This window comes from Lathyrus oleraceus, chromosome 7, assembly GCF_024323335.1.
Source record: "Lathyrus oleraceus cultivar Zhongwan6 chromosome 7, CAAS_Psat_ZW6_1.0, whole genome shotgun sequence".
Classification (NCBI taxonomy): domain Eukaryota; kingdom Viridiplantae; phylum Streptophyta; class Magnoliopsida; order Fabales; family Fabaceae; genus Lathyrus; species Lathyrus oleraceus.
The window spans coordinates 75,633,102-75,705,190 of record NC_066585.1 but is presented as its reverse complement, the minus strand read 5'-3'; the positions used below and the strand labels follow the sequence as shown (position 1 = coordinate 75,705,190).

Here is a 72,089-nt window from a genome sequence, read left to right as displayed (position 1 = left end):
TAGAAAATCACCACTTGGTATACGTTCATACTAGAATCATTACCAAGTTACATTTTTCTAAACCGTTTTCAAAATCAAGCGAGATAAATACTTTGTATACATTCATACGAGAATCATTACAAAGTTAAACTCTCTTTTCGAAACATTTTTAACAATTCACCAACACTTTTCAAACAAAAATATAAGTAATCCAGCAATTAAGAGCCCATGGATAACCATGGATACAAAGGGTGCTAATACCTTCCCTTTGTATAATGTACCTCCCGAACCCAAAATCTATTGAGGTCTTTCCTGTTCTTTTCCACCTTTCCTTATTGGATAAAAGAAAAGTCGGTGGCGACTCTTGCTATCCGCGACATTGCGATAAAAAGCAAAACACACCAAGTCAGTTCACCGTATGACAGTGTGACATGATTTTGAGGCCATTTATCACCTTCTTCCACTCATCATTTTCACTTATGCTCAACATGAAACATGCCAAGCTCCATAATGTCTTTCTACTGTTTGCATTATTTCTTCAATTGGTGACTTGATCATCAAGTTACATGGCCACAAAGTCACCATCTTGAAATGAATTTCTTGCCTGCCAACCATGTTGCATAAACCTAGCCCATATTCTGTTTCCTCATTTGGCCATGCAGCAACATTTCCACTCACTTAAGTTTTGCCCAAAATAAGAAACCCTCATGTGTCCATTCCTAATACACCTCACCTTGCATCATTTGCTCATAAACCAAAGCAGATTATTTTGAGCCCATTAAGAAATGTTTGACCCACATATTTAAGAGCCATAAACCCTAAACCTGAAAGCAAGACAGCTGATTTTCGAGCAAGCAAGAAAGAGTTTCATTACAAGGCCAACTCCCATTCTTTCTCAACAAGTTCTTGAAATGAAGTTTTTTGAAGCACCAAAGCAGCATTTTCTTCCATTCTCTCCACAACCAAGGGGCAGTGGACCTAACTTCCACTAGGTAAATTTCTTACACCATTTCCATGGCCATCTATTGATACATCTATGCCATTACCATGTTTGCTTCATGCCTGTTTACCATGTTCATCATCATGCTCATTACCATGCTAATCATATGTTATGCTTACTTCTGAAGTCCTCAGTATGAGGCATTGTTCTTGGTTTGATTTATGTTGTTGTTTTTTTGCTCTTACCTGTGTCCATATTGATACCTTGTTGACAATTTTTCTCCATGATTAAGCCACCATTTCACTTAAACAAAGATACCATGTTAATCTTCACATTTCATACTTGAGATCTGGGTTTTATTTCATGTCTTTTGGTGCATTATAATGCTCGCATTTTGGAGTTGAAGTTTGAAAAAACTCACTGTTTTTGCATGGCATGGTGCTAGGGTTTTGGTTCCATGAGGAAGACGACCATGTGTCGTCTTAAGAACCGCTGGATCAAGCGCATGCGTTTTAATCGTGTCTGTCCATGCGTTTTTGTTCTTTAGTCACTTAAATGGAATGTGATCGGTTGATGTTATGTCCACATGATTTGTTTTAATAAAATGTTATTTCACTTGTATCACGCTGGATTTAATTATTGTTTGGATCATGGGCCTGCGCTACTTGCTTTCAACACCCCCTCTTTCATGGCCCATTAGCACATAACTTGTTTTTCAGTTCAATTAAAATACCAATATACCCCCCTTTTCATATCTTTTTTAATTCCCATTTTTTTATTTCTGTTTTGATTTTAATTATTTTAAAATATTTGCTTTATTCATAAAAATACCCAAAAATATTTTCCATATTTCTTGATGCCTTATTTAATTTTGTTTAATTTTTATTTTCTCATTTATTTAATATTAATATTTTATTTTAATTATTCATTCTAAATGGTCCATTTTAGCATACATTTGATTCTCAATTTTATTTTTATAACTTAAAATTATTTTTAGCTTTTGATTTTTGGGGTGAAGGTTGACCACTTTCCCATGGTCAACCTGACTTTTTCTTGGATTTTTATTTCACATTTTCAATTTATTCTTGATTTATTTATAACCTAGTCTTGTTGGTTGACTTTTAGTTTGACCCTTGTTTTATTTCAACTAATTCATGAACCAATTTCCATTATTTTTGAAATCTTTTTGGGGGATGATGATGTCATGACCCCACCTTATTTATTTTAGTTTTTCATAATTTTCTTGATTAATTTGCTATTTATTCTTGATTTATTTTTAACCTAGTCTTGTTGATTGACTTTTGGTTTGACCTTTGTTTTATTTCAATTAATTCATGTACTAATTTTCATTATTTTTAAAATCTTTTTGGGGGATGATGATGTCCTGACCCCACCTTACTTAGTTTAATTTTTCATAATTTTCTTGATTAATTTGCTATTTATTTGATTTTTTTTAAGTTGACTTGAATTTTCAGTTGACTTCTTTATGATCGATGTTTGACTTAGGGATTGCTTATGGCAATTGAAGAGATATTTTGATCCTCCCTTGTTCATCTCATATGCCATGTATTAGAGGCCTTTTGTTTTGATTTTATTTAATCCTTACCTCGTTTCTCGATTTAATTATTTCAGTGGATCCTTTGTGTGCATCTTTTCATCTGTCTGATTCATCTGTTATCTGTTATACTTGTTTCTTTCATCCATGCTTACTATTGCTTGATTATTTGACATGTTCATACTTACCATGCATTGTTTAATGCTCCCTTATTTCATCCTTTGATTCTTTGATTCTTTGATTTGATTATACATTGTTTACTTATCTGATTTGATTGATAATTGTTGCCTACTTGTATGATGATTGAGGCATATATTCTTATTGTTTGATTGCCATGAACCATCTCCATTCATAACAAATGTACCCCTCTCCCATAAAGTGTATAATATTTACTCTTTCATTCTTTATTCATCTGTTAATACAAGAATTAAAACGAACATCCGATAATCATTTCAAAACAAGATCAAAAGCTCGATCCAACGTCGAGTAATCATTTTCAAAACATAACAGAACCAACGCGCATTCTTCCATCCTCTTGTAAGTTGATTGCCTCAGGCATCGCCATCTACTTGTAAGTCGATTGCCTCAGGCATCGCCATCTACCCTTATCCGTGGCTCCTTTCCTTGCTCCATCCGTCGACTCTTGTTCCGTTTAGATAGCACCCATTAGGTAGAACCCTTTGTATGATAACATAGGTAGAATTCCCTTATTATTTGCATGCTAACATTAGGTAGATACTCCCCTCTGTAAATCCTAACACATAGGTCCGCATTGCATGACAACTCTAGGGTAGAGCTTCCCCATCTTTTAGACCTTCCGTGCGTCTCCGATCTTGTGGCATGTCAATCCGTTCTATTGCAAAGAGGTAACTGCCTAAGACTCGACTCAGCGAGCTGCGACACCTACTGCTAGGACGTTGAACACATTGCCCACTTTCCTTTGACACAGCTGGTGTTCTCTTTTGTAAGTCCATGTTCAGATGGCAATCCTTAACCCCTAGTTAGGCGAACTACGACAACTCTGATTCTCATGTTCAGATGAGATACGTAGGCACGAGATGCGATGTCTTGTCGAGTTTTTGACTGACGACTAACAACTAATCCTTGCTTGCTATCTCCCTCGTTGCGATCGAGACCTTCCCTTTCTCTTGCCCTAGTTGCAATCGAGACCCTTGTTCCTGTAGTTAGCTGAACTACGTTTTGCTCTGATTCTCATTCCAGATGAGATACGTAGGCATAAGACGCGATGTCTTATCGATCACACTTCTCTTTCACCCATAGGTAGCCGAGCTACGAAGACTCTGATTCTCATACTCAGGTGAGATACGTAGGTAGTGGATGCGACATCCTTGCGAGTCATTTTATTTTGACTTTCTTTTAGTAGATAGTACCTTAGATATACCTATACCTTTTAGACTAGAACAACAAGAGTGGATCCCGTATAGTACTACGGATGCGTAGGGGTGTTAATACCTTCCCTTCGCATAATCGACTCCCGAACCCAAGATTTGGTTGCGAGACCTTGTCTTTTCCTATATTTAGGTTTTCTTCGATCGTTTCCTTTCCCTCCTTTGGGATAAATAACGAACGGTGGCGACTCTTCTGTTTCTTTTTCGCCGGTTGTTTTTTTCGCATGTTGCGACACCTCTCACATTCATTTGTGAACCCTAAGCAATGATCTCATGGGTCTGTACATGCCCATGCACCCATGCATCATCAATTGCCAATTTTGGAAAGTGAATTTGAAGGTGTAAATATCATGAGTTACAGCTATAAATAGAGCCCCTTATGCTCATAATTAAATGGACATTCGCGCCAGCTTTTATCCTGAATCCCTAACCCTTCCATTTGAGAGGATAAACCTGAGAATTTCATCTTGAAATTGAGTTTGAATCTCACTGTTTTGAGATTCAAAACTCCAGGGATCCAAGACCTTTTGTGCATTTCATTCTACTCCTGCAAGCATTCTAAGTGAGATCAAGCACGAGCCAAGGCAAGAACAGTTGAATCCAGACATGCATTGAAGGTATTTTCCAGAAAATGTCATCTCTTAGATTCTCTCTCAATCTTGCTCAATTCTCTTGATTCTTTGGTTGTCTGAAGTCCTACCAATGTAGGCAAGAAGATTGAGTTGCTTAGAGGTCAAATCGAAGCAACTCAGTTGACATACCTCAAATTTCAACTCCTCATATCTTTCTATATGTGAGGAGTTAGTTAAAATTGAGGTGATATTCGTGATCTACGCCATTTTTCCTTTTAGATCATGTCCTCCTTTTTTATTCTGGTGATGGTTGAAGGTGGACCAGTCCGGTGAGGTCCACCGGAGAAGAAGACCGGAGCTACAGCTCTGGCCGTGTGTTGGCACGTCTCCAACCATAGGATCCATTTAAAATGATATAATCTTGAGCGTACATTTTAATTACCAGGCGTATGGACGTTTGACTCAGGCGCACCATGGAACGCGCGCTGGTGGCCACTTGATCTGCCACCTCAATTAATGAGGGAGATCAAGTGGTCCACGTTTTTTCTGATTATTTGAATTTCATTTTAATTGCTTTATTTTCATTAATTCATATTAATTTTAATATTGATCCAAAAAAATATGAGAGTTTCACCAAAATATTTCAAATATTTTCCTCTTTCGTATTCTGAATTAAAATTATTTTTTGGATCATTATTAATATTTTTCATGATTTTTCATTTATTTTTAATTGTTTAAAAATACTTTTAAGTCTTTTAAAAATCTGAAAAAATTTCTCCAAGGTTCTTTGACCTTGTTTGACCTATGATAAATATCATGACCATTTATTTGGTGTTTTGATGAGGTTTTAGGAATTTGACAAACCATATTTAATTTAAATGCATTATTTTAGTATTTTTAATTGGAATAAATGCCAAATAATTTTGTTGACCAATTGTGATGACTTGTTGGTGTTTGACTCTTGTTGTTGGGCCTTGGTCAAGGTTGATTTGACTTTGTCAAATTAATATCATTGGATTTAGGGGATTGATGGAATGTACATTCCATCTCCCAAAATGAATGAATGATATTAATTTGGTAAAAGTCCCCCTTTGATCAATTTAAGATTTCATCTATTCCCCCCTCTCTTCATCTCATTCCCCTTCTTTATGCATTCATCTCATTTGGCCTATGATATCTCAAAGTCCTAAAGCTAGTTGATTGAAAATTTAACATGAGTATGGATGAGATTAGGCCACACCTTTTGCATATTCTTTTTGTGTGTGGTATGTTTCACGAGCATAGTTCATAATACTATGTCTCTAACATGCATTAACACCAAAATTCTATTGCTCGGCCTCAAATAGTTGTGACTTCTACATAAGTCCAATTACGATTGCTTAACATAGCGCTAAATTTGTGACATAAAAGGCATAACATTCTAGTTAGTGAGATTGTAAGTCTCCCCTTTTTCATGGAATTGTGTGGAAACTTGACCTTTTTTCCTTCCTTTGGCTAAAAAGGGGGAGTAGTAGTGTAGTTATTTGGTATTTGCTCTCTTTTGCCTTTTGCCCCTTAAGGGGGAGTACTAATGACAGGAGAGTAGTTCTTGCCTTTGTTCATCTATTTAGGGGGAGCTTATTTGTTCAGCTATTTAGGGGGAGCTTATGGTTTTCTCTTATAGCTTAATGATGACATGCTAGTTCATGTGTGATGTTTGGTTGTTGTGAAGTCAGACCAAATGTCTTGACATCCTGTCTGGGAGAATTTATTTTTCTCTACATAAAGTTTATGTTTTAAGAGTTTATTTCTCTCCGATGTAACATTCTCTGTGAGGCTAGTTTTATCTTATTTTGTTGCATATGCCTTTGTTGTATCTTAAAGAAGTTCTCGTGTGTTTATTGGTGTTTACATGATATGTTTTGCAAAGGTTGTTTTAGCCAAAATTTGCCAAATGGGGAGATTGTTAGGTTCTGTGTTTTGTGATTGGCAACATTTTGTTAAAACAAGTGAAATAGCAAGATGTTAGACACGATGTCTTGACATGCTTATACGACATCGTGGTGTGCTGTTGTTAGATTCTTGGAAGATTTGGTTTTCAGCATATGTTTAGTAAAGATTCTTTGATGATGTGTTCCACGCATTCTACGGTTCAAAGTGCATATTTTAGAAGCTCAAAGATCGGTTCCAGTTGTGCAATATTTCCTAAGAATGGTTGTCAAAACATATAAGGAAACATTATATCATATTTGATTTGATTCTGCAAAATATTATGCATAATGGATATCGAAACATTTAAGGAAACATTTGATCATATTTTGGATAAGATTGTGCAGAATGGATGTCGAAACATTTAAGGAAATAATTGATTTGATTTTATAGAAGATTATGCATAATGGATGTCGAAACATTTAAGAAAAAATTAGATTTGATTCTACATAATGGATGTTAAAACATTTAAGGAGACATCAGATTTGATTTGGTTTGTTTTGATCTACTGGTTTTTTAGCCCGAAGCCCATGTTATTCTGGAGCTATTTAAAGGGTGTTTCTAAATCTAAGAAGAAAACAAAGTTGTGCTGGAAATTGTCTTAGTTAGGGTTTAGTTGTCGTTGTTATTTGTGAGCCATTCTAGTATATTTTTATACTTGAATTAGGCTTGTTTTATTTAGTTGTAATTGTAAATCACTCATGAGCTTTTAAGCAAGAGTGGATTCTGTTTTATTAGAAGTGTGTCTTCTATTTATTGCTAGAAGTTGTTATCATTGTTGTAAGATTGAAGGGAAGTGAGAAGGGTCTCATATCTAGGAGAGTCTTAGATAGAAATTACAAGGGTAGTGATTAAGTGAGAAGTTTATAAAACCAGAGGTTATTTAGAACTTCAAACTAATACTACTATAGTGGATTTCATTCATGGCTTGGATGTCCCTAGATGTATGTGACGTTGCACCGAACTGGGTTAACAATTGATATGTATTATTTACTTCCTACTTTTTACACTGTAATTGTTTCTGGTATGACATGTCCTGATCCTGGTGTCGCGACATTGTATACGACATTTATTATCTGCATAACATAATTTCACTGAGAAGTCATGTGAGATATGCATGAAAGGCAAGCAACCTAGATTGCCATTTGCATCAGAAGTAGCCCTAAGAGTAAAGCATGCTTTGGGAGTAGTACATTCTGATGTTTGTGGACCATTTGAAGTACCTTCATTTAGAGGAAACAAATTTTTGTTTCGCTTGTAGATGAGTTTACAAGAATGACATGGGTAGCACTCATCAAGTTTAAGCATGACTCGTTTGTTGAGTTTTAGAAGTTCAAGGTGAAGGCTGAAAAATACAGTGGTCAGAAGCTGAAAATTCTCAAAAGTGATGGTGGAGGTGAGTACAAATCTACAGAGTTCAAGAACTTTTGTAAGGAGAATAGAATTGAGCATGAGGTGACTGCTCCATACACTCTTCAACGTAATATCCTTACTGAAAGAAGAAATCGAACTTTGCTTGATATGACAAGGAGCATGTTGAATGAGAAGAAGCTCCCTCACACTTTATGGGGAGAAGTTGTTGTCACTGTAGCATATGTGCTTAACAGGTGTCCAACAAAGAAGCTGAAGGAAAGTGTTCCTTTTGAGGGTATTTGGTTCAGTTTGTTACAAACATGTTCCAGGTGTTACTAAAAAGAAGCTGGATCATAGAAGCAAAGTAATGTTATTGATTGACTACCACAGTACAAGTGCGTATAAGCTTTATTTTACATTCACTAATAAGGTTGAAGTTAGCAGACACGTCATTATGAAGGAATCAAAAACGTGGGATTGGATTAAGTCTCAATCCAACTCTGGTGAGTTAACTTATGAAGATACTTCAGAATCTGAAGGTTTTGAAGATGAGTCAGAATCAGAAGGTAACTCTAAAGAAGAATATGCATCTGAAGATGAGTCAGAGTCTGATAGTGACTCTAAAGACGAGTCTAACTCTGAAGGTGAATCTGATTCTGATCCAGATTCTGATGGTGATTTAGTCTCTGGTGGAGATCCAGACTCAGGGAATATTCCAGACTCTGAAGGTGGTCATGCCTTTGAAGGTGGTACTTATGGGGTTCCAACTGTAGCGGTAAATTCATGATCATCAAGCTATGGATAAGCTAGAGATCAAATAACAAGAGTCGCCACCGCGCTTTTATTGTTTCCAAGGGAAAATGGAAAAAGTACGAACAAAACCCAAAAGTAAGAAGTTTTCAAATCAAAACTAATAAAATGTCAGAGATTACAGGTAAGGGGGTTGGTTACACAGAGGGAAGGTGTTAGCACCCAAAGTGTCCTAGGTACTCCTAGGGAGCCCTTTTTGTGTGCATATGTGTAACACCTCAAAATTTGCCCTCCTCTCTTGGGACTAGCTTAGCATATTGCATCTCATGTTTAGGACATTAGGCATTACATTTTGCATATCATGTGGAAACATTGAGCAAGTCATCCTCCTAAGTCTTGTTCAGAAGATAAAGAGGTTAAAAGATTCAAGCCTGATGGTCTTGTTGAATTGATCACTAATCATCTGAGGATTGTGCTTCAATTAGGGTTTTCTTGGTTCCTCAAGGAGGTTGATCTTTATCTTGGTTGAAGTGGTACACCATCATCATGGATACATCATCATCACCAAGAGGTTCATTATTCCTGGCAAGTTTCCTTGGGATTAGGGTTTTGACCTCTAGTCAACCCTAATCAATTGTATTGTGCCAATCAGGGTTTTGCAAGGAGATGGGGTCTTTGTGGAGATGGGGATCATCATATGATTTTATTGAGCTTGTATAAGCTAGGGTTTCATTATGGAGCCATTTCATCAAAAGATTGAGGCTCAAATTCATCTGTGCATGGCCAAGTCAACAGAAGTCAACAAAAGTCAACCAAAAGTCAACTGTTGGATTTGGAGGTGGGAAGTGGTTAGAAATACTTCATTCATGTTCAAACAAGTCTCATATGACATTTCAAACATCAACATTGAAGAAAATAAAGTCAGGACAAAACTTTCCAAAAATAGAAAGTGACTTGTAATTCAAAATTGCCAAAAATGGAAAGGTTTTCTCCTCAAGATTACATCATCATAAATGCTTCAAATGAAATTTTGTCCAACATGAAAGTTGAATATCTTTCTCTCCCCTTTCCAAAAAGTCCAAGAACATGAATTTCTCATGTATGGTTGAAGAGATATGGATCAATCATGGCCAAATAAATTTGAACTTCACAAATGCATAACTTTTAAACCATAGAGCCAATTGAAGTGGTTCTTTTTGCAACATTTCTCTCTTGACATGCACTATCCAATTCATGCATCACATATCATGCATTTCCATCACAAAAATTTTGGACTTTTCATTTGAATTTTGGAGGGAAAGTGGTAATTCAAAAATTATGCATTGCCTTCACATTTTACCAATTACACTTGGCTCCAAACAGCATTTGAAATGATTCCAAGGGCAAATTCGAGCACTATTCCATTGGCATGCATTACATGAGGGTGAATTGACAAATTGGCATTACACTTCCATTTCACTAATCCATTTGCATTTGGCTTAATTGTGATTAGCAACATCATTAGCACACCATATAAAAGCTAAAGCATAACTGTTTTCATGATTAACACTTCATAATTTCCAGATCTGAAACTTTTCTCCACTTTGCTCTCAAACTTTTTCTTCAATTTTCTTCATACACATTGCTATTTCCTTGATTGAATCATCATCCACAAGCATAATTGAGCTGGATTGAAGCAAGATCTAGAGGTTTTCATGCAGAATTGAGGACTGTTGAAGCATATACTCATCAATGGCAGTTGGAGTTTCTGGCCAGATCGAGCAAGATTGAGCTGTTGTTCTTCATCCATTCATCCATCTAAGCATTGGAGAAGATCTGTTTCTGCTTAGCAAGGCTTGAAATCACCTATTCCAGTTCTGTAGCTTCTTGAAGGTTAGAAATCGACTCTCATGATTTATGAAATTGATGTATGCATGTTGTAGATCCTTTAATGCTGATCACACTGAACTTTAGATCCATGAAATCCATGCAGAAATGAAGTAGTTATGTTGATTTTAGGTTTGACACATGAAAATGTATGGCTTCGAATCTGTTGATACATGTTGATTTAGAACAAATTAAGCCTGGATTGTTGATGTATGATGTGAGATGAGTCCAATGATATGCGTATTTTGAATTTTTGTGGATGTTTGTTCTTGAGGATGATGAACACGAAGAACATGTATGAATGTTAGGGTTTTGTGTTTCCAGATGTGTTTGATCTTCATAAGCGCGTTTTGCATGTGTTTTTCTGTTAATGATCATGCACTGGTACAGCGTGTAGCATGCGTGGCACATTGATTGGTTGCTACTTATTTCCACTGCCAGGTAGATTAAGTGAAACGGTGCGTTTCACTAGGAAACGCGCCTGATTCAAATTTGGCATCTGTTCGATACTAGGCTCCAGCTTTTTCCAATATGCATTTCACCTTTTATTTCATTCATCCATATGCCATTCATGCCATGCTATTTCATGATTTTTAATTTTTCATTCACTTCAAAAATTCATAAGTCAATAAATAATGATCCAAATGGCATGGGAATTTTTGCATCTTGATCCTCATCATTTCTAGTTTTTTATGATTATTTTTCCAGAAATTGTGCACGCATGAAAAATGTTTTGGCTTAGGGATTGTGTATGTATGTGTTTTCTTGACCTTGCTTGCCATATCCTTTATGAAATGATGGATTTTAATCCAATGCCTTTGAAACTTTGCATGATTAAACTATACATCTTTAGGGACCTTTTGGTGTTGAGTTTGCATTTTTAGCATTTCTGGTTGTTGAGATATGGTCTGGTTAATGTAGGTGTGACAATGTGTGTCACACCATTGCTTGCTCAACTTGTTGATTTTCTTTGCCATGCCAAATAAATGCCAAATGATGTGATTTTTTGCATGATGCTTCTTCTGGATGTTAGGATTGATCATGAATTTTTGTGGAATTTTTGGATTCACTTCTGATTTGTTTGGGATTTTCCTTTCTGGCTTGCCATTTGTGGACTTTTGGATAGTCATGAACTTCAATGATTTGGGAAATGCTTGATGTTTATCATATGAACTTGAAATTTTGTACATTGATTCTAGACACTTTGAAGTTTATTGTGGCTTTGGTTTGATGTCTTTATCATGTTTGGATTCTGTTTTAGGCTTGTGCTAAGTTGATGCATCTAATTGTGCCCTATTTGAGCTTGTTTTGCTTACCTTGACTTGATGAATTTGATTGCCATGCTTAAACTTGTCCAAATGCCTTGATTTTTGGTGTGTTGATCATGTTGTGTGTGCTGTTTAGCCATGATTTTTCTTGAGATTTATTGAATCATTTTTGAATTGATGTGGATTTGTTCATTCTGTTGCCTCAATGTGGTTCCAACTTGCATGCCTTGCCATGATTGCTTTGTGAAATGAATTTGGTTGATGCTATTGACATGAGACCTTTTGGATTGTGTTCTTAATTGATTGAGCTTTATTCATGTCAATTTTCATGTTCTGTTTTGAATTATTTCTCCCTCTTTGACCCTAGGCCTTGTCCTAGTGGTTGGTGCTTATGTTTGAGCTTTGTTTTCAGGATAAGGAGCATATGGTCATAAGGGAATTGATTCACATTGCTTGAATTTGGTTGATTGGTTGATGTTGACTAACATTGATTTGTTTTGTAGGTTGCTTTTAGCTCATTTGAGTTGAGCTTGCGCCTTGCACATTGTAGCTTGCACTTATTGTTTGTTTGACTGTGTACAGTTAACTGTTGACTATTGGATTGTCTGTTTGACTTTGTAAGTTGTGTACTGACTGAGTTAGATTGTTTTCAGGTACACTAGTTGCTTAAGTTCTTTTGAACTTGCTTTTGTTGTGGCTTGGTTGCTTAACCATTAGAGGTATAACCCACTGACTTCATGTAGTCTGGAAGACCTGTCCTGTTACTGGGGCAGGCACCTGTCTGAAGCCCTCCTTAAGAGGCAATGCTTGTGTTTGTTTATCTTTGTGCCAAGCAGGAAAAGACCTTTGAAAAGGCAATTGGCAGATAAAAGAGATGTGCAATCCATCTCCTGCTAATCAGTGTCATCCCTTTGCTCACATTACATGTTGATGCATTGTGGATATTAACCCAAGATCTTTGTTGAGACAGTCATATGTGGATAGAAGAGTTCCTGCTTTCTGAACTCCCACACCTTCTATTTGAGTCAAGCTCTCCCTGACCAGGGATAAGAGCTGTGAGGCACACCCCTCACTTCCCATTTCATCTGCTTCACCCTAACTCTCAATGTTAGGGTTAAGAGCTAACTACACCCGATTCCAGTTGGCTTGTGTTTCACAGCCTAACCTTGTGTGAGCCCACTTTGTTTGTATATAGTGTGTGCTAATTGTGTGTATGTTTGCTTTGCTTTGCCTATTTAGGATAGCTTGCTGCCTGTGCAAGTTAGATAGAAAACTCAACCTAGGACCATGGTGGATTTACATGATAACTATTAGGCTCGAGTCAGGCTCCCTTCTAGTTTGTCATTTCCCTGTCTCTGGTTAGGAGGAAGTTTCTCCCCTGTTAAGGGGAACTACGTTGCCCTGATCCTCATACCAGATGAGGTACGTAGGCAGGAGATCGTACGAGATCTCTCCGGGCACCCTTTTTTATTTTTTTTTGTGTGTGTTTGTCTGACAGTTACTAGGCTCGAGTGCCAGACTCCTTAGTAACCTGTTGTTTGTTTGTCACCTTCTTGTGTGTGTTAGGAGATGGATGTAAGCCCAGCGATTGGCATTCCGTATCCTATTGTTGTGTGCTTGGAGTCCGATATAAGTCCAGCAATTGGCATTTGGTTTTCAGTGTGTGTTTGTTGGTTCGGAGTCTGATGTAAGTCCAGCGATTGGCATTCGGTTTCCATGTTTGCCTGTTTGTGTGTTTGTTTTGACGTCTCAGCGTCTGTGCGTGTGTTTTGTTTCGGCGTGCGTGAGCCGAACTACGGTAGCTCTGATTCTCATTCCAGATGAGATACGTAGGCATAGGATGCGATATCCTAGCGAGCCCGTTCCCCTCTTCTCCCACATGTGTTGTTTTCAGTGTGTGTGTGCATTCTTTTGAGCGACGTTTAGCAACCTTATTCTTTCCTTCTGAGCGTGGATCTCGTCGAGTACGACGGATGCGTAGGGGTGCTAATACCTTCCCTTCGCATAACCGACTCCCGATCCCATCTCTCTTTTGTTTTAGTTCTTTTTTTGGCTTTTCTGAAATTTTAAGTCAAGTATAGTTAAGTTTATTTACAAATTTTATTTAAGAAAAGAAGTTTGAAAATGCAATGGCATAAGATCAAAGTTTCTATCTTTTTACAAAGTGATCAAAGTTTAGAACAAAATAAGTTCAAACAAAGAAAATTTTAAAAGGAGGGAGAGATTTTGAAATTAAAGAAATGGGGAGAAGATGAACAGACTAATCCTATGAACAAAATTAAGAGTTAAGAGTTGAAAAGATTTAACCGATGGGTAGCAATCCAATAGGAAAGAATGCCATATAGAAACCCCAAATTCCCTTGGACATTTAGAATTAAGCAACACACAAATGCACAATTATACTATCTTAAAGAGCAAAGGCATCAAATAAAGATAGCTCCGTCCAAGCTTTAGCCACTCCATGATCTTCTTCAAATTAGCCCTTGCAACAGATGAATTCCACAAGTCACGGGTTCAAAATAGCAGCTTCACAATGATCATGTTGCAGATGAACTCAGAGGGATCTTGAATGATGTATCAGATAAAGTTTCAAATTGCAAGCACTTGGTTTCACAGAAACTTGGCATTGGCCAAGTCCTTTAGCATAGGAATGTGGCCTAAATTCTAAGTCCATTTGTCCAAGATCAAGTCAGCAGTCCACACAAAAGTTTTTTAGGGTATTTGTTGTTATTATGTACATTATTGGTCAAAGACCATACAAACAAGCAAAGTATACACAAACAAGATATATCACACAATATGGTCCAAATGGACAAAGTGAAAATTGCATTAACATAAACAATTAGAATGGTATGAATAATGGCAAATGAATAAAGACTAAAATTAAATGACATTAAAGTAAATGGCTTGAAATTAAAAGTTAGTTGTTAATGAGTTAGAAGTTAGTATTATCTTGCTTTTGCTTTTCATTTTTAAGTCATTCTTTGGAGAACACTCAACCCACTTATCACAAGCATGGATCCTTGAGCCAAGACATCTTCCAAAGGAAGGAAAAAAAGACCAAGTTTCCACACAATACCATGAAAGAGGGGAGACTTACAATCTCACTAACTAGAATGCTATGCCTTTTGTGTCATAAATTTAGCGTTATGTTAAGCAATCGTAATTGGACTTATGTAGAAGTCACAACTATTTGAGGTCGGGCAATAGAATTTTGGTGTTAATGCATGTTAGAGACATAGTATAATGGACTATGCTCATGAAACATATCACACACAAAAAGAATATGAAAAAGAGATGATCTAATCTCATCCATACTTATGTTGATTTTTAAATAAACTAGCCTTAGGACTTTGAGATATCATAGGCCAAATGAAATGGATGCATAAAGAAGGGGAATGAGATGAAGAGGGAGGGGAATGGATCAAAACTCAAATTGGTCAAAGGAAGACCTTTACCAAATTAATATCATTCATTCATTTTGGGAGATGGAATGTACATTCCATCAATCCCCTAAATCCAATGATATTAACTTGACAAAGTCAAATCAACCTTGACCAAGGCCCAACAACAAGAGTCAAACTCAAACAAGTCATCACAATTGGTCAACACAATTAATTGGCATTTATTCAAATTAAAAAAATACTAAAATAAGGCATTTAAATTAAATATGGTTTGTAAAATTCCTAAAACCTCATCAAAACACAAAATAAATGGCCATGAGATTTATCATAGGTCAAACAAGGTCAAAGGACCTTGGAGAAAAAAATTCAGAATTTTTAAAGACTTAAAAGTATTTTTAAACAATTAAAAATAATCACAAAATAAATTAAATCATAAAAATTATTAATAATGATCCAAAAAATAATTTTAATTCAGAATATGAAAGAGGAAATTATTTGAAAATTTCTGGTGAAACTCTCATATTTTTTGGATCAATATTAAAATTAATATGAATTAATGAAAATAAAAGGAATAAAACAAAAATCAGAAAATGTGAAAAAACGTGAGCCACTTGATCTCCCTCATTAATTGAGGTGGCAGATCAAGTGGCCTAAAACGCGCGTTCCATCAAACACACGAGTCAGCGCGCTGCAGGGATGGTAATCACGATGGACGCGTGAGATTAAAACATTTTGAAATGATCATGTGGCCTAGAACATGTCCAGCACACCACCGGCGCTGGACCTCCGGTCACCTTCTCAGGCGAGGCTCACCGGACTGGTTCAGTCATCACCATCACATAAATGAAAAAGGAGGACATGATCTGAAAGAAAAAATGGCGTATAGCACGAATCTGACCTCAATTTTAACTAACTCCACATATATAGAAAGATATGAGGAGTTGAATTTTGAGGTGTGTCAACTGAGTTGCTTCGATTTAACCTCTAAGCAACTCAATCTTCTTGCCTACATTGGTAGGACTTCAGACAACCAAAGATCCAAGAGAATTGAGTAGAATTAAGTGAGAATCAAAGAGATAAAGTTTTCTGAAAATTACCTTCAATGCTATGCAGTTCTTGATGTTGCTTGCTCCAAACACGATCTGATCGCACTTGAGAAGCTAGCAGGAAGTGATTAGAGAGGTTGCAAGGCTTTGGATCCTGGAGTTCTTGAATCACCAACAGTTGAGATTCAAACTCAAATTTCAAATTGAAATTTCTCAGGTTTTCCTTTAGAATGTGAGGGTTTAATGGGGGGAAAGTTGGCGCGCAAAGTGTTGTTCAAATGAGCTCAGAGGCCTTCTATGTATATCGAAAGGGAGTGATATTTGCACACTTTAAAAATATGTCCAAAATTAGCAATGTCGATGGCACGAGTGCATGGGCATGTACAAGCCCATGATGCAATGCAAAAAGGTCCAAAATGATTCCAATTGAGGTCTGAATGAAGCTTGACTGGCAAGGCATTGTGAGTTGAAGTTTATGCAATTGATTCTTTCCAATGATGCAACCCTGTTAAAGCCATGCGCAGACCTAGCAAACCTTATCCAAAATGCATGAACTTAGGTTCTTTGTAAAGCTTGGATCAAGGGGAACAAGTTTGATGTTTAACACTTTTTCATTTAGAGCTTGGAACATGGAGAATTTTGAGGTGGAAGTTTGGAAATTTCAACATGTTGAAAATTTTTCTAAGTGTCAAGCCATATATCTCAATATTCCACCTTGCTTAACTTTTTATGTGAGCTTCAAATGAGAAAATTGTCTTCATCAAAGTTGTATCTATTTCAAAGACCTTCAAAATTGCAACCAATTTCATGTCATTTGGATTTGGAATGATAGAGTTATGCATTTTTGAAGTTTGGAAAAATCACTTGTTCAATGGTATATGTCAAAAATGACCTATAATGTAACCTCATACCACATGCTCATAAAAGTTGAATTAGCTCTCACTACAAACATAAAAATTGAAGTAGACATCTTAAATTTTATTTTTCAACTTGGAAATCTTTCATATCATAAAAATTGAGCAAGTTATGACCTTGGGAAGTTGACTTTCAAATTAGGGTTTAAACAAAATGACCTATAATGTTTCAACATAGAAAATGATTTTCCAAGCAAAACTAGCTCTAGGTCTCAACATGAAAGTTGTTTGGAACATAATTTAGAGTAACGTTTCTCTTGGAATAATTTTAATTTGGTGAAAATTGTAGGAGATAGGGTCTAGGGAGACCCAGTTTTGATTAGATGAATTCATCTAGCCAACCACCATCAACCAACTTGCCAACCTTCAATTCTTTTGACTTTCTTGGCTCATGGTAGATCATATATGAATAAGATGATGAATTTTAAGGTGTCCCTTGAGAAATTTGATCAATTGGTGAGATAGCTTGTTGGAGAAGTTACTCAAGATACCCAGCCAAACTAGGGTTTCCAAGGCAAATCACCTCCAAACTCTTGAAGAAAATTTGATCAATATTACATGTAGTAACACATATATGATGCTCATAACCATTCTTGGATCAATTCATGGTTGTGCTCTTTGTCATGAGGGTCTCAAACCCTTGCTATGAACTTGATAAATTTATGGAGATCATGCCCTACCTACAAAGGAGTTAGGCAAATGCAAAGACATATTTTTGTATTTTGGTTAGTAAATGATGATATACAAGTATGATACAATCACATAATGCTTGGTGATCTCTCCCAAAACAAACCTGTTAGGGACCAATTAGTACTACTTTTTATATCATTTTATTGGTCCCTTTTACCATGTTTTTATGTAATTACACACTTTTTATTCTTATTAATTCGTATAAATGCAATTACGTTTAATTTATTTTGTTTTGAATAGTTATTTCACATTTCTATTAGTTTTGTAGAATTTTTGGATGAGAAAGCTTTGGATTGCAGCATCATAATATGGAAGATTTTGGAAGAAGCTTGCAAAGCAAGGAAACTGAGGCAGCTTCAGTTCGCCCCGCGAACAAAGTTCGCCCCGCGAACTGAATGAGACAGCATCAGTTCGCCCCGCGAACTGAATGAGACAGCATCAGTTCGCCCCGCGAACAAAGTTCGCCCCGCGAACCCTGCGAATCCAGCAAACTGATTTTTGGGTCAAAAGTGCTGTTTTGAAGGCCAGCTGGTTTTGCCATTTTGGTGTCTGCCTTGGAATATCTTTTCTGCTTTGGATGAGAATGACCAATTAGGGAAATGTCAACCCTTTTTGTAAAGAAAAATACATTGTTCTAGGGCATTGAGACATTGACTATTCACATTGATATTGAGAGATTTTTGTAAGAGAAAAAGGAGAGTTTTTCTTCTTTAACTTTCTGCTTTGAACAATGATGATGAGGAGCTAAACTCCCTTTTGTCAAGATTGGAGGTAGTAGCTATTCTCATATGTTTATGTATTTCATTTGATTTATATATATGATAAAGATTGTTGATGTATTGAATACTGTTTTTGCCCTAAGTTAAAAACCAGATTTGAGTAGTTGTCGAGAGAGATTATTTGAGTCTTGACATAAAACAGATTTTCAAGTAGTGAATAAGTTGTAGAGATAGATTTATTCATTACTCTTCTTTGGTATTAAGCATTAAAGATTGCTATATTGATAGTTAGGTGGAGAGATCGTCTAAGGATCAATATAGTGATTATCACAATATCATTTAGACATAAATGACTTTGAGAGGATACTTGAACATCATCAATAATCTTGAATCTATTTATTTATCATAAGGAATCATAAGCATTTGAAATAGTGAACTCCAATCTTGCCAAGCTTTTCCATTAGATTAAAACCATTTTACTGTTTTTAGTGACATTTACTCACAAGATAACTTTCCAACCAAAACAACCTTGTTACTCTCTAAACTTACAACATTTGGATTATAGAACGGCGGTAATATCAACCAATCTCTGTGGATACGATATAAAAATATTTGCCGAAGATATACTTTTCAACAAATTGGCGTCGTTGCCGGGGATTGGTGTTCGATATTACAAGCATTGTAATAATTCATTGTTTTAAGTTTTGTTACTTTTATTGCTATCCCTCTTTTGTTTCACTTGGTTTGTTAGTTTTGTAGATTCTAGTGCATGCGAGGAAAAGCAACCGAGGAGCAACTTCAATTCGATCCTGAAATTGAAAGAACACTTCGGAAGCTCAATAGCAAAACACGAAGAAGACGGAAACTAGCCGAAGAGAGGAACCGGAGAGAAGAAGCATCTACTTCCGCACTTGTTCCAATTGAAGAAGTGGTTGTAGAGGCTTGTGACAGAAACATGGCGGATGACAATCGTACCGAAATGTCTGCTAATAGTCCAAGAAGAAATGCTCAATTTGCCCGTGGAGGAAGAAATACGGAGATGAAGACCGGAATCCTCCAACTTCTCTATGCAAATCCATTCACCGGAATGGATCATGAAGATCCGTATACCCATCTCATCAAATTCTATGAGATTGCGGGTTCTACGGGAATAGACGAAGTGGGTGAAGAAACATTATTCAAGAGGATGTTCCCACACTCCTTAGTGGGAAAGGCAAAAGAGTGGTACCTTGATCAAGAATCAAGAGTGATGACGGATTGGAATTTGTTAGAAGAAAAGTTCTTAGAAAGATATTTCCCTCAATCCCGATTCATGGAAGCCAAAACGGCTATTGCAGTATTCACTCAAGGAAGCAACGAGTCTTTAAATGAGGCTTGGGAAAGATTCAAGTCAATGTTGAGAAAATGCAAGGGTCATGGTTTTGATGAGCTCACTCAAATCCATATTTTTCTAAATGGGCTCCAATCAACTCACAGAACACTTTTGGATGCTACCGCGGGTGGCTCTCTTATGTCAAAGAATGCGGAAGAAGCTAAAGTCATTATTGACCGGATGGCACTCAATGATCGTCAAAGTCAACATGACCGTAGTCCTTCACAACGTAAACCGGGAGTTCTTGAGTTAAATACCAATGACTCCATTCTTGCTCAAAATAAGCTACTCTCTCAACAAGTGGAGTTGCTTACTCAACAAATGGCCAAGCTTCCACAACAAATGAAGGAAATTCAAGGTTCTCAAGTTCGACATCAAGTAGCATGTTGCGAATTATGTCAAGGAGATCATCCTACTGGTTTCTGCCCTCCACTAGAAGAAGTGAGTTATGTGAACAATCAAAATCAAGGCTATCAAAGGAACAATCAAGGTTATCAACCATCAAGGTTCAACAACCAGAATTTTCAGCAGCAAAGTCCTTATCAACACCCAAATTCTCAAGGACAACAATCGCAAGGAGGAAATTCAACGCTAGAAGACACTCTCCAACAATTCATGCAAACCTCCATGGCAAATCAGAAGAGCACCGAGGCAGCAATCAAGAATTTGGAGAATCAAGTAGGTCAGCTTGCAAAACAATTGTCGGAACAAACTGCAGGATCCTCTTTCTCCGCTAACACTCAACCCAATCCAAAGGAGCATTGTAAAGCAACTTTTACTAGAAGCGGTAGAGAGTTGACAAGTAAAAAAAGTGAAGAGATTACAGTTGAGAATGATATGGATGTTATGCTGGAAAATGAGGATGTGGCTTGTGGGAAGGAGAAAGTGGCAGAAACTGCTTAGTTCGTGCCGCGATCTTCCTTCGCGCCGCAAAAACAGCAGAACCAGCAATTGATGGAGGAACAACAGTGTGAAGCGGAAATGAATAAGGAAATCGAACCAAGAAAGAAAAAAAAGGAGACAAAGGAGTGAATGTCATTCCAGTTCAACATTTACCATATCCGCATGCACCGTCAAAGAAGGATAATGCTAGACACTATGCACGGTTTATGGACATTTTCAAACAACTTCAAATCAATATTTCATTTGCCGACGCATTAGAGCAAATGCCACGGTATGCAAAGTTCATGAAGGATATTCTCATAAAGAAAAGAAGACATGTGGAAGATGAGACAATCTTGCTCGATGCACGTTGTAGTGCCATCATTCAAAAGAATCTCCCAAGAAAGGAATCTGATCCGGGCCGAGTCGTTTTACCGGTAACCATTGGAGATACCTATATTGGTAATGGCTTAATTGACTTGGGATCTAGCATCAATTTAATACCCCTATCCATTGTCAAAAGATTGGGAAATGTTGAGATCAAATCTACAAGGATGACTTTACAACTAGCTGACAAGTCTACCACTTTACCATATGGAGTTGCTCAAGACATGTTAGTGAAGGTGGACAAATTCTTGTTTCCGGTAGATTTTGTGATAGTAGACATGGATGAAGATCGTGAGGTTCCTATAATTCTTGGAAGACCATTCATGAAAACGGCCCGAATGATGATTGATATTGATGATGGACTAATGAAAGTGAGGGTGCAAGATGAAGAGGTAGCCTTCAATCTTTTTGAAGCCAAAAAGCATTTTAATGTTAAGCATGACTCTTTCCGAATCGATGCCATCAAGGAGGGACTAGTTGAGATCGCAGACCAGGTTCATGTTTCTAATCCATCAGAGAAATCTCTTATCGGAGTCTACAAAGTTTCGACCAACAATGAAGGAAAAGAGATGGAAGCAATGTTGCATGAATTAGAGTCTCGTGGAGAACTTGTTTTTCATGAAGAGGTAAACGAAGGCTTGGATATGACAAAGGAAGTGGAAGAGCCAAAACTAGAGCCAAATTTGAAGTATTTGTTCTTGGGTGATGACTGTACTAAACCGGTGGTCGTTAGTAATACATTGTCCACAAAAGAGGAAGACAAATTGATTCAAGTGCTGAAAAAGAAGGAGGTTGTCAAACTATTGGAGGCCGGGATGATTTGTTCTATCTCCGACGGTGAACGGGTGAGTGTTGTGCGAGTAGTTCCGAAAACGGGTGGTATCAGATTTTATCGAAGGTTCATCAAGAACCTCTTAAAGACAACAAAGCCCTTGAGGAAGTTGCTCAACAAAGCCAGATCGTGAAGACCGTTGAACCGTCGAGCTCTAAACGACGTTAAACAAAGCGCTTGTTGGGAGGCAACCCAACGTTGTAAGTCTGCATTTTAATTTTTTTTCTGCTGTGTGAGTTTCTGCTGTGTTAAATTTTAAAAAAATTGGGTTCTGTTTTTTACCGTTCGCCCCGCGAACTGAATTCACAGCTTCAGTTCGCGCCGCGAACAAGGTTCGCCCCGCGAACAGTGAATGGCAGAACCAATTTTTTTGAAATTTTCCTTCAGTTCGCCCCGCGAACTGAAAAAAAAAAATCTTTTGTTTTATGTCATTTTCGTTTCATTCCTATTTTCACGAACTTAAGAGATTCTTTCAACAACCTCGCTACTCCACGTCCAAACCTCCAAATTTCAAAACTCCCCCTCTCCATTCCCTTTCTAAGAGGATTTTGTTGATTATGCTAAGTGGCCTGAGGGCAGGCCAGTTTTTTTTTGGGGGGGGGGGGTGCAGGAAGTGGTGCAACCCATGGCGATGAAATGAAGGAAGATTGAGGAGTTTGTTGAATTGTAGGGTTTGTTTTTATTTTGAGTTTTCTGTGTATTATTACTGTTTTTGTTGAATTTTGAACTTTGGTTTGTTAGTTGTTTTGATAATTGCATGAATACTTTTTGAAATTTAAGTGTGTTACAATCAAATTGGTTTACCAACATTTTCGTTTAATTGTTCTTATTCTTAAGTCAAGCTTTAAGCAACCGAGAAATGATCGCAAAGAAAGAAGCATAAGACACTTCGAGTGGTGATGATAAGAATTAGTGTCGGCATTTCAAGGTACACTTTATCGCTTTCTAGACTTACCATGAGTAGTTTGATGGTGTGTGCAAATTCCATGTCATAAATTCATTGAAGTATATGTCACTTTTGAATCAAAATAGGACTTAACCAATTGTGAGGAGGCTTTCCATTGTACACTAAAAAGAGGGAAACCGAGCATTATTTTAACTCATTCTTATCATGCTAAATCATGCATCAATCTATTTTTGTGTGAAATTTTGAAAATGATAGAGGCATTGTTTGTGAGAAAAACCACTTGACCAAAAAGTTTGAATCAACTAACTTTGTGAGGAATAATCCTTAGTTAAACCCCTTTGAGCTTATTTTAGGATTCATTTGATTGATCATTGTAAAATCAATTGAAAATTATGGAATAAATGAATCCTAATTTCTTTCATATCAGTTGAAACCTCAAACCGAGTTGTTTGCAAAATGTTGCCTTTTGCTTATGTCTAAGTAGGGAGCATTATTGAATAAATTTGGTTTTGGAATCTAAAGTTTGGGAGAGTAAAATGAGAAGTGATTAGAAACTTGGAAAAGTGAGTTTCTTATGAAAGGGTGAAAATTTGAAAAGAAACAAGAAAAAGAAATCACCCTTGAAACCATAGAGCATAAAAAAAAATTTAGAAAAAGAAAAGCAAAGAAAATGCTCATGGTTGTGTGGATTTGAAAAGAAAAAGAAAAAGAAAAAGATAGGGATCAAAGAAAGGGAAATTGTGTAGGGTTGAATATTTGGGAATGCTCCCTTAGGATAAGCAATTTGGTTAAATTCTCTTAATCATATCCTTTCTTGTAACCTAAGCCACATTACAATCTTTGAAAGACCTCTTGATTCTCATTTTTCACATGATTTGGTACTTGTTGTGATAACCGTATGATTTGAGTTGTTGTTGATTTAATTGCTTGGATGAGTGAAAGTAACCCTTCATGTTATTCATCATTATTATGATGTGTGTGTAAGTTTGATTCAATTTTGACATATATGGATTTGAATTCCTTGGAATGATTTTTGCACTTTACCATTTCCCTTATTCATGTTTTGTCTAGAATTGAGATAGGTGAATTGAGAAAATGCCAAACGCTTTTGAACCATTTGAATGTCCTTGATAAATTCTTGTTTAAATCTTTTGTGTCATTGCTTTGGTTGTAAGGGTGGAAACTTTTGTTTAGGGACAAACAAAATGCTAAGTTGGGGAGAGTTGTTAGGGACCAATTAGTACTACTTTTTATATCATTTTATTGGTCCCTTTTACCAAGTTTTGATGTAATTACACACTTTTTATTCTTATTAATTCGTATAAATGCAATTACATTTAATTTATTTTGTTTTGAATAGTTATTTCACATTTCTATTAGTTTTGTAGAATTTTTGGATGAGAAAGCTTTGGATTGCAGCATCATAATATGGAAGATTTTGGATGAAGCTTGCAAAGCAAGGAAACTGAGGCAGCTTCAGTTCGCCCCGCGAACTGAATGAGACAGCATCAGTTCGCCCCGCGAACAAAGTTCGCCCCGCGAACCCTGCGAATCCAGCAAACTGATTTTTGGGTCAAAAGTGTTGTTTTGAAGGCCAGCTGGTTTTGCCATTTTGGTGTCTGCCTTGGAATAGCTTTTCTGCTTTGGATGAGAATGACCAATTAGGGAAATGTCAACCCTTTTTATAAAGAAAAATACATTGTTCTAGGGCATTGAGACATTGACTATTCACATTGATATTGAGAGATTTTTGTAAGAGAAAAAGGAGAGTTTTTCTTCTTTAACTTTCTGCTTTGAACAATGATGATGAGGAGCTAAACTCTCTTTTGTCAAGATTGGAGGTAGTAGCTATTCTCATATGTTTATGTATTTCATTTGATTTATATATATGATAAAGATGGTTGATGTATTGAATACTGTTTTTGCCCTAAGTTAAAAACCAGATTTGAGTAGTTGTCGAGAGAGATTATTTGAGTCTTGACATAAAACAGATTTTCAAGTAGTGAATAAGTTGTAGAGATAGATTTATTCATTACTCTTCTTTGGTATTAAGCATTAAAGATTGCTATATTGATAGTTAGGTGGAGAGATCGTCTAAGGATCAATATAGTGATTATCACAATATCATTTAGACATAAATGACTTTGAGAGGATACTTGAACATCATCAATAATCTTGAATCTATTTATTTATCATAAGGAATCATAAGCATTTGAAATAGTGAACTCCAATCTTGCCAAGCTTTTCCATTAGATTAAAACCATTTTACTGTTTTTAGTGACATTTACTCACAAGATAACTTTCCAACCAAAACAACCTTGTTACTCTCTAAACTTACAACATTTGGATTATAGAACGGCAGTAATATCAACCAATCTCTGTGGATACGATATAAAAATATTTGCCGAAGATATACTTTTCAACAAAACCCAATGCAAGAGGGGTAAGGAGGATGCTAAGGTATGATCCCAATGCTAATGCTTTTGATGAAATTGCATGAGGGATCTTAGGGTCAAAATTGGGATCTTACACCAACATATGATACTGTTCCAACGTCTGAAGAAGATTCTGAACAAGTTTAGAGGCCACAAAGAATTAGAAATATTCCAAGAAAATTTGCAGAGTTTTACATGCTGCAAGATAGTGAAATAGACTCTGAGGGAGAAGTCATTAAGTGTGCCATATTGGTAGACTTTGAACTAGTTAGTGTTAAAGAACCACTCGAGAAGAAAGTGTGGCTGAAGGCCATGAAATAAGAACTTAAGGCTATAGAAAGAAACAAGACTTGGGAGTTGACTGAGCTTCCAAAGGACAACAAAGCCGTCAGTGTCAGATGGGTTTTCAAGGTGAAACTGAAGCCAAATAGATCAATCGGAAAACATAAATCAAGGTTAGCGGCAAGAGGTTTTCTACCGAAACCTAGGTTAGACTACTTTGAGGTATTTGCTCCTGTAGTGATACATGAGACAATCATACTGGTGATTGCGATAACTTCTAACAAGAATTGGCCTCTGATTCATTTATACGTGAAATCTTCATTTCTGAATGGTCCATTGCAAGAAGAGGTATATGTGTCACAGCCTCTTGGATTTATGAAAATGAATCAGGAAGGGATGGTGTACAGGTTACATAAAAGCGTTGTATGGACTGAAACAAGCTCCTAGAGTTTGGAATCTGAAAATTAATTCATTTTTCAAGCTCCAAGGATTCAGAAGTGTGAGATAGAGTATGGTGTTTATGTTCAGCAAACTTCTGAAGGTAATATGATTCTGATGTGTCTCTATGTTTATGACATATTGCTAATAGGAAGTTGTTCATATGAGATAATGAAGTTCAAGAAGGTACTGATGAATGAGTTTGAGATGACTGATCTGAGAAATATGGTATGTTTTCTAGGAATGGATATTTTGTACTCTGAGAAGGGTATCATTTTGCATCAGCTAAAGTATGAACTTGAACTCCTGAAGAGATTTTAGTTGCTGAATTGTAAGGCTATTGTCACACCATCTGAAACAAATCACAAATTGGACTCTGATCCTGAAGGTGATGATGTAGATGCTACAACTTTCAAGCATTTGGTTGGCTCTCTGAGGTATTTGTGTAATACCATATCTGATATTTTCTATGCAATTAGAATGGTTAGTAGGTTCATGAGTAAACCGAAGTGTTCTCACTACCAAGTTGTTGATAGGATTCTGAGGTATGTTAAAGGGAGTCTGAAGTATGGAGTGTTGTTCCCTTCTGGTGAAAAAGCTAATTCAGAGTTGATGTGTTACTCTGACTCTGATTGGTGTGGAGACAAGTTGACAGAAGAAGTACTTCTGGATATTTGTTCAAGTATCTGGGAGGTCCTATTTCTCGGTGTTCTAATAAGCAAACAATTGTTTCTTTTTTAACCTGTGAAGCTGAAGACATTGCAGGTGTTGTGGCTGCATGTCAAGCTATTTGGCTTCTAAATTTACTTCAAGATCTGAAGATCAAGATAAACAAGCCTCTGAAGTTGATGATTGATAACAAGTCTGCAATTAATCTTGTCAAGAACCAATTTTTGCATGAGAGAAGTAAATATATTGAGACTAAGTATCACTTTCTAAGAAGTCAGGTTCATAATGGAATGCTATAAGTTACGTACTATAGCACCCAGAAGCAACTGGCAGATGTTCTGACGAAAGTGATCAAGACTGATCAATTTCTCTACTTGAGGGATGAAATTGGTGTTGTTAGTTTTAATCCCATACTTTTGAATCTTTCACAATAACATTTATGCTAACTTCAACCTTATTAGTGAATGGACAATAAAGCTTATAAGCACCTGTACTGTGATACCCCACCAGTAACATCACATTGCTTCTATCATCCACTTTCTTTCTAGTAGCATCTGAAACATGTTTATAACAAACAGAACGAAATACTCTAAAATGACTCACACTTTGCTTATCTTTAGTCCACCTCTCAAAAGGAACAATTTCCTTCAGCTTCTTGGTTGGACACCTGTTGAGCACATATGTTGCAGTGGCAACGACTTCTCCTCACAAAGTGTTAGGAAGCTTCTTCTCCTTCAGCATGCTCCTTGTCATATCAAGCAAAGTTCGGTTTCTCCTTTCAGCAAGACCACTGTGTTAAGGAGTAAATGGAGCAGTCACTTGATGTTCAATTCCATTCTCCTCACAGAACTTTCTGAACTCTGTAGAGTTATATATACTTCCACCATCAGTTCTGAGAATCTTCAGAGTCTGACCACTCTGTTTCTCAGCCTTGATTCTGAATTTCTTAAATTCAGCAAACACCTCGTGTTTGAACTCTATAAGGGATACCCATGTCATCCTTGTGAACTCATCCACAAATGACACAAAGTATTTATTCCTTCATAGAGACGGTTCTGGAAATGGTCCACACACATCAGAATGCACGACTCCTAAAGCATGCTTTGCTCTTTGAGCTACTTATGATGCAAATGGAAGTCTTGGTTGCTTCCCTCTCATGCACACATTACATGACTTTTCTGGTTTCTTAATTGCTGGAATTCCACATACCAACTTTTTTGAATTCAGGTGCCATAAGCTTCTGAAGTTCAAATGAGCAAATCTTTTGTGCCATAGCTCACTTTCCTTCACAACACTTATTGCGATAAGGCATTCAGAGTCTGCAGTTTTAACATTCACCTTGAATGTTCTATTCCTTCCCTGTTCTAACTCCATAATTAGCTTTTGATTATAGTCATACGCTTCAAAAGATTGTCCTTCATGGTAGCTGAGAATCCTTTTTCAATTAATTAACCTACACTCATCATATTGTTTTTCATGTTAGGAACATACCAGACATTTTGAATTAACGCAAATTTGTCATTATTTAGAATCACTCTAACATTCCACATCCCTTCAACATTCAGATACTTATCATTAACACGTTTGATCTTGGTCCTCTTCCAAGAATCAAAATCAACCAGTCATTTCTCAGTAAGATGGTTTGAACAACCAGTGTCCATATACCACCAGTCTTCTAGAGACGTACTATCCGAATTAGAAGCCATTAATATCACATATTCATCATCAAAACTTTTGGCTATATTTGCTTCTTTTGATTTCTTCTCCTTGTTTGACCAACAATCTGCGGCAAAATGGCCAAACTTCTTGCAACAGTAACATTGAACTTTTCTCTTGTCATACTTCTCTTTTCCCTTCTGACTCCCAGAAGTTGAGGTTTCTGACTTCTGAGACCTACCATGTCTTTTCTTGGCTTCTGGCCAATACTGCTTTTGGTCTTTCTTGACAAAAGAAGCTTTCAGAGTCTGCTCTACCTCTCTCTCAAAGGTTCTTTCAGTCAGACGTAACTTTTGCGCCTCTAAACTACTTTGCAACTCTTCTATTTTCATGGTGCTCAAATCCATAGAATGTTCAATTGTTATAACGGTGTAATCAAATTGAGGAGTAAGAGATCTAAGTACCTTCTCGATGATACGTTCTTCATAGAGAGTTTCTCTACACGACTTCATCTCATTTGTGATCAGAATCACTCTGGAGGTGTAGTTATTGTTCTTCATGTTAAGATTCTCATATTGATTATGTAGAGACTAAAGCTTCACCTTCTTCATTAATGCATCACCGCCGTAGCACCGCACCAGTGTGTCTCATACAGCTTTCCCCGTCGGCGAATCAACGATTTTCTCAAACACGTTCACATCCACACATTGATGGATGTAGAACAGAGTCTTCTAGTTCTGATCCTTCTTCCTCAGATCACACTGAGCACTTCTCTTCGCATCTGTTGTATTTTCTGGAAGTGCAACCTGAATGTAATCATCGTTGATGAGATCAAAAACATCTTGAACTCCAAACAACACAAGCATCTGAATCATCCAACGATTTCAGTTATTGCCATCGAACACTGGAAGCTTGGTACTCAGATTACCGTTTTCGTTCATCTTCAACCTTGTGCAATACACTCAGATCTCACCTAAACACTGTGTTTCTCAATCCCGTAGAATCAAGATATATGATTCTGTTACGATTCTGAATAGAAATTTAACACGAATTCTCCGAACAAAAATCAATCACACAACGCCTCACAGTTTCACTTGTGTTTGGTGTTTCCCTATGGATCTGAACCGGAGTTCTAGATACCAATTGTTAATGCACAAGGTGATAAAGATTAACAAACAAAAAGAGAGAAAAGAGAATAATAATAAATTTCTACTACTCAAAACGGTTACATAGAAAATGCACACATACATGCAAAAAGAAATAAAGGTATTGTTTATTCACACTACTTATTTGCTTAAATACAAGTGAAACTTTAGCAGAAATACTAAAATACTCTCTAATAAACTTTGTCCACAAATTTCTTAAAATATAAATTAATTCTAATAACTAGTGTATTTTTGTCTTAACCTTTAACCATCCCGTTCTTATAAGAGAAGAGGTGTGATGATCTTCATTAGAGTTCTTATAAGAGAAGAGGTGTGATCTTCATTAGAGACTAGAGATCAATTATTTGGATGATTTGTGTTTTTCTTTTTTTTTAGAAAGGCCGTGATTTGTGTTTTAGTATATTATTATTATTATTATTATTATTATTATTATTATTATTATTATTATTATTATTATTATTATTTCATAAGTTGAATATTAAGTGGTGGAATGTGGAATTCAATCCTCTTGATAGTTTCCCAATATCAATTAATATTAAGTTGAATATTCCTTTTTACTTATCCAAACAAAACCTCATAGTAGTTTGTAGACTCCAACCACAATTTTTACCCACTAAAAACTCACAAAACTCACAGTTAAATATTATTTATATTATTTATTTTATTTTTCAAAACAGATTTATATATTATCTATCTCATTATGTTTTTATAATGTTTAGTATAAAATTAGTCTATTTATTTGAAATCCAGTATTATAGGTCTTTTGATACATTCACGAAACCAGTTCGGCTCTCGGTAGTGTGACCGTATATGAAAAGAAAATAAGAACATAAGAAATTAATAAAGAAAATGAGAGAAAAATTAAAAATTAACTTAAATGCACTTTTAACTTTTTTACAATTATTTCTTTTTTGAATTTTAGTTCCTAATTTTAGATATCAGTGTTTTGATCTCTATTTAACAATTTTTAGTTATTTTTTATTCTCTTCATTTTTTCTAATGTGATAGTGATGTGTCAATGTTGAGTAGAATAAAAATAAAGTAATATTATTAATCAATATTCATATTATATTTTTATAATTATTTTTTAAAATATATTTATTAGTTATTTAAATAATAAATTAAAATATTAAAAATCAATTAAAAAATTGTTCTTTCAAAATATATATATTTTTTATTTAATTAATAAATCAAAATATTAAAATAAATTTAAAAAATGTTCTTAGTCATTTTCTTCTTTAATTGTAGATGAAGAAATTAGTAGAAGAAAAATAAAATGGCACTTAATATATAGTATGTTAGTCAATATATAAAATAGAGAGAGTACATTAACCACTCTTTTTTTGACAAAATATGCAAGTACAGTACTTGTGGTTGGTTTTATTTATTAGACTGATTTTAGTAGTTGAGTCTTTGATTTTGTGCATGACAATGCTATTGCATTATGAAGCTGCTAACTTACAACTGCCATAAAGAAACCAGGTAAAGCAACCATGTGAAATTTAATTGACTTATGACAAATTGGTGTGACAGAGTAGAAGCAATAAATGATATAGAAGTGTCTGGATTCTCCCATAAATTTTGTTGGTATTTTAGAACTGGGGTTACTCAAATAGTGATGTGGGAGCCTAGGATACATTAGTGTTCTCTCCATTTTGCAGGTAAACTGAAGTAATTGGAAGCTTGATATATACACTCAGAAATAACTTATGATTGTTAATTTCTTGCATGCAGGATTACTACCCTGAAATATTAGGGAAGTTGTTTATTCTTCATGCACCATATATTTTTATGAAAGTGTGGAAAATAGTTTATCCCTTCATTGATAACAAAACCAGGAAGAAGGTAATGTTTTACATTAAAATTATGTCAATGCAAAATATTTATAAAGTTGAATTGGATCTCCTTGCAGATAGTATTTGTGGAAAACAAAAAGGTGGAATCAACACTTCTAGAAGAAATAGACGAAAATCAGCTCCCTGAGATATACGAGGGAAAACTGCAACTAGTCGCCTATTCAAGATAGCTAATTAAACATTGATGTGTAATCAGTTATGGAGTTCTTTGCAATATCAGTTGATGTGTTTAGCTTATATATGATTATGAGAATAAAATAGTCAAGTTCATTAGTATTTGTTCTTAATTTCTGGAAGTATATCAGCTATAATTGAATGATGTTTGTAGCTTTTCCTTGATTTCTATGATATATTCAGTCATAGCCAGACAACACCAATAAAAACAGACCAAAAAAACAATATTGAGACATAGAATTCAAACTACAAATACTCGCAGCAAGTGAGAGATGCTTCTGCTTGACTGAGATATTTGAGCTGTTGAGATACAGTTGATTGAGCTGCTTGAAATACAGTTGATTGAGCTGCTTGAGATACAGTTGTCAGTCTTACTTTGAAAGAAGTGTTTGTCAGAGATATGGTGGTTATACATACAGCAGATACAAATTTGGTCCTTAAGGAAAATTAGGATTATCAAATTTGGTCCTTTCAGGTTTTTCAAAATCTGTTTACAATCCAGTTTTGAAACTTGAACTGGCATGAAATCAGTTAATAAAATTATAAACTGGTTTCTTGACAACAATTTGGTTTGGTTAATAAACACTGGATTTGGATATGGTTTTTCTTATATAGCTTGGTTAACCACCTCATGCAATAAGTATTTGTTATGTGTTTGTAATTGAGTTCATTTAGTTATTTATTAATTGGCTCAATAAGAACCGGTTCCGAGAAAATTGTTCAGATGCAACCAGTTCCTTCTCCAATATGACAGTGCTCTATTTAATGAGACTCATTCTTGAACAAGATTCATATAGAATTCTATTCAATGCTATAAAAAAAGGTAATTCAGTTATATTGGATTTCCAGATTCGGTGTAAACTGTAGGACTAGAAATTTTGCCTTCTCAGCTACAAGAAAACAGAAACTTCAATTTGTACAATAACTTTTTTCAGACCCTAACTAACCAGAAAAACCCAAAAGCAACAACACAACAAAAGGAAATTCCAACCAAAAGGCTTGAACGGGCAGACATGAAGATAAAGCAGCTGACCGAGGAACCTCTCTTGACTCTTTAATTGGCATTTAGCATAAAGCATGAGTTCTCAGCCCTTTGGCCGAACTTATCGATTTAAGATAGAGTAAAAAAAATGTACAAGGGGCCGGCCTTGAACATGCACAATGATCAATGAATATGATATTTTGAATATGCAAGATCTTTACAAAACTAAACATTTGGTTGGATATTTCTGCTCCGCATGTAAGCTAAAAATTGAGTAGGTAATTCTGCTAGAAGTGCTTGAACTACTGAAATTTCACCACCTGCAATCGGAACAAGTTTATAGGAGATTGATAAGTTCAAGGCCATTTGAAAAAGTCATAATTTGCAAACTGATTACCTACTTTGAACATCCCGAAATGGAACAAACTGGACTATATCACGTGAGGCAACACGTCCAGATGAACTTTCAAGCCTTTCCCCCTTGTCTGCATCCAAGATCTGTAACATTGAACAACAAAACTATATAAAAACCCCGAGGGGACATTACATACCTGTCATGCAGGTAAATGACTCATGCCAAACAATTATAACGAAATAGTAAAGACTAAAGAGCATGCACATTGGATTAAATACCTCCATTTCTTTGAAATCAGCTCCTCCTACGCCAACAATAAGGATTGATAATGGCAAGTCTGATGCTTTAACCAGTGCATCTTTTGTTTCTTGAAGATCTGTCACTACTCCATCCTAGGAGGATACCAATTAAACATTAGCACCGGCGGTGGAAAACGCAAGGTGCTGCAATTTTATTTGAAAGTTCTCAGAAGTAGGAATAGATTTTTTTTGGGTGCGCAAGGCAAGTATAGAGTGGTACGCCTTGGTCTAACATGGATACATTAACCATAGTTTTCATTCCCATGTAGTGTAAAGAATAATGTTTATACAATACTTTGAAACCCTCCATATACTTCTTATCTTCTTTGTATTTCACATTTTTATATTTTTCTTTTACATATATTTTTACATAATCATCTAAATTCCATATTAAAATTTGAAGAATAAGATTCTTCAAATTTTAATATGGAATTTAAAACCAATTGTGAGATGTGAATATTAGATTGGAAATAGAAGTATAATTGGATGAATATCATGGTATAAATTAATAAGGGATTGTTTAGAAAAAGAACTTTAAATTCATTATATGGAGTAGGGAATCACCAATCCTTCCCTATCTGAGAAAGAGGTGATTTCTGGTTCTATGGAATAGGGACGAAATAGAATAACTTTTCCATGCTTTTTCTTGCTAATAAGCAAAAAAAAACATAAAAATGTTCATGCAGTGGAATTGACTGAATTCAGTCAATTAAGCACAAAATGGAATTGCCATTCCATATACTAAACTTCAATGATATAGAAAACTGCATATATTCTAATTCTTACTGTGATTATCAACAAGATAAAGTACTTTCTTCCACCATTTGCTACAGATTGGCTGGCAATAAGTGCGGCATTATTTATGACAGGTCCAAAAAGTGTTGGTCCTGCAAGAGAAACGTTAAGCAGAGCACTTGTGTATGCCATCATAATTCCTTGAATACCATCCACCTGCAAAGGCAGAATCTTGTAATTGTTAAACTATTTAAATATAGCAACCAAGGCAAGATCAGAATTAGCATTTTCACCTCACAGTAACTATTGCTTCCATTCAAGTTGAAACAATGGGAGACCGGACCATCAATTGGCCGTGCTCCAAATCCCCACGTCGGAAATCGCTTGTCTGCATCATAAAACTGTAACACCTCTCCAACCTCAATGATTGCCTAAAAATATTTGTAGAACATGGATCAGTAACAAATAAAGTAGTGGAAATTCAAACCAAAAATCATTTCTTACTCTCTGGTATGAATTTGGACGTCCTGAAGGATCAATATAATGCAAAGAATCTGGAAGGCGTGAATTGCCATTTGACGCTGATAAACAAGACGAGGTTAGCCCATTAAAATGTATAGCATCCTTGTCATTCAATACATAACCAGCATGACAGATTTAAGTGTAAACCATGTCATATAATGTTTATATCATTCTATAATCCTAAGAATAGGGATTGGGGAAGAAAGAAAGAAAGAAAGAAAGAAAGGAAGGATAAGGAGGGAGAGGATCAACCTCATATCAGCAGTCAACAGGGGCAATAGTGGCCTCGGGAATAGCATTTTGGGGAACCCACAAATGCTCCCTTAAGGAGCCTTACTCCACCCTGCCACGCATACTAGTGCAAACTGGAAACTAAGCACTAGTGAGGACTGAGAAGGAAGGATGAACTTTTCATTATTAAGTTAAGGACTAGCTCACCAATAAATTAGAGGATGGGGGGAAGCTAAATAATACCAGTAAATTATTGGGTTAAATATGTTTTTAGTTCCTATAAATCACGAGCTTTCAAGTTTAATCCCTAATAAACTTTAAGTAAAATTTAGTCCTCTATAATGTTGCAATTTTAAGAATAGTTCTTATTTTTAAAACTTTTTTTAAAAAATGGATACTTTTAGTCTTCAAAATAGTGCCCATAAAAGGAAAATAGAGACGAAAAAGGAATAATTTATTTTTAGGGACTAAACCTCAAATCTTTTGACTTTGTAGGGACTAAAAATACATTTTAGCCTAAACTTAACATTCATAGCATCCAAATCCGAGATGGGAAAAAAGATATACAATTTTCAATAAGTAATAACAGATCCTAAGATCCAAATAACGAAAAAAACGAACTCCCATATTTCAAATACGATAATGATAGATATTATTATCTCATTCCCATGACTTGTGATCATTAGAAAACAAAAGACTGGTGAAAATATCTATTAGTATTACAATCTAGAAAATAATTAGGTACAACAAGCTTAAGGATATATGGAGTACCTGTATAATCAACGGCCAGCATGAAGTTCAATTCAAATCCCCCAGCCAGGTAATCCAGGAAAGTATATTGGATGCTTTCAGAAAATTTATCCACAAATAGCCGACTCTTCAAAACCTTTTGTTGAAATATAATATATTATTTCATTATTCACTACACCTTTATCATAGTTAAATATGATTTTAGGGAAAAACAAAAGGAATTAATGATTGAAATTAACACTTAATTTAATAAAACCTTGGCCTGAGAATCATGACCACCAGACAAAAATAAATTTTCTCCTTGGCCACCAGAATAGAGCTTCTCCAACTCTACCAAAGATGTCTGCACTTTTCTGATAAAATAGGATAAACAACTCTAATATTCATTTCAGCCCAGAAATATATTTAAGGGACGAAAGGACAAACAGGCAAAAATTACCCCAACAAATCATGTTTGCCACTGCTATTAAAGTTGTAGCACTCTACTATCAATGGACTTTCCTGAATGCAATGAAATGAAAAATGAGATAGCTTCAACTATGCCAGTATGTTTTTACCATAAAATCCAAAACACTACCCTCAAACAAGAAGATAAAGTGAAGTGATACAGTAAGTAAAATCCATATTTAAGGTTATAATAAATGCAGAAGACCCACGCTGTAACAGTAATGTTCCTGCACTATGACTTAGCGGCGATGAATTCTAATCACAGAAATCCATATAAGTTTAACACTAATCAGAACTTTATTAGTGATGGTGTGCATTGAAACGCGGTGAAAAAAAAGTTCATAGAAGTAAAGCCATTAACAACCTCAAGTTAACTAAGCATGTGTTTGGTTCTGCGGTGGAAAGAATTGATTTTGAATGAATTGATTATGTAAAATTAATTCTATCTAAAAGTGAGTTGAAGGTAAAGTGATTTATATTTGGATAAATTTATGTAGAAGTGATTTGAACAATAAATTTCAATGTAAAAATCACATTTAAACTCAAAAGCTACAAATTCTAGCTTCGAGGAGAATCAATTTAGGAGACCTAATCAATTCTACTTTAGAAGAACCAAACACATGAAAATCATTCCAAAATCAATTCTACACCTCTAGAATTGCTTTTGGCTCTTCCAAAAACTAAACCAAAGTTCAATCCTTTCCACCTCATTAGCTTAAATAAAAGTTGAATTTCAACATGAAGTAAAGAAAGTTAAACATTGTCGACACTTTGAGCCTTTGGGATCTTGCATGAAGACGAATGCATGTTAGATATATGAAGTCATTCATGAATCCCTAAAAGTTAAAACTTTTTAGAATAGTTGGTTATTTAGTCATCGACAATGAAAAAAATTTAAATATGTGCACCTGTTCCATAGAGGGGATATTTTAAAACATATAGAAGTTACATGGTTCTTCGTTTCATTAGGTAAATGAAACTCGATGTCAATATAAAAATATGCTAGCTATGCCAATTTTTTACATAAAATATGGCAGCTACAGTATACATTATTAGAATAATAGGTTGATTGGAAAAGAATGGTTAAGATTGAAGTAAATATCTATCCACGATGTTCAGTCCTAAGCGTGAGGGAGTGTGTTAAGAGGTTGATTGGAAAAGAATGGTTAAGATTGAAGTGAAATATATGTATCCACGATGTTCAGTCCTAAGCGTGAGGGAGTGTGTTAAGAGGTTGATTAGAAAAGAATGGTGAAGATTGAAGTAAAAAATACATATCCACGACATTCAGTCCTAAGCGTGAGGGAATGTGTTAAGAATCCCATAGTGGAAAAGATATGGTTGTGCACTTGAGATTAAGAGGGTAAAGTGTACAGTAGGTTATAAATGTTTATTGGAAAAAAATGGTTAAGATTGAAGTAAATATATACACATTTATAATAGACTAAAAAGTTGTTAATATTGTTGATTATCCAGCCAACCATTATAATTGCATATTTTTCGAAGTATACCCCTCATTCTAGAGGATTCAAATTCAAGTTTTATACCTTGCTTCCCACTTGTTGAATATTCAAGAACAACGGCTTCCATGTTGGGTGGTGATCATTCTTTATAGCTTCAGTTTTGCAAATTGGAATATGGGCACCACTTTCCACAACTTTTGATACTATTAAAAAGGGATCCTTCAAGACAAACAAAAGCAAATTTTATGCAATCACTGATGCTCCTCATAAGACTTAAGTTTAACTAACAACAGCAACACTAATAATAAGCACATACACTCTTTGAGAAGAGGTCCCTATATTCCAAATCTGAACACCTGAGTATCATCTCTACTGTAGTCTTTGAGCCAACACATTCCTCAGCATGAACTTTGAGCTTCCCACATTTTTGGGAGTCGCCAGATCTGATAGAATCTTGTCTGAGTAAATCTAATGTCAATGATCCATCAGACTTTGTAATTATCTGCACAGGTCAAAGTGTTGATGTTGATGGGTACAATTGTTGGGATGCTAATATATTTTCAGTAACACTGAAAAATATTGAGTATGCACTTCTTGGATTCAAAAACTTACAATATGCTAGGTAGTTACCTAATACTATAAAAACTGAAAAGTTGTGCATTTTCAACCATAGAGAGAGAAAAAAACAATAGTAGTGTTCGATAGTGAATATTCATAAGATACAGCTTCATTAAGAGTGTAGTGAACTTTTATTTAGTTGTCTAATATCACTCCCAAAAAGGTGAACAGTATATAAATTACCTCAGATAATGCACATGTTGCCTCACCTAGAAATTGTTGTTCTTCTAGCTTAAGTATCTGCACAAGTTAACCAAATAGTTACAATTTGAACTTGTATATCATATCTATCAAACAAGCAACAGGGTTCACATAGCAATTTAGCAAATTAATATCTTGGAAATGATTGTTGAACAACCTTACGAGAAGATTGTGGAGAATCTGAACCATTAGGAATAAATTTTAAGTAAGGTTTAGTTGTTTCTAGTAAAGCACACAAAAAATGATGCGAGAAGAATGTGGCCAATCTGATTGTGTAAATAGCAGTAATCAAAAAATCATATCACGATTCATGTTTGTTAAACATATCACGAATCATGTTGTTAAACATGCATAAAATTTTACTTCTCTCTTAAAATGTTGCAGAACTATAAACTTACACATTCACACAGAAAGGGTAGCACAGCAGCATTATGCATGCAACTTGCTATCATTAAATAAAATCTTGAACAAAAAAGAGTCTCTTAGAAAAAATAATGGAACCATAACTGGCATGCAAAAACATAAATTGATCCATTAAAATAATTTTGAAATCTATACAGATAATTTTTTTATATTAACATATTTACACTTTTTGCATTCCATAAATTAATACAAACTAAATTACAAAATTCTTAAAATAGTTGGGTCAGGCATCTTAGTAAAAGGAGAATTTCTCAGAAATAGTAAGTAGTAGGTTATTTTATTTTTCAATCAAAAATGTCTATCTCAAAAACTTAGATTTGCAGAACATATTAAACTTTATACCTTCACATCTGCATTGTGAAACTGAGTGTCAACATCATAAACGTGAAACCTGTGATGAAAGAAATTTACACAACAATTCCAGGTGAAACAACAAAATGCTTATATGCCTTGTTTGAAGTAAAAACACCAACGTTTAAACTTACACTAAAACCTGAACAACCTCAAAATGATAAATGAGAGTTTGTTTAGTAATCCATGTCGGATTCAATGAATTCAAAACTACTTCTGTCCGGCCAAGTTCCTCAAGTGCTCCATTTTTTCCTTTTGCATAAAGAACCAGTATTGGATCGCTCTACACATTAATCATGCAACTGAATAATGAGAATATTAGCCATTGAAAGCATAATATTTTATTTAAAGGATAACAATCAGTATAAACAAGTTACAAAGGGACAATTACAGCAGCCTCTGATCCATCTGTTGTATCTGTTGACTATGTTAATAGAGTCTAGTAGTTCAGTACACTTTCACCTGCTACAATGATGTAAGTCTACTCTACAACCAAATTTTCTTCTTGCATGGAAGAAAACGGGAGTTGTTATGTTTTTCTTGTTTGAGATGATATGTTCCAATTTTGCTCACTATAAATTATTTTGAGAATAAAGATGGCATATTTTTTGCTCCAAGTGAATTAATTGCATTATGGATTGAATTTTCTTTTTGATCTGGATTTTCTATGGTCCTCACAAGCTAAATTTCTCTAGTTGTTCAGTTTCTCCTTAATTATTATTATTATTATTATAATATGGGGAGTACTAATCAAGCTTGAGATTCATGAATGAAAGAGTTACATTAAAACTTAAAACGACAAACCATCGAGAGCACATCTTGACTGCGGAATGTTCAAATTTCTCTACACCAGTGTTATAGCTGCTATTTGACAACACTTTGTACTAACAATAGTGGTTCATTAAAATTCCACGACGCTCTAGCTTATTGCACTAGCGATTCATTAAAATTTGACTACGCTATAAGCTTATAGCACTGATATAGCTGCTGTTTGATAACACCAGTTATAGCCTGAATTTTCATTATGATCTAGATTCTCCATGATCCTCATATGAGGATCATTTCAAGGTACTATTTTCTTTTTCAAACACAACAAATCTCAATCTGGGATCATTTTATCTCTCAATGAAAACTTCTTCTAATCATGTGAATGCACTCCAATACTCCATCATTACTTCACATTCATGGCTCTCTCAGTTTCGAACAATTAGATCCGCCAGATGTTTCTCTTCCAAATAGGAAATTCTTCCAACCTAGGTTGTCGATAGCGCACTAACAAATATATAACACAACACAATTAAAACACATGACATGACCCGTTACTTTTTTTACGACTTCACAACAACAATCTCACATCCGAGCTATATGTATTGACATTGTGCTTCATGACAAACTCCCAGCCACATATTACAGTTCATGATCCCCCTAAAGAGTTAAATGCCCCCCTTCTGATTTCTCGGAGTAAAATACAATCATGTACTATACAATCACTTACTAACTATGAAGCACGGATACAGGAAACACATCACCGACATAGTAATAATTTAAAAAATCAATTAATTAAACGTAATAACAAATGTCGGTCAGACACGATCAGACGCTGACACGAACTCACCTTTTTCCATGTAGGTGCTACAGAGCTTACTAATAATGAAATATTTAGGAGTTTGATTCAACACTACGTCTTGGTTTCCTTGTCTTGATTCTTGACTAATTTTATGTACACAGTTTTCAATGCCACGCTTAATAAATTACTCTAGTAGCTTAGTTTCTTCTTAATTAGTACTATTATTAATTAACAATAATCAAAAACAATTAGAGTATATAAAGATTAAACTAAAGCTATCGGAATCACTAAACGAGCTTGAGATCATGAAAGAGTTAAAACAACAAACCTTGGAGAGCACATCTCGATCACGCAAGCCAGAAGCAGAAAACGACAACTGCAAATTGGAAAAATCTCTTTCAACTAGATGCGATTATAGTAACTGAAGTTGTTCGTAGATTAGTAGAGTAGCGTAGTGAAAGAAACTAGGAAGTAAAAGAAGATGAAAAAGAAAGCGAGATGAGAACCTCGATCTGTGAGAAGAGACCGTGGTAGCCGCGAGACTTGAAGAAGTTATCGACGGCGTCGTTGGGAGCGTTCGCCGAATTGAGCAAACTTCCGGCTGTTCCGCCGACGGCCGTGCGTCCACCGGCGATATCGGAGCAGCAATTTCCCATGGCGTTGAAATGAATGAGTCGTAATTGAACGAAAAAGACTAAAGAAGACAACAAATTAATATATCAGGAGAGGAATTGAAATTTATCAACAAAAAAATAAAAGAGAAACTGAAAGAATAAAGAAACGCGTTTTTCTATTAAAAGATATATTGATTGAATATTTTTAACGATTTTTAGTGTCGATTTTTTTTAACTTGATGTAATTCTTTCATTTTCTAAAAAAACTTAAAAGAAAAACTCGTATAAAGTAAACATTTTGAAGTGAAGAATTGTGGACTTAAATTAACACATGAATATATTGAGAAATTAACTTCCACCTCAATTTATTCATGGAAATTTTATAAATTTACATGATTCTGTTGAAAATTTTAAAAATTTGCAGTTTTTCTATTTAAAATTATCGAAAAGTTTTAAACTTGCGAAAATTTTTATTTTTCTTTATTAAAATTTTAACAATTTTAATTATGGATTTAAGATTTCTCAAAAAAAATATTAGATTTTTTGAAATTTTAGTATTTTTTATCAGATTTTTTGAAATTTCGAATTTTTTTTAATTTTCGGTATTTTTTATCAAAAAATTTTAAATTTTTGATATAAATGAAAGAATTTCCGAAAATACAAAAAAATATGTATTGGAAATTTCGATTTTATTATCAAAAATTTTATTTTTTATATGTTAGTAAGAGTACAATTTTAGAAGAAAAATAAAATTTGATTGATATATAATATAAAATATATTTTTTTTATTTTTAAAATATAAGAGTATTAGGTATAAATGTTAAATTCTCAAAAATATTAATATTTGTAAAACGTTTTATCATCTCAAATATAGTGAGATTGGTGTAATATAGTTTTAGATGATAACTTTAAAAAAATTGTGTAAATTTTATTATTTAAATAATAAATTTTAAAAAAATAAAATGAACTAATTTATGAATTATTTCATCAATATTAAGTTTAACGAATTTTAAATGGCAACAAGGAAACTAAAGTTTTAAATTTTTTATACGATATAAGAACTAATTTGTTTCAATTTTTTAAAAGTAATTTTTATAGTGTAACATATGTTTTATAGTGTGAATAAAAAATTGATCTTTTTATTAACATTATGCAATATCTTAATGTGTTTCAAAATTTTACATATTAGTATCTAGGAATTTTACAAATTGATTTTGATATTTTTTAACTTTAAAATTGTTTTTTTTAATACAAATTAATCTTTATTGTTTCAAATTTTGTTAAGTTGATCGGGGAATGTCAAAATATTGAAAAGATAATGAACCAAATGGTGCTTCAAAAAAGTTGAAATACAATGTTGACCTAAATCATCTTTTTCCTCCCTGAGACAATGTCTATCATTCTTACACATGAATTGTTTCGTGAAACCAATTTTCTTTGCACCAATCAAATGAACCAAGTAAAGCCTCATGAAATCTTCAAGAAAACAACAAAGACCAAAACTTTATGAGTTCACTTTTTCAAGCCTTGAAGATGTGTAGAGAGTCATATGTATAAGCTCATGAACTTAAATATAAATATCCTCAAATTATTCTCTTGGTCTAAAGACTTTGTCCCTTCAAATGTCAATCTAACATTAACTTAGGTATGAGTCCGAATTTATGGTTTATCGCAAGAGTAATGGAGGTCTAAAATAATCTTCACGATAGCAAGCAGCTTAGGAACACCAATATGGATAGATTTTACTTCTAGCAAATCGGCCTTTTAGCCATTTTGTTTCATCATGAAATCGAGGTTTATGTTGATGATATGATTACCAAATCTCAGACAGAAGAAGAACATTTGGTGAATTTGCAGAAACTGTTTGAGCGTTTGAGGAAATTCAAGCTGAGGCTTAATCCGAACAAGTGTACTTTTGGGGTGAGATCTGGAAAACTACTGGGTTTTGTTGTTAGCGGAAATGGGATTGAGGTGGATCCGGCCAAAGTGAAAGCGATACAGGAAATGCCTGAGCCAAGAACAGAGAAACAAGTCTGTGGTTTCTTAGGGAGGTTGAACTACATTGCAAGGTTCATCTCTCACCTAACAGCCACGTGTGAGCCAATATTCAAATTGTTGAGAAAAGATCAGGCTATCAGGTGGAATGATGATTGTCAAAGGGCGTTCGAGAAGATAAAAAAGTATTTTCATAATCCTCCTATCCTTGTGCCTCCGGTCCCAGGGAGACCGCTGATTATGTATTTGACAGTACTAGACAATTCCATGGGTTGTGTTCTCGGTCAACACGACGAGACAGGTAGGAAAGAGCATGCCATCTACTACCTGAGTAAGAAATTCACAGATTGCGAGTCGAGATACTCAATGCTTGAAAAAACATGTTGTGCACTTGCATGGGCTGCTAAGCGATTGAGACAATACATGATGTCTCACACAACCTTACTGATCTCCAAAATGGATCCGGTCGAGTATATATTTGAGAAGCCAGCTCTCACCGGAAGAGTTGCTCGTTGGAAAATGGTACTGACAGAGTACGACATCCAGTATACTTCCCAGAAAGCCATCAAGAGGAGTATTCTGTCAGACTATCTTGCTCAACAGCCAATTGAAGATTATGAGCCGATGAAGTTTGATTTTCCAGATGAAGACATCATGTTCCTCAAGATGAAAGACTGTGAAGAGCCAGTTGTTGAAGAGGGACCTGATCCAGACGAAAAATGGACTTTAATGTTTGATGGGGCCGTCAACGCCAGAGGAAGTGGAATTGGTGCTGTCATTACAACTCCGAAAGGTGCCTACATGCCTTTCACCGCTCGTCTGACTTTCGAGTGCACCAATAATGAAGCTGGGTATGAAGCCTATATCTTGGGTATTGAGCAAGCCATTGATTTGAGAATCAAGACTTTGGACATCTTCGGAGATTCAGCTCTGGTAATCAATCAAGTGAATGGTGATTGGAACACTCTTCAGCCCAATCTGGTCCCCTACAGAGATTACACGAGAAGACTGTTGACTTTCTTCACAACAGTAAAAATGTACCATATACCTCATGATGAGAACCAGATGGCAGATGCTCTTGCTACTCTATCCTCCATGATCACGGTGATCCGTTGGAACCATGCTCCCAAGATCGACGTGATGCGCCTTGATAGGGCCGCGTATGTGTTTGCTGCTGAACTGGTAGTTGATGACAAGCCCTGGTATCACGACATCAAGCGCTTTTTGAAGAATCAAGAGTACCCTGCAGGATCATCCAACAATGATAGAAAGACTTTGAGAAGATTGGCAGGCAGTTTCTTCTTGAACAAAGACGATGTTCTGTATAAGAGGAACTTCGACATGGTTTTGCTCAGATGCGTGGACAAACACGAAGCAGACATGTTAATGCAGGAAGTTCATGAAGGCTCCTTCGGTACTCATGTCGGCGGACATGCAATGGCTAAGAAATTGTTGAGAGCAGGTTATTACTGGAGGACCATGGAATCTGATTGTTTCAAATATGCTCGGAAGTGCCATAAATGCCAGATTTATGCTGATAAGGTGCATGTGCCGCCGAATCCTTTGAATGTGATGTCTTCATCGTGGCCTTTTGCTATGTGGGGCATTGATATGATTAGAAGGATTGAGCCGACCGTTTCCAATGGGCATCGCTTCATCCTTGTTGCCATCGACTATTTCACCAAGTAGGTCGAAGCAGCGTCATTTGCGAAGGTCACCAGACATGTGGTTGCCCGATTCATCAAGAAAGAAATCATTTGTGCTATGGGATTCCCGAAAGAATCATTACTGATAATGGTTCTAATCTCAACAACAAAATGATGAAGGAGTTGTGCCAGAACTTCAACATTCAACATCATAATTCTTCCCCTTACCGCCCTAAGATGAACAGTGCTATTGAAGCGGCAAATAAGAACATAAAGAGGATTGTGCAGAAGATGGTCGTTACATACAGAGATTGGCATGAGATGCTACCCTTCGCCTTACATGGGTACCGTACTTCAGTACGTACATCGACCGGGGCAACCCCTTACTCCCTTGTGTATGGTATGGAAGCAGTCCTACCTGTTGAAGTGGAGATTCCTTCTCTAAGAGTCCTGTTGGATGTCAAGTTAGATGAAGCTGAATGGGTTCGGACAAGGTTCAATGAGTTGAGTCTTATCGAAGAGAAGCGAATGGCAGCCATTTGCCATGGGCAGTTGTATCAAAGTCGGATGAAGAGAGCCTTTGATCAGAAAGTGCATCCTCGATGCTTCCAGGTCGGAGATTTGGTGTTGAAAAGGATCCTTCCTCCTCAGACAGATCACAGGGGCAAGTGGACTTCTAACTATGATGGACCGTATATTGTCACCAAGGTTTTTGATGGTGGGGCCTTGATGCTTGCAACGATGGATGGTGAAAACTTCACTTCCCCGGTGAACTCAGACGCAGTTAAAAAATACTTCGCATGAAATAGACCCGCTGGACAATAAAAAGAGTAGTCCAGGCAAAAATGGGCATCCCGGCGAACCAAGAAAATGAAAAAGGTTCGGGAAAAAATTAGGGATTAAAAGTGAAAATATTATACACCCGGTAAGTTGAAAACCTGAAAAGGCAACTTAGGCAAAAATGGGTATCCCGGTGGATTGAAAACCCGAAAAGGGCGATCCAGGCAAAAGTTAGGGATTAAGCGAATCACTGCGTTCTGAGTAGTTCTGAATCTCATCTCGTGGCAATGACTGGAAACTTTTGAAGGATAGGAAACAATCCAATCACTCTTTCAGAAAGCTGATCATCTGGAGGATCTTGAAGACGAGCAAGTCATAGCAGAATTGGAACCCAATAGAAATCCATTTCACATTGCCATTAGATTAATGTCTGTTTTTATCTGTTGTGCGATTACCTCTTTCCAGGGATTGCTTCCTGATGTAAATGCCTATTCAAAGGCCGTTCAATCAATAAAATCATGTTATTCAGTATATCTCTGTTTTCATTTTCATTTTTATGTTTTGTTTGCAAAAATGACGTCCGAATTTTTGATAAACATTGCATCATGACACATAAGAGCTTTACACGTACATGCTTAATAAACATTTAAAATTGCTGTAAATTTTAAGTGCTTTGGATCGTCTATTCATAATAGGTACCCTCGGGGCATTTCCTTAAAATCCCCTGCAGATGATCGTGAATGTTTTCCCCAGTGAAGTCGCCAACAGACGAATTCGGTATCTTATCCCTGCAGAGCTTATCAGAGCGTTGGATTCTTCAATCCCCAACAGGTTCTCACCACTGTAACTCCCCCCAAGCGGTGGTTTCAGATTATACACTCCCTAGTAGAGTTGACAGTGTCAGACTATATACCCCTAGCGGAGTTGACAGTGCCAGACTGTATCTTCCCAGCAGAAGCGGCTGCTCCTCAGAGTTCGAGGCCAGATCGATAATCCCAATGCCAAATCCATGGTTTCTTTCCTTGAAGCAGAACCTCGGTACCGTATCGGTGTTTGCTTACCCTGCTGAGTCATCTCTCACAGATCGTGGTTGCCAGAACCACTATCGCTTTCCCCAACAACAGGTTTTCAGTGCCGTTCTCTCCCCAATCAGAATCTCGGTATTTCGTCATTGCTAGAACACCGTGTGGCGGGTCATTTCCCCACAGAATTCTTTGTGCTGTGCATCTCCAGCAGTCTTGCCAGGGTCCAGAAGATGGTGATCATTTCCCCAGCAGATCCCCTTGCCTCAGCTTGGCATTCTACCCAGCATTTCGCATCCCTGCATGTAGGATCATATTGCATTACATCCTGCCAAATCGCGTAGCATTTCCATTTGCATGGAGCATTACGCCATTGAAAAATTCAAACATACGCATGTAAGCATAAAACATTCTCGGTATCCCAAGTGATAAGCCAGAAGTTGTTTCCAGTACTCAGACTGAAGATTGTTCATGACTTACCTTTGTTATCCCCAGCAAGTGTCATTGGCCCATGCGCCGCCTCTATTATCGTTCCCTATTTCTGCCGATGCTGACAGGCATGAAGTTTCCGGTATTCAGACCGAAGTGGCGTTCAGGCCAGTTTTCCGATGTTCAGATCGAAGAAGTTTCCGACATTCAGGTCGATGCAACTGGTGGCATTCAGGTCAGTTTCCCGATGTTCAGATCGAAGAAGTTTCCGACATTCAGGTCGATGCAACTTGTGGCATTCATGTCAGTTTCCCGATGTTCAGATCGAAGAAGTTTCCGACATTCAGGTCGATGCAACTTGTGGCGTTCAGGCCAGTTTTCCGATGTTCAGATCGAAGAAGTTTCCGACATTCAGGTCGATGCAACTTGTGGCGTTCAGGCCAGTTTTCTGATGTTCAAATCGAAGAAGTTTCCGACATTCAGGTCGATGCAACTTGTGGCGTTCAGGCCAGTTTTCCGATGTTCAGATCGAAGAAGTTTCCGACATTCAGGTCGATGCAACTTGTGGCGTTCAGGCCAGTTTTCCAATGTTCAGATCGAAGAAGTTTCCGACGTTCAGGTCGACGCAACTTGTGGCATTCAGGCCAGCCTCTCGGTGTTCAGACCGATATTAATAATCTCATATCTCCCGATGTTCAGATCGACATCATTTCCAGTATTCAGACTGATGAGCGGCATTCAGGCCATGGTTATTTCTGTGTTACCATTTATTTTGGTATCCAGGTTAACATTCTTTTTCGGTATTCAGACTAACTCTCACCGTACCAGACGGATTCTTCTTTCAAGACCACCTCTTTGCCGATTCTGATAGGCATTGTTACTTCACTTCACTTCAGTGCAAATTTTCGGGCTTTTATTGTATTCAATCCCTTGATACCTCGAAAGCACGAAAGTCGCTGCTATCTTCTTTCCAGGTCTCCAGTTGATTGAATAGGGGCACCTGTAATACCCCAAAATTTACCCTTTATTTTTCCTGGAAGCATACGCTTTACACCTCATGCATGCATTCATTTTTATGTCATTTAGCATTTGCATTTTATCATGGCAATCGGAATCGGATCCAAGAAGCTTGAACATCATCCAGGACACTTTGTGGGCTCTATTTAGATGATCAGTCAACAAAAGGGAAAGACTTGAGTTACTTCCAACAGGGGTCTATTTGTCAGTCAAAACGTTAATCTTGAAGGAGCAAAGGTTTGTTCATGAGCTATCATGCTCGCTAGGCGAAGCCCACGTGTTTTGAAAAAAAAATCTTGGACTTGGACCTCTCTCATTTGAGCCCATAGGTCCACAAAAATCAGGTTATAAATTCAGAGTTTCGGTGAAACAAAAGGCTATGCTATTCCTATTACCCTGTCTGGGAAAAAGATAGTGAGAGAAGAGCTAACGAAGTTCAGAGCAGCCTCCAAACCCTGAAGGGAACTCAACTGCACAGAATCACCTCTGCCTCAAATAAACCCTAAATATTGTTTTGTAAACCTCACGGGTGCAACTCAATTTCAATCAAGCTCTCCAATCAGGTTTGCCCTTATTCCCATTACCTTTGAGCTTTGAATTTGAATACTCCGAATTTTTGAGGTATTATGGGTGAATTTGATACCCTTTTGATGCATGTCTTTTTTGTGAATTTTAATGGCATGATTCATGTGGTTACATTTTGATTTTGGGGCAACCCTTGATTACCCTATTTTTTTTTGTCTCTAACCTGTTTGTTAAGTTTTTGTGAGGGTGATAACATGAAACTATATCACATTTTTAGACTTGATTTAATTAAATTATATCGTTATTTGATTCAATTTATTTTATATTATTCGATATTACTCGGTATTTTCTTATTATTTATTTCAGGTATCATTATTTAAAGCACGTGTGAAAAAGAAAGAAGAGGGGTGCAAAAAGAGGATTTTCTAGGAAAAGCAGCAAGCTGAAGCACCAAAGCCCAACCCACTTTGGAACAAAGGAAATGGGTGTCACGACCGCCACGAGCACATGCCGAGCGCCACGACCTAGTGTTACGACCGTAACACATAGTGTGACGGACGTCACACATCCCATCCTATATTTTAGGCTTTATGTGCGTAACGGAGTGGACGGTTTTCCCTAAATCTTCTCCTGCACTCGTAGACGTTTTGAATGACACTGAAGACCCATTCTAGGAAACGGTTATTTTGAGAGGTGAATATAAATAGACCTCACCAAAGCCAATGGGAGCTCTCTCTGCTCCGTACTATTTTTCCAGCAATATTTTTCCAGCACTCTAAATTTTCAAGCAATTTATTTTCTTTTCTTTTCTAGTTTAATTTCCGAAGCATACAATTTATTTTCTCACGATAGTTTCTACACCGGAAATTATTGTGTAATTTTTATTGGATCTAACCTTGCGTTAGATCATAGTATTTTATTTCCTTGTTTTTACTTTCGTATCTGATTGAGAATTGTGAAGAACAAATTCAACCGACTTGTGGTGGTGTGTTCGAGCATCGAAGCTAGGAGATAAAATCCAGAATTCTAGTATTTTTCCAGGTTCATTAATTAATTGATTTATTGTTTTAATTTACATATGCTTTGTTCTGCTGTTTATATATATTGTTTGTTTGATTTGGCCGTATTTATGCATGAGTATTGTTTGTGCATGTTTTTCATGTCTGGCTAATTAATTTAGATATCGGTATGTAAAGTAAGCGGAATAAAGGAATTCAAATTGAGTTGGTTTTAAATTTATTTCAAAATATAGTCACTCTTTTTCTGGTCTCAATTTGCAGAGTTAATACCAAGGTTCTTCTACGAGAGTAAAAGACATAAAGAAGTTAAAATCAATAGAACGACGATTTGAGTTTTTAACTGGACAGTGTAAATTGAACATTAACTTTAAATCAGGGCGAAAGCAATTTTTAAGGTTAATTAAATTCTAATCATTTTCAAAAATTATTTTTAAAAGTTAAATGTGAGGACGAGAGTTAAGCATTTAAGTTTAATCATATAATCTAAGTCAACAGAGCGAGAGTTTGAGACGAGGGTGTTTAAACGGTTAGTATTTTCTCAAAAGGAGTTTCTATAGATTCTATTATTTTCAAAAAGTGATTTTAGATTTAACGAAATAGTGAGAGCGTATGTTAAAATATAAATTCATAGTCTAATTCAACTGAGCGAGAGTTTGAGGAAAAGACTTTTAATTAATAGTGTCTACTGAAAAGACTTATTTTAAAATTAAGAAAAAGACCAACGAAGATTTGATTCCCTAATTACGACGAACTACATACTGATATCCATATAATTTGATATTTTATCTAGATCCAAAATTAGTTTTACTTTTCCCCTAATCATTAAAGTACCATCCGCCTTAGCTTTACGCAGTAACCCTAAAAAAATGGTAGATCGATTCATTAAGTCCCTGTGGGATCGATATCTTTTAAAACTACGCGATTAGACTATGCACTTGCAGTTAGTACCCCGATAGACTCATAAAGTCACGATCAAGTTTTTGGCACCGTTGCCGGGGACTTTTATTTAGTCGATATCGTAACTCTTCTGTTACGCTGTAGAGACTAAGGCAATTTTTATTTTTTCCCTTTTTCGTTGATTTGTATGCCACACACTCGCTCACAAGGCGAGCCGTACTACTTACGAATCAACGACGTTGAACGATATCTCCGATTATTACGAAGAATTCGAGAATATCGTGTTAGAAACAATCTTCCTCAAATCGAAATTCCTGATCTCAAAAATTTCCTTCCTTTAACGATACCAGCGATGGCCGAACCAGCTCATGCTCTTCGAGATTACGCTGCTTCATCGCAAGATGACCCGCATTCAAGTATTGCTCCACCCGCAATCGAAGCGAACAACTTTGAACTTAAACCTTCGTTGTTGCAGGCAGTGCAACAGAATCAATTTTCTGGAAATCCTACCGAGGATCCAAACCTTCATTTATCCGTATTTGTCCAATACGATGACACTGTTAAAGCTAATGGTGTCACTTCAGAGGCAATTCGACTTCGTCTCTTTCCTTTCTCGTTAAGAGATAAAGCTAGAAGATGGCTTCAGTCTCTTCCTTCCAACTCAGTCACCACATGGAATGAGTTGAAGAAAGTCTTTCTTGCCCTATATTTTCCTCCAAGCAAAACAGCTATGTTGAGAGCCCAGATAAATGGATTTAAGCAAAAAGATAACGAATCTCTTTTCGAAGCATGGGAAAGATACAAGGACATGATGAGACTTTCTCCACACCATGGTTTAGAAGACTGGTTAGTAATTCACACCTTCTACAATGGTCTCTTGTACAACACAAGGTTAATAATAGACGCCGCCGCCGGTGGTGCAATTATGGATAAACCTTACACCGACGCTTATTAACTTATCGAGAGCATGGCCCAAAATCATTATCGGTGGGGAAGCGACCGAACAGTGGTAGAAAAACCTCAAACGAAAGGTGGCATGTACGAGATAAGTAGCCTTGATCATGTTAATGCAAAAGTGGATGCTCTTACCCAGAAAATTGAAAGTTTAAATGTATCACCTCCAGCCACCGTGGTTACCGTAACTCAAAATTGTGAAGTCTGTGGAATTCAAGGTCACACTCCTACAGATTGTCAACTCCTAACAGGAATTCAAACAGATCAGGTGAACTATGTTCAAGGAAATCCTTACTCGCATACCTATAACTCAAACTGGAAGAACCATCCTAATTTTTCATATAAAAGTAACAACGCTTTATACGCACCAGGTCAAGCTCCCAGTCAAGCTCCAGCTATACCACCAGGATATCAAAAGCCGACCCCGTCTACACCTAACAATAACGTTCCTAGGAAATCCAACTTGGAAATCATGATGGAGAACTTCATAGCTTCTCAACAGCAAACCAATAAAGAGTTCTTAAACCAGAATGTACACACTAGCGAACAGATTAAATAACTAGCAAGTAAAGTAGATGCCCTGGCTACCCATAACAAAATGCTGGAAACACAAATCTCGCAAGTAGCTCAACAACAAGCGCCTACTGCTGCCCCAACTGGTACATTTCCTAGACAGCCCCAACCTAATCCGGAAGGCCACGCTCATGCAATTATATTACGAAGTGGTATAGAGGTAGAAGGACCATCTGACCCAAGGATTGAGAACCAAAACTCTAAAAAGTCAACTGAGGAAGAAAGTAAACCTAAGGAAAAGGAAGAGTGTAATAAGGAAACCGTAGAAAAAAAAGAACCTTATGTACCTCCACCGCCTTACAAACCACCTATCCCTTATCCTCAAAGGCTAATTAAAACCAAAGACGCAGGCCAATTTAAAAAATTTGTTGACTTACTGAAACAATTAAACGTCACAATCCCTTTTACAGAAGCTATTACACAAATGCCCTCATATGCTAAGTTCTTAAAAGAAATTTTATCTAATAAAAGGAAACTTGAAGATAACGAAACTGTTACACTCACTGCTGAGTGTAGCGCAATAATCCAAAATATGCCTCCTAAACTTAAAGATCCTGGTAGTTTTTCTATACCCTGTCATATAGGAAAATTTGTCATAGACAAAGCTTTATGCGATTTAGGAGCCGGTATTAGTGTTATGCCCTTGTCCATATGCAAGAAACTTGAAATGGGAGAATTAAGACCAACTAAAATGTCGGTGCAATTAGCGGATCGTTCCGTTAGATATCCCATAGGAATTCTTGAAAACGTTCTCGTGCGCATAGGTCAATTCTACATTCCACCGATTTTATAATTATGGACATAAGAGAAGATGAAGTTACCCCCATTATATTGGGAAGACCCTTCTTAGCAACCGCCAGTGCTATCATAGACGTAAAACGAGGACGACTCACTTTCGAAGTAGGAGAAGAGAAAATTGAGTTTATTCTTTCCCAATTTTTGAAAGCACCTGCAATAGAAGACACATGTTACTTCATGGATATCATCGATGAATGCATAAAAGAAACAGAATTAGAAAATGACGATTTGTCCGACTATCATGTAGAAGACAGACTGAACCAATGTTTAGCAATAACATCAGATCCTACACAATGCCTTAAGAAACCAACCCTCGACCTGAAAACACTTCCCAAAAATCTGAGATATGAATTCCTAGACCTAGAACTTGAACGACCAGTAATAGTCAATGCAGACCTAGGAAAACTTGAAACCAAAAAACTCCTACATATCTTAAGAAAATATCCAACCGCATTAGGATACGACATCACCGATCTTAAAGGGATAAGTCCTTCTATTTGTATGCACCGCATCATGCTAGAAGAAGACTGTAAGACTTCTAGGGAACATCAGAGGAGACTAAACCCGATCATGAGTGAGGTAGTGAAGAAGGAAGTAACGAAGTTATTAGAGGCAGGTATCATATATCCTATATTCGATAGCAAATGGGTTAGTTCTGTACACGTAATACCAAAGAAAGGAGGTATAACAGTGATCGAAAATGAAAAAGGAGAAACTATAACCAAACGAATTGAATCGGGATGGAGAATATGCATTGATTATAGAAAGCTAAACAAAGCAACCCGAAAAGATCATTTTCCTCTACCATTCATAGACCAGATGTTAGAACGACTAGCCAAGCATTCTCATTTCTGCTATCTGGACGGTTACTCAGGTTTCTTTCAAATACCAATTCATCCTGATGACCAAGAAAAGACAACGTTCACATGTCCTTTTGGTACCTTCGCTTATCGACGAATGTCGTTTGGCTTGTGCAATGCTCCTGCAACTTTCCAAAGGTGCATGATGGCAATATTCGCCGATTTTCTCGAAAGCATCATGGAAGTCTTTATGGATGACTTTTCCGTATGCGGGCAAAGTTTCGAAGAATGTGTTGAGAACCTCGAAAGAGTTCTTATACGATGTGTAAAAGTAAACCTAGTACTTAATTGGGAAAAATGTCACTTTATGGTACAAGAAGGAATTGTTTTAGGACACATCATATCAAATAGAGGAATTGAAGTAGACAAAGCCAAAATAGAAGTAATCGAAAACCTTCAACCTCCAAAAACTGTGAGGGAAATACGAAGCTTCTTAGGACATGCCGGTTTTTACCGACGATTCATTAAAGATTTCTCTAAAATAACTAAACCTTTAACCGAATTATTAATGAAAGACGCTGAATTCATCTTCGACAATAAATGTTTAGAAGCATTTCAAACACTTAAACAAGCATTGATCTCCGCGCCCATAATGCAGACCCCAGATTGGAATGAACCTTTCAAAATAATGTGTGACGCAAGTGACTACGCCGTAGGCGCTGTTTTAGGACAACGAAAGGATAAAAAACTTCACGTCATATATTATGCGAGTAGAACTCTAGATGAAGCGCAAATGAATTACGCCACGACCGAGAAAGAACTTTTAGCAGTAGTATTTGCACTAGATAAATTTCGTTCCTACTTGGTCGGAGCTAAAATAATCATTTACACTGATCACGCTGCCATTAAGTACCTCTTAACAAAAAAGGACGCTAAACCAAGACTCCTAAGGTGGATCTTGTTGCTACAAGAATTTGATTTGGAAATCAAAGATAAAAAAGGAACTGAAAACGTAGTAGCAGATCACCTCTCTAGACTCGAAAACCTGGAACCGGAAAGAACATCGATCAATGATGATTTCTCGTACGATAAACTTATAGCTAATTTGGAAGAAAATAGAGCTGACAAACAGGTAGAGACCACCTTGGTTGTATGCGTTACACCATGGTACACTGATTTTGTCAATTATTTAGCCGCCGGAGTGGTTCCACTTGATTTATCCTACCAACAAAAGAAACGATTCTTCCATGACATAAAACATTATTACTGGGACGACCCTTTACTTTTCAAAAGAGGCTCCAATGGTATTTTCCGTCGCTGTATACCTGAAGAAGAGGTAGAAAGTATAATCCAACATTGTCATTCCGCTCCTTATGGTGGACATGCAAGTACATCCAAAACCTGCTCTAAAATCCTACAAGCCGGTCTTTATTGGCCAAACATATGGAAGGATGTGCATACCGCTGTCAAGAAATGCGATAGGTGTCAACGCACAGGAAACATATCTAGACGTGACGAAATGCTACAAAAAGGCATTTTGGAAGTAAAAATTTTCGATGTGTGGGGAATAGATTTCATGGGACCTTTTCCACCTTCTTTTGGTAACAAGTACATACTCGTAGCGGTTGACTACGTATCAAAATGTATTGGGGCTATAGCTTCTCCAACAAACGACACACGAGTAGTAATTAAACTCTTTAAGAATATAATCTTTCCAAGATTTGGTGTCCCAAGAATAGTCGTCAGTGACGGTGGATCTCATTTCATATCTAAGATACTCGAAAAATTATTGTTTAAGTATGGTGTAAAACATCGAGTAGTAACACCTTACCATCCTCAAACTAGTGGACAAGTGGAAGTGTCTAATAGAGAAATTAAACAGATATTGGAAAAAACTGTCGCTACATCGAGGAAAGATTGGTCATCAAAATTACCCGAAGCTTTATGGGCATATCGAACCGCTTACAAAACTCCCATATGAACAACCCCATTTAAGCTTATTTATGGTAAATCGCGTCACCTCCCAGTGGAGCTAGAACATAAGGCCTATTGGGCTATTAAAAATTTAAATTTAAACTATAAGGCTGCCGGGCAAAAGCGAATTCTAGATGTAAACGAATTAGAGGAACTTAGACAAGACGCATACGAAAATGCCAAAATCTACAAGGAAAGAACGAAAAAATGGCATGATAAACGTATATCAAGGAAAACTTTCAAACAAGGCGATGTAGTCCTATTGTTTAACTCTAGACTTAAGTTATTCCCAGGAAAACTACGCTCTAGGTGGTCTGGCCCTTTCCAAGTCACTAATGTCTTTACTAGTGGGGCTGTAGAAATTAAAGGAAAATCCATTGAATCATTTATCGTAAACGGGCAGCGTCTAAAACATTATCATTATGCTGAAAACAATGAAGACTCGCAAGTCCTACACTTAGACGTATTGTCTCCAAAATTAATGGATTAACATTTAATAGTTTTATGTCGAGCTTGCGACATTAAACAAAGCGCTTCGTGGGAGACAACCCACAAATTTTTATTTTTCTTTGATTATTCTTTTGATTTTATTTAGTTTTCATTCTTCATTTTCTCTATATTATTAAATTTTTCTTCTTTTCTTCTTTCGGCATCTGGCCAAATCCTGACTAAAATTCTTGTTTTTCTTTTCTTTAGTGAACACTAACCTGATGGCACATATTGATCACATGGGTATTAATTTCCGAGGGAGAGCTCAGAGACAAAAATTTGAAGAACTTGCTGAGAGAGAGATGCACCCAAATTTTTATGCTGATGATTGTGCAATGACCGTACTTGGGCTAAGAGATAGTGTCCTATATCTGCTGAGTCAAATAGGGTGGGAAACCACTCCTATTCGGAGACAATTTGTTACTTACCGGAGGCTAACTCTAGAATTCCTTAGCTCCCTAATTTATTTACCGAACCATGGAAAAGGAATAAACCGAGGTTTCATTCAATTCAGGATGTTCAATATGGAGTATCAGTATAACATTAGAGAATTTACTAACCTCTTAGGGTTCCCTACTTCTTTTGACGCATTCACCATGAGCCAAGAAGACCTCTTTGAATATCGAGAGCTTGAGCATTTTTGGGGAAGTTTGACGGGAAATGACGAACCTGAGGAACATGAGTTTCTTTCTGGAAACATACATAACCCAACTTTTCGTTATTTCCACAAGATCCTAGCATACACTCTTTTTGGAAAAAGATCAAACATTACCACAATATCACGTGATGAACTTTTCATAATATTTTGTGCTTCCCAGAATCGTCCAGTGAATTGTGCCACTTATATGTTGGCGAGTTTCGACCTCCTTATTCAAGATGACCGTGCACCGATTCAAATAGGAGGATTGATAACTATGATTGCTAATGCTATTGGATTGCACCAACCCATGCTTGATTTGAACCCTTTTTGTGGTATTCAGCCTATGAATATACTTTTCCTTTTCAACACTATGTTTATAGGAAACCTTGGACCTGAAGAGTTTGAACTATTAATTAACAACCAAGCTTCTTACCTATTCACCATGCCTAGCCCGATGACTAGTGTCCATAACCGAAATAATTGGCTCTACAACCTGGATGGAATACCTTCTCTTATTAGATCTGTTGAAACCATCCAAGATTATAAGATTCTTGACAACCAGATTCCTAATGCTGAGTCTGATCCGCAGACACCAACTGGTTACCATGATGCTGCCTCTCCACCTCATCCTATCCCGTCCGCAGAATCGACAGTACCTGATCTTAGACATCATATGCCCGGAACTGATTATAATACCGCTATTCAAGCTTTGATGTCAGAACAAGATGCCATTAGAGAAGAGTGAACTATGATGGGACATGAATTTATGGAATACATGAGTAGAATGACAAATCAATTTCACGAGTTGCTACACTGTGTCAATTCCTTTGCTCCTCCGACGAGAGATTCTACAAGTGGCTAGAAGAATTGCAGTTAACTAGTTTTAGCCTTAGGAAATTTATAGTTTCGTTTGACAATTTTTTTAATCTTAGGATTTATTTTTCGCATGTTTTATTTTATCTTCGGTCAAATATTACATTATGTTTATTTTTATGAAGCAACTGGCATTATTGGTTAAATTAAATTTCATTTTGATTTATGCACTGTCTAAAATTACCAATGATGATATATATTGTATGCTACTACTTACATGGCTTATTAGAGAATATATATATATATATATATATATATATATATATATATATATATATATATATATATATATATATATATATATATATATATATATATTCTATGGTGTAGTAAAGTAGCCTTCATGGCAATTCAAAAAGAAAAAAAAGAAAAAATAAAATAATTTAAAAACATAAAAAAATAAAAAAATAATAAAACAAAACACGCATGCTGTCACGAACGTTTTGACCGTGCATGATCAGAGGCGTGACGAGCGTAACGCATGCTGTCATGGTCGCCACACCCCCATGACGCCCGTCACGCATGCTGTCACGAACGTGACAACCTGCTTTCTCGTAAAATGTTTTTGACCGTTGTCACGACCGTTACTCCCCTTTTCAATTCACCTTTATTCTATTCATCTCACCTCTTTATCCCCATTCAACTCACCTCTCTATCCACATTAATTTTTTCTCACCCACTTCTCTTCCCAATTTCAAAACTCTTCCTATAAATACCTTCACTACATTTCTTCCTACACCACATCATTCCATTCTATACAAAAAAAAAATTCATCCTTTTTTCCTTTCTCCCTTTTTTCTACCTACCACTCAAAATGGCGGAGAACCAACATCAAGTGCAATTTGGAAATATTATTTTCCGATCTGAAGATAGTAACTATCAACGGGAGCAGTTTGTTCGTTTCCAGGAACGCGGTGTCACATCTACCAGGTACCCAGATTTCAATTGCTTACAAGAATTAGGATTACATCAAGGTGTGCAATGGCTGCTTAGGCTATCCAATTTAACTTTTCTGTGCACACAAAATCACCCAACATACCCATCACTCACCCTGGAGTTTTTAAGCTCTTATTCATACACCACTCCAACCGGTGAGGACGAGTACTTAACCGGTGTCGCAAAATTTTGTATGTTCAACACTGAGTACGCACTATCTCAAGAAAAGTTGAGTGTCATGCTACATTTTCCTGAAGGAGACCACGTCCACCCAAGAATCCCTCCAAACTCAGAGTGGAACACGGTCGCATTCGAACTTTTTGGAAAAATATCTGGTGTGGTAACCACCAATTGGGATGCATTACTTGTTTCACACATACACAACCCCACTATCCGGTATTTTGTCCGTATTTTGCAAAACACCGTCTTTGGAAGAGCCAACAACAGCAAAGTTAACGCGAAAGAATTATTCTTCCTACACTGCATCTTTTCAACAGATACAAAGGTAAACTCCGCCTCTTTCTTACTTCACCATATCCGTACCCTTTGTGCTCGAGACAATCAACCTTTTGTGATTGGAGGATTAATAACCACAATCGCACTCGGTTTAAATTTAGGGGACCGACTTCAGAATTTGCAATCTTTGCCACCCCTGTTTATGGATATCAGCTATTGTCGCTCCTGCCGCTTAATCAAAAATAGGATAGGCGGGAATTATTATCTTATGGTGAATAACCAAGAAATCCCAAGCGTCGTTATGCCCAACATTGCACTCACCGATGTTACTAACCCCAACAGATTCATCTACGATTTGAATGCTCCCAAACCTACCATGCCTACACAAGCAAACCCGCCCCCAGACGAGTTTGATGAAATGGAGCAAGGTGATGAAGGTCCTGAACAACATTCGGTCCCACATAATCCTTCCGATAATGTAGCTGGTCCATCTTCCCGACGTCGTCGAAGAAGAAGGTCTGCAACAAATGATGACATCATGGATGCTATTGAACATCAAGCCCAACGGCTTGATGCCATGCATGCGCAGAATAACGAAGTAATGCAACTGATGCGCCAGATGCAACAACAACAACAAGAGAGGAATGCAATAACCGACCAGTGGTTCACTGACTTGCTTAACAGGTTTGATGACTTGGCAGTACGTGAACGATCACCAGGTCCACAAATAAGAGGACGCAGGCAGAATTGAGTTTGGGTTCCATTTTTTCCTTTTTTTTGCTTTTTTTTGAAACATTGGGGACAATGTTTCATTTAAGTGTAGGGGGAAAACTTTGTTTCAGTTATGTTTATTTCCCTTTCAAGTATGTTATTTCCCTTTCAATAATAAATTTTTTTTTTATTAAGTCAAGTCCCTAGTGTGAAAATTTTTATTATCTATTCTCCTCAATTTTCTTGAGCCATAACAAAATTCAACACACTCAGTAAGTATAAAGGTTGCCTATTTTATAAAACTTGAGTGAAATTAAGACAAAATTATTACCGCCCCAACACTCTAAAAACCTCAGCATGTTAGATCAGCTTAAGTACCTATTATATCAATTCCTTGAACTTTTAGTTCTATAGTAACCCCGAGTAGTTTATACGAGAAGTCGGCACCATCTTAATAGCAAACTACGTGGAGAGCCGATGAATACAAGTGAATGATTCCCAAAACAACATATTAAAAATCAGGAAATGCACTAATTAAGTTAGGTGATCCTTACCCGATCATTTAATCCAAAGGTTGCGGACCCTACAAAAACATAGTATGAACGAACCATTGTGAGTTGGTTCAGCGGTTTCTGGTGCTGAACTTGGTAGGGCGGACTACGGTCCGATCCCCCGCAATTTGCAATAGACTAAATAAAGAAGTTATCCAACTTATGTACCAGAACTTCTAACTAAAAGGGGATCAGAATCGCTAACCGGTTACTCCACTATGTGCGCGAAAAGATAAAGGGCTTAATGTGATTTCGCTCGAATGAAAACGGGTAAAATAAGAGCAAAAGAACTAGGCTGAGCTATAATAGCATGACTCGAACTGGTTTGCATAAGGTGGGGTTATCTAGTGTTGTTACGATAGTTTTTGATGTTAAGATTAAACTCAGGTTATTTCTAAATGAGATTTACTTACAACCTATTACGAATTGATGTGTGTTTGGAAATTTCATCTTGCTTGAGGACAAGCAAAAGTCTAAGTGTGGGGGAGTTTGATAACATGAAACTATATCACATTTTTAGACTTGATTTAATTAAATTATATCGTTATTTGATTCAATTTATTTTATATTATTCGATATTACTCGGTATTTTCTTATTATTTATTTCAGGTATCATTATTTAAAGCACGTGTGAAAAAGAAAGAAGAGGGGTGCAAAAAGAGGATTTTCTAGGAAAAGCAGCAAGCTGAAGCACCAAAGCGCAACCCACGTTTGGAACAAAGGAAATGGCTGTCACGACCGCCACGAGCACATGCCGAGCACCACGACCCAGTGTTACGACCGTAACACATAGTGTGACGGACGTCACACATCCCATCCTATATTTTAGGCTTTACGTGCGTAACGGAGTAGATGGTTTTCCCTAAATCTTCTCCTGCACTCGTAGACGTTTTGAATGACACTGAAGACCCATTCTAGGAAACGGTTATTTTGAGAGGTGAATATAAATAGACCTCACAAAAGCCAATGGGAGCTCTCTCTGCTCCGTACTATTTTTCCAGCAATATTTTTCCAGCACTCTAAATTTTCAAGCAATTTATTTTCTTTTTTTTTCTAGTTTAATTTCCGAAGCATACAATTTATTTTCTCACGATAGTTTCTACACCGGAAATTATTGTGTAATTTTTATTGGATCTAACCTTACGTTAGATCATAGTATTTTATTTCCTTGTTTTTACTTTCCTATCTGATTGAGAATTGTGAAGAACAAATCCAACCGACTTGTGGTGGTGTGTTCGAGCATCGAAGCTAGGAGATAAAATCCAGAATTCTAGTATTTTTCCAGGTTCATTAATTAATTGATTTATTGTTTTAATTTACATATGCTTTGTTCTGCTGTTTATATATATTGTTTGTTTGATATGGTCGTATTTATGCATGATTATTGTTTGTGCATGTTTATCATGTCTGGCTAATTAATTTAGATATCGGTGTGTAAAGTAAGCGGAATAAAGGAATTCAAATTGAGTTGGTTTTAAATTTATTTCAAAATATAGTCACTCTTTTTCTGGTCTCAATTTGCAGAGTTAATACCAAGGTTTTTGTACGAGAGTAAAAGACATAAAGAAGTTAAAATCAATAGAACGACGGTTTGAGTTTTTAACTGGACAGTGTAAATTGAACATTAACTTTAAATCAGGGCGAAAGCAATTTTTAAGGTTAATTAAATTCTAATCATTTTCAAAAATTATTTTTAAAAGTTAAATGTGAGGACGAGAGTTAAGCATTTAAGTTTAATCATATAATCTAAGTCAACAGAGCGAGAGTTTGAGACGAGGGTGTTTAAACGGTTAGTATTTTCTCAAAAGGAGTTTCTATAGATTCTATTATTTTCAAAAAGTGATTTTAGATTTAACGAAATAGTGAGAGTGTATGTTAAAATATAAATTCATAGTCTAATTCAACTGAGCGAGAGTTTGAGGAAAAGACTTTTAATTAATAGTGTCTACTGAAAAGACTTATTTTAAAATTAAGAAAAAGACCAACGAAGATTTGATTCCCTAATTACGACGAACTACATACTGATATCCATATAATTTGATATTTTATCTAGATCCAAATTTAGTTTTACTTTTCCCCTAATCATTAAAGTACCATCCGCCTTAGCTTTACGCAGTAACCCTAGAAAAACGGTAGATCGATTCATTAAGTCCCTGTGGGATCGATATCTTTTAAAACTACGCGATTAGACTGTGCACTTGCAGTTAGTACCCCGATAGACTCATAAAGTCGCGATCAGAGGGCTCACATGACTTTTGCAGGAATAACTTGCATGATTTTCCACTTTATTTATGGGATACCCCCTGGAGGTTTCATTCCGATTACCTGTACTGACTCACTTTCTTTGATGGTGTTTAGCTTGGGAGGATCCCTGGGTTTCCCATTCCTTTAATTGCTGTTACCTCGGATCTTCATCCGTGTGGTACTTTTACATTTTCCTGCATTTTACTGCTTTCCTAGCTGGAAGACCTCGATAGGAGGCAATGTTTTTGTGTGTTTATTTTTTACAGGTTCCTTCGTCCAGGACTGCCTTTTTGCATGAGCATCCCAAACCCTAACCCTTCATTGATTTTTCTTCTCCTAAACACACGTTTACTCCTTCTACTACAAGTGAGTAAGTCTCCAAAGGTCGAGCATCCGGTAGATTGTGTAGTAACGTCGTTCATCCAAAACCTAATCCATAACCCCGTAGTTAGCCGAACTACGGCTTGCTCTGATTCTCATTCCAGATGAGATACGTAGGCATAAGACGCGATTTCTTAGCGAGCACACATCCCCCAAACCCATAGGTCAGCCGAGCTACGAAGACTCTGATTCTCATATTCAGATGAGATACGTATGCAGTGGATGCGACATCCGCGCGAGTCATTTTCATTTAACCCCTTTTTAGTAAATAGCACAAGATAAACTCACACCCTTTAGACAAGAACTACAAAAGTGGACCCCGTAGAGTACTACGGATGCGTAGGGGTGCTAATACCTTCCCTTCGCATAACCGACTCCCGAACCCAAGATTTGGTTGCGAGACCTTGTCTTTTCCTTTCCTCTTTTCAGGTTTACTTCGAGCGTTTCCTTTCCCTCCTTTGGGATAAATAACGCACGGTGGTGACTCTTCTGTCATTTTCTTTCGCCGGTTGTTTTTTCGCACACTGTATTTTTCAGGTTGCGACACCATCTGGTCCAGAGTATGGGTCATAGTCGAATGAACTCAGGAACTCTAATGTCAGGTTCATGTAGGTGTTACTCAAGTCGTTAGCAAACTCGTCCCAGTGAAGCTGGTGGCTAAGGAATCGGATACCCGACTCAATGCCCAGTGCCTCCATACAGTGCTGAGCAGGATAACGTGTGGGCGCCATAGGGCGTTGATAGAGAGCGATGCATCGCTCTCTCTGAGCATTATCTCTATAGGCCACGTGCATATCGTCGAAATCCTGCATCCTGCAAAAGTTAGGAAAGTGATCCTGAAAATACAAACCATTCAAATTTTTAGTCTCGATGAAAAATATGATAAAATAAAATAAAATTAAATGAATGCGAAAAAGTAAAATGAAAAACCATGGGTTGCCTCCCACGCAGCGCTTGTTTTACGTCATTAGCTTGACGATTAGAATTTATACACCTGTAGTAGTAGGAATTGGTGGATCAATCAGGGTGTGGCTTGAGTAGTATGCTGGAATGTCTCCTCCTTCGTAGAGCTTCAGTCTTTGTCCATTTATAATGAATGGACTACAGGTTTTGTTCTTGATTTCTACGGCTCCGGATCTTAGAATCTTGGATACTTGGAAGGGGCCAGTCCATCTTGAGCGTAGCTTTCCAGGGAAGAGTCATAACCTAGAGTTGAAAAGGATAACAGGATCGCCTATATTAAAGTCTTTCTTTACTATTATTTTGTCGTGATAGGCTTTTGTTCTCTCTTTGTATATTTTTGCATTCTCGTAGGCAGATTGCCTAAGTTCTTCTAGTTTATGAATGTCTAGGGTACGTTTTTCTCCAGCGGCTAGGTAGTTCAAATTCAAAGTTTTAATGGCCCAATAGGCCTTATGCTCTAATTCGAACGGTAAGTGACTGGATTTTCCATAGACTAGTTGGTAAGGAGTAGTTCCTGTAGGGGTTTTGAAAGCGGTTTTATACGCCCATAGTGTTTCTTGAAGCTTCTGAGACCAGTCTCTCCTAGAAATAGAAACAATTTTCTCTAGGATTTGTTTTATCTCCCTATTGGATACTTCTACTTGGCCACTAGTTTGTGGATGGTATGGTGTTGCTACTCTATGCCTAACTCCATATTTTCTTAAAAGTTTGTCAAATATCCTTGATATGAAGTGTGATCCTCCATCGCTTATGACTAAACGAGGTGTTCCAAATCTAGGGAATATATAGTTTTTAAATAGTTTGATCACTACCCTAATGTCATTTGTGGGAGCAGCTATAGCTTCAATCCACTTAGACACATAGTCTACAGCTACTAAGATATACATGTTTCCTAAGGATGGCGGGAAAGGTCCCATGAAATCTATACCCCATACGTCGAAGAGTTCTACTTCCTGAATGTTTCTTAGAGGCATTTCATCACATCGTGAAATGTTTCTAGTGCGTTGGCATCTATCACATTTGACAATGCAAGCATAGACATCACGCCACATGGTAGGCCAGAATAGACCAGCTTGAAGAATCTTGGCGTATGTCTTAGAGGTGCTCACATGTCCACCATAAGGTGCAGAATGACAATGCTCGATAATACTATTTACCTCTTCTTCCGGAACGCAACGGCGAAAAATGCCATCTTTACCCCTTTTGAAAAGGAGCGGTTCGTCCCAATAGAAGTTTCTCACATCGTGGAAGAATTTCTTCTTGCGGTGGTAGTCAAGATCAGGGGGTACTATATCAGCAGCTAGGTAATTAACGAAATCTGCATACCAGGGTACGTTACTTATTGCTAAGGAATTTTGGGAGTGCTCATCATGGCCTAGGTTATTATCTTCAATGGTTTCTAGTCTAGCTATCAGTCTATCATAGGCGAAATCATCATTTATGGGTACTAGTTCTGGTTTTAGATGTTCTAGCCTAGAAAGGTGATTGGCTACTACATTTTCAGTGCCTTTTTTTTATCTCTTATATCTAAATCAAACTCTTGTAGTAATAGAATCCATTGGAGTAACCTGGGCTTGGCATCTTTTTTACTTAATAGGTAACGAATGGCAGCATGATCGGTGTAAACTATAATTTTTGCTCCTACTAGATAAGATCTAAATTTGCTTATAGCGAAAACTACAACGAGTAATTCTTTTTCAGTTGTTGCGTAGTTAAGTTGGGCAGCGTCTAGGTTTCTACTGGCATAATAAATGGCATGTAATTTTTTATCTTTCCTTTGTCCTAGAACGGCTCCAACTGCGTAATCACTAGTATCGCACATTATCTCAAAAGGTTCTGACCAATCGGGTGGTTTCATAATGGGTGCTGATACTAATGCTTATTTTAAAAGATTAAATGCGTCATTACATTTTTCATCGAAAATGAATTCGACATCTTTCATTAAAAGTCCAGTTAAAGGTTTAGTTATTTTGGAGAAGTCCTTAATAAAATGCCGGTAGAATCCAGCGTGTCCAAGAAAGCTTCGGACTTCTCTGATGGTTTTTGGTGGTTTTAGGTTTTCTATAACTTTTATTTTAGCTCTATCTACCTCTATACCTTTTTCAGAAACTATATGTCCTAAAACAATTCCTTCGGTCACCATGAAATGACACTTTTCCCAGTTTAGCACGAGGTTCACCTCCACGCATCTCTCCAGGATTTTCTCAAGGTTAGCAAGGCAATTGTGGAAATCAAATCCGCAAACCGAGAAATCATCCATAAACACTTCCATTATACCATCTAGGTAATCTGCAAAGATTGACATCATGCAGCGTTGGAAAGTGATTGGGGCATTACAGAGGCCGAATGGCATTCGTCTGTAGGCAAAAGTTCCACAAGGGCATGTAAAGGTAGTTTTTTCTTGATCTTCGGGGTGGATAGGTATTTGGAAGAATCCAAAGTATCCATCTAGATAGCAAAAGTAAGAGTGTCTGGCTAGACGCTCCAATATCTGGTCTATAAATGGTAAAGGGAAATGATCCTTCCTGGTTGCTTTATTTAATTTTCTATAATCTATACACATCCGCCATCCTCATTCTAAACGTTTTGCTACATGCTCGCCTTTATCGTTTTGCACGACTGTGATGCCTCCCTTTTTAGGTACTACATGCACAGGGCTCACCCACTTACTATCCGAGATCTGATAGATTATACCTGCCTCAAGTAACTTAAGAACTTCCTTTTTAACAACATCCCTCATTATAGGGTTTATTCTTCTCTGATGTTCCCTGGAGGGTTTTGAATCTTCTTCGAGCGAAATCCGATGCATGCACACGGATGGGCTTATACCTTTCAGGTCAAAGATATTATATCCTAGAGCTGAGGGATATCTTCGTAAAACGTCTAAAAGTGGGTTCGTTTCCTCTTGGCTCAAGGTAGCACTGACTATAACCGGACGATTCATCTTTTCATCGAGGAATTCATATCTCAGGTTCTTAGGCAGTTCCTTAAGTTCTAAGGTTGGTTTCTTAGGGCATGGCATAGGATCTGGAGTAAGGGATAAACATTCGTAAAGGTTATCATCGATGTAGGGTTTCTTAAAGTCATCATCTTCCATTATGAGGGTTGATGGTAACTTAATTGTTTTTATAATTTCTTCTTGTTCTAATTCTCTAACACATTCATCAATGACATCTAAGGCATATCACGCGTCTCCCATCACAGGTGCCATAAGAAATTTCGAAAGTATAAATTCTATTTTCTCGTCACCTACCTCAAATGTCAACTTTCCTTTCTTGACATCTATTATGGCTCCTGCAGTAGATAAGAATGGTCTACCTAGAAGGATTGGTATATCATTGTCCTCTTTGATGTCCATGACAACAAAATCAGTAGGGATAAATAACTGACCTATCCTAACCGGAACATCTTCTAAGATGCCTATCGGATACTTAACAGATCTATCGGCTAACTGAAGTGACATCTTAGTGGGTTGTAATTCTCCTAAGTTTAACCTCTCACAAACTGCTAAAGGCATCAAGCTCACACTAGCTCCTAAGTCTAGAAAAGCTTTTTCGATGACATGACTTCCCAAAAGACAAGGAATGGAGAAATTTCCAGGATCTTTATCTTTTTTGGCTAATTTATTCTCGGAAATAGCATTACATTCCAAAGGCTTCGGATCGTCAAGTCTACGTTTGTTGGTAAGGATGTCTTTGAGAAACCTTGCATAAGAAGGTATTTGGGTGATGGCCTCTATGAAAGGGATTTCTACATGAATTTTTTCTATAACTTTAATAAATTTTTGATACTGTTTATTGATCTGGGTTTGTTTGATTCTTTGCGGATATGGTATAGGTGGTTTATATGGCGGGGGTGGTACGTAAGTTTTATCTTTAGGTTCTTCTCCTTTTTCTCAACCTTCCTGGTTTTCAGATTCCTCTGGTTCCTTTACTTCGTCCATGGGTTTGGTACATTCCTTAGAAGTTTTGGGTTCACTCAATCTAGGGTTTGGTGGCTCATCATAAGCGTTCCCACTTCGTAGGGTAATGGCATTGGCTTGACCTCTCGGATTTTGTTGAGGTTGTCCAGGGAACTGTCCTCCAGGTGTAGTCTGAGGGGCTTGGTTTAAAGCTACCTGAGAGATCTGGGTTTAAGCATCTTAGTATGAGTAACTATTTGGTCAACCTTGGTTCCTAACTGAGTAATCAATTCGTTAACATGAATGTTCTGGTTCATGAACTCCTTGTTTTGTTGGGTTTGAGCGGTGATAAAATTTTCCATAATTTTCTCAAGGCTCGACTTCAGTGGCACATGTTGCATAGGTTGATTTGATCTTAGGGCTTGATAACTAGGTCTCGGAGGTGCATTATTTTGGATAGGATTATTGTTTTTATAGGAGAAGTTTGGGTGATTCCTCCATCCAGGGTTATAGGTATTCGAATATGGGTTCCCTTGGGTGTAGTTCACTTGCTCATAGTGGGTTTTGTTTAATAGAATGCATTCTGCAGATTGGTGACCTTTGGTTCCACATATCTCATAATCCGATGAAACTGCGGCTACAGTATTCGGGTTTATGCACATATGGTCGACCTTAAGGGCTAATGCGTCCATTTTAGCTTGCATCATGTCTATAGAGCTTAGTTCATGCACTCCTTCTTGGGCTTCCTTCTTCTCAATTGTAGCCCGTTCGACTCCCCATGATTGATGGTTTTGAGCCATATCTTCGATGAGGGCACTAGCTTCAGGATAAGGTTTGTTCATCAGAGCACCGCCTGCGGCAACTTCGATGGTCATCTTGGTGTTATAGTGAAGTCCATTATAGAAGGTCTGAATGATTAACCAATTTTCTAAACCATGATGTGGGCATGCTCGTAACAACTCTTTATATCTCTCCCAAGCTTCGAACATCGATTCTCCTTGGTTTTGGGTAAATCTAGTTATATGGTTTCGAAGAACAACAGTCTTACTCGGGGGAAAATATCTAGCAAGAAAAACTCTTCTAATATTATCCCAAGTCGTAATGGAATTGGGTGGAAGGGAATCTAACCATGATAGGGCTTTGTCTCTGAGGGAAAAAGGGAATAATCTTAAACGTATTGCCTCAGGAGAAGCTCCATTGGTTTTAAAAGTGTCTGCTAATTAAAGAAATATTTTTAAATGTTGGTTTGGGTTCTCAGTAGCGAGACTTGCGAATTGTCTTTGTTGTACTAGTTGCAACAGGGAGGGTTTAAGTTCAAAATTATTAGCTGGGATGGTTGGGTTTACTATACTAGAACTAGGTTCTTCGTTAGATGGTTGAGCGAAATCCTTAAGAGGTATTTGGTTTTGATCTTCGGCCATAGCTCTCTTAATTCAATGAAAGAATAAACGTGCGCGAGCGTAACGTTCAGGTTCTGCCAGAGGGTATACTAAGCTTAAACTTCCGGTGCTGCGAGTTCTTCGCATTGACCGGCGGGTAATAGCCTAAGTCTAAACGATATAACAACAGGTAAATGAAATTTGACGAAATTGTTCCCCGGAAACGGCGCCAAAAATTTGATGCGTGCTTTTCGCAAGTATACGAACGCGTCAGAGTAATATAAAAGATCCGTCGAATCCACAGAGACCAAGTGTCAATCTATCGTTATCTATTGTTATGGTGTTTGTCAAAGGCAAACGAATTAGGTGTTTTTAGAGTGTGCAATGAAAAGTAAAGTATTGAATAAAGTTCAATTAATAAAGACAGGGTCGAATGTAATTCACATAATCAATTAATAATCCAAGTACTTGCTAATAAAACTACTTATGGACAGTGTTTCCTACTTTGAAAAGAACCAATTTAACGGGAACTGTCGCTTTCGCGTATTCAGAACCAAGTTATACTCCCTAATCAAACCCTCTTATTGTCACTTATAAAAAGGCGCGCATTGCGTTAGAGTAGTAAACCTATTTTTAAGAAATATAGTATCTTGACTAAGTTGAAAAGTATTTTAACCTGGATTTCTTAACCAAAAGAGGTTCCCACGAACCAGACTCTAAACTTATAAACGCGTCCGAAAATAGTTTTAAAATCTCTTTTCTTCTTAAGTTAAAAACTCATAATGAACTAAACAAAGCGCTTTCGCTGTTTTTGAAATAGTTAAAAACAATTAAGTTTAAAAAGACGTTGGACGACTTTCGATCTTACCCAACGAAAATTATGTGCGGGAAAACTTAAGTTGAAAGTTAAAATAGCCCTTAAGTGTTTCAACGAACAATTGTACGGATTATCGGTTCAATTACGATCCTTACATTCTAACCTTATAGATTTAGTTAGACATGGTAAAGTAAATGTGCATTAATTTAAATAAAAGTAAAGCATGTGCGAGAAATAAATATAGTAAAGTGCGAGTGCGGGAAATAAATAAAAGTAAAGTGCGAGTGCGGGAAATAAATAAAAGTAAAGTGCGAGTGCGAGAAATAAATAAAGTAAAGCGAGTGCGAGAAATAAATAAAGTAAAGACAGTGCGGGAAATAAATAAAGTAAAGACAGTGCGGGAAATAAATAAAGTAAAGACAGTGCAGGAAATAAATAAAGTAAACACAGTGCGGGAAATAAATAAAGTAAAGGCGAAGTAATAAAAACCTGCTCCAATCGGAGGGTTGAATAAAATGCAAAGCGGAAATGAAAATGGCGGAAGGATTAACTTCCTTCCAAAGTGCTCCAAACTCGATTACAGACTCGATCACAAAATTTGATTACACAATTGTGGTAACACCCCAATGCGAAGCGATTACCACTTTAAAATACTGAATATATGCCTAAGTGAAACAAAGTTTGCTCTAAGTTTTCCTCTGCTCTAAGTTTGGATGATTGAAAAAGTGATTTCGAGTCTCTATTTATAGGAGAGTAAAATGATGAAAATGACAAGGATGCCCTTCAACTTGAAAATGGGAGGGAAAACTTTTCCTCTTGTGGCGCCCGCCACAAGGCCATGGCGCCCGCCACAAGGCCAATCTGAGGCGCCTTAGTGGAAGTAGTGGGGAACGTGGCAATTGAGGGAAGTTGAGCTAGGACACGTCATGGCAGGGTCTATGGCGCCAGCCACAGTGGGAGCCACAAGTACAAAATGCTGAATTTTAGGGTTTTTAGCTCTTTTTCACTCCTTTTCTCGATCGGGGCTCCGATTAAAGTAAAAACCTGAAAACAAAGAGAAACATAGTAATAACACAACAAAATAACAATAAAACTACTAAAATGCATGCGAAGCCGGAGTCGAAAATACGGTGAATTTCAGTGTTATCATTGGTCAATTTCCTAAAACCTCATCAAAACACCAAAGAAATTGCCATGAAATTTATCATAGGTCAAACAAGGTCAAAGGACCTTGGAGAAAAAAATTCATAATTTTTGGAAACTTAAAACTATTTTTAAACAATTAAAAATATTCACAAAAACAATTAAATCATGAAAAATATTAATAATGATCCAAAAAATAATTTTAATTCAGAAAATGAAAGAGGAATTTATTTAAATTTTAATAAAATTAACACAAATAAAATGAAAATCAAATAATAATAAAAAAACGTTGACCACTTGATCTCCCTCATTAATTGAGGTGGCAGATCAAGTGGCCACAAGCGCGCATTCCATGGTGGACTTGAGCCAGCGCGCCACAAACCAGGTAATCAAAACCAACACTCGTGATTAAAACATTTTAAACAGATCATGTGGCTCTGGACCTTGCCAACTCATCGCCAGAGCAAATCTCTAGTCTTCTTCTCAAGCGAGCCTCGCCGGACTGGTCCAATCATAACCATCACTAAAATAAAAAAGAAGGACATGATTTTAAAGTAAAAATAGCACTGAGCACGAATCTGGCCTCAATTTATCCTAACTCCAAGTATATTGAGAGATACAAGGAGTTGAAATTTGAGGTGCATGATGTGAGTTGCTTCAATTTGACCTGAAACCAACTCAATCTTGTTGCCTACATTGGTAGGACTTCATACAACCAAGGATCTAAGAGAATTATGGAGAATTGAATGGGAATCAAAGAGATGAATTTTTCTGGAAAATACCTTCAATACATGTCTGGATTCACCTATTCTTGCTTTGGCTCGTGCTTGATCTTGTTCAGGAAGCTTGCAGAAGAAAATTAGGATGCACAAAAGGCCTTAGATCCCTGGAGTTTTGAATCTCAAAACAGTGAGATTCAAACTCAATTTCACAAGGAAATTCTCAGGATTATCCTCTCAAATGGAAGGGTTTGGGGTTTGGGATCAAAGTTGGCGCGAAGGAGTCCTCCATTTTGAACCCAGACGCCTCTATTTATAGCTGCATCAAGTGTTATTTGCACCTTCCAAGTGAGTTTCCAAAATTGGCAATGAGTGATGCATGTGTGCATGGGCGTGTACATGCCCATGAG

General features: G+C 36.7%; 1 protein-coding gene, 2 non-coding genes and 1 pseudogene across 4 annotated transcripts; 2 read left to right on the top strand and 2 right to left on the bottom strand.

Annotated features, from left to right (window-relative positions):
• Positions 1–29,541: 29,541 nt before the first annotated feature.
• Positions 29,542–31,588, top strand: LOC127102112 (CRAL-TRIO domain-containing protein YKL091C-like; annotated as a pseudogene).
• Positions 31,589–32,303: 715 nt separating this feature from the next.
• LOC127100835 (protein BONZAI 1) lies at positions 32,304–41,201 on the bottom strand. 2 transcript variants are annotated; one of them, XM_051038121.1, is made up of 16 exons: positions 40,940–41,197; positions 40,762–40,809; positions 39,001–39,149; positions 38,858–38,906; positions 38,075–38,131; positions 37,590–37,775; positions 37,358–37,492; positions 35,803–35,864; positions 35,620–35,716; positions 35,385–35,499; positions 34,365–34,441; positions 34,154–34,291; positions 33,912–34,076; positions 33,105–33,218; positions 32,873–32,969; positions 32,304–32,791 (listed from the first exon to the last, which is right to left on the bottom strand). In XM_051038121.1, the coding sequence occupies exons 1-16, from the start codon at positions 41,087–41,089 to the stop codon at positions 32,697–32,699; spliced, it is 1,734 nt and encodes a 577-aa protein (XP_050894078.1). In that variant the 5' UTR covers positions 41,090–41,197; the 3' UTR covers positions 32,304–32,696. The 2 variants fall into 2 exon arrangements, 1 of the variants encoding a protein (XP_050894078.1); XR_007794503.1 differs by lacking the exon at positions 32,304–32,791 and having other exon boundaries at positions 32,869–32,969; positions 33,105–33,269; positions 40,940–41,201.
• Positions 41,202–51,107: 9,906 nt separating this feature from the next.
• Positions 51,108–51,214, bottom strand: LOC127108985 (small nucleolar RNA R71). The gene has a single exon (XR_007796476.1). It is a non-coding gene; the product is annotated as a small nucleolar RNA R71 (small nucleolar RNA).
• A 17,337-nt stretch (positions 51,215–68,551) lies between these two features.
• LOC127108673 (small nucleolar RNA R71) lies at positions 68,552–68,658 on the top strand. The gene has a single exon (XR_007796196.1). It is a non-coding gene; the product is annotated as a small nucleolar RNA R71 (small nucleolar RNA).
• The last annotated feature ends 3,431 nt before the right edge of the window (positions 68,659–72,089 follow it).

What these genes read in the sequence shown, in the direction of transcription:
- LOC127100835 (XM_051038121.1), bottom strand. Translation starts at nt 41,089, where the DNA reads ATGGGAAATTGCTGCTCCGATATCGCCGGTGGACGCACGGCCGTCGGC. An exon ending in ATCGAGATGTGCTCTCCAAG is followed by an intron (nt 39,150 to 40,761) that starts GTTTGTTGTTTT and finishes ATTAATGTGTAG; the next exon opens with AGCGATCCAATACTGGTTCT. An exon ending in GGCAAACATGATTTGTTGGG is followed by an intron (nt 35,717 to 35,802) that starts GTAATTTTTGCC and finishes CTATTTTATCAG; the next exon opens with AAAAGTGCAGACATCTTTGG.